The 60948-nt window shown below is 31.8% G+C and overlaps 3 protein-coding genes and 2 long non-coding RNA genes across 7 annotated transcripts; 1 reads left to right on the forward strand and 4 right to left on the reverse strand.

Annotated features, from left to right (window-relative positions):
* Positions 1–14448: 14448 nt before the first annotated feature.
* Positions 14449–15198, reverse strand: LOC148771232 (uncharacterized). The gene has a single exon (XM_088817552.1). The coding sequence runs from the start codon at positions 15196–15198 to the stop codon at positions 14449–14451; it is 750 nt and encodes a 249-aa protein (XP_088673678.1).
* A 4134-nt stretch (positions 15199–19332) lies between these two features.
* Positions 19333–21305, forward strand: LOC148771233 (uncharacterized). 3 transcript variants are annotated; one of them, XR_016030878.1, is made up of 6 exons: positions 19333–19679; positions 20409–20529; positions 20599–20780; positions 20880–20931; positions 21023–21131; positions 21260–21305. It is a non-coding gene; the product is annotated as an uncharacterized LOC148771233 (long non-coding RNA). The 3 variants fall into 3 exon arrangements; XR_016030879.1 differs by having other exon boundaries at positions 20599–20931; positions 21257–21305; XR_016030877.1 differs by having other exon boundaries at positions 20599–20931.
* A 5277-nt stretch (positions 21306–26582) lies between these two features.
* Positions 26583–28544, reverse strand: LOC148771234 (uncharacterized). The gene is made up of 2 exons (XR_016030875.1): positions 27345–28544; positions 26583–26888 (listed from the first exon to the last, which is right to left on the reverse strand). It is a non-coding gene; the product is annotated as an uncharacterized LOC148771234 (long non-coding RNA).
* Positions 28545–37389: 8845 nt separating this feature from the next.
* On the reverse strand, positions 37390–46867 carry LOC105976172 (putative late blight resistance protein homolog R1A-10). The gene is made up of 3 exons (XM_088816978.1): positions 46370–46867; positions 37795–40061; positions 37390–37683 (listed from the first exon to the last, which is right to left on the reverse strand). Exons 1-2 carry the CDS (start codon positions 46799–46801, stop codon positions 37824–37826), a joined length of 2670 nt encoding a protein of 889 aa, XP_088673104.1. The 5' UTR covers positions 46802–46867; the 3' UTR covers positions 37390–37683; positions 37795–37823.
* Positions 46868–58721: 11854 nt separating this feature from the next.
* Positions 58722–60023, reverse strand: LOC105972504 (putative late blight resistance protein homolog R1A-3). The gene has a single exon (XM_012997466.2). It carries the CDS (start codon positions 60021–60023, stop codon positions 58722–58724), a length of 1302 nt encoding a protein of 433 aa, XP_012852920.2.
* Positions 60024–60948: the final 925 nt, after the last annotated feature.

Here is a 60948-nt window from a genome sequence, read left to right on the forward strand (position 1 = left end):
CTGACAAAATGTTGTACAGGATGAGTCACAACACTCCAGGGAACATCTCCAAGAAAAAGGTAGAATCTACCAAAAAGGAGTGTAGAGTATGGACTCCCAAAGGTAAACTTATGTGCAAAGCAGTATACACTTCCTTAAATGCTAACATTTCAGGTTCATGGTACTTTGATAGTGGATGCTCTAGGCACATGACTGAAAAAAAAGAATTCCTATCAAACTACCATACACTCAATGGAGGACGTGTAACCTATGGAGGAGGAGCTAAAGGCAAAGTGGTTGGACGTGGAACACTCAGTATTGAGGGACTTCCAAAACTTTCAAATGTCTTACATGTTGAAGGATTGGGGTCAAATCTCATCAGTATTAGTCAATTGTGTGATGATGATCTACGTGTTCAATTTGATAAATACTGGTGTTCTGTGTTTGATAATAGAAATCATTGTGTACTGACAGGGTCTAGGTCAATGGATAATTGTTATGAAACATGTGACACCATCTCATGCAAGAGCTCAAGAGTAAGTGAAGTAGAGCTGTGGCACCAGAAACTAGGGCACACAAACTTCAAAAATCTGAAGCTGCTCAACAAGTACAATGCCATAAGAGGAATTCCAGATCTCAAGATCAAGGACATTCCTATATGCGGAATGTGCCAGAAGGGAAAGCAAACTAGAGTACCACACAAAGTGTTACAACCCGTTGGTACCACCATTTGTTTTGAACTTGTACATATGGATCTTATGGGTCCTATAGAGGTAGAAAACCTAGGTGGTAAAAAATATGTATTTGTGTGTGTTGATGATTTTTCAAGATATACTTTGGTGTATTTTTTAAAAGAAAAATCTGGTCTAGAATACATGCATGTGTTTGGATGTGTTTGCTATGTCCTAAATGATAGAGATCATCTAGCTAAATTTGATTCAAAAAGTGATTTGAGTCTATTTGTGGGATACTCTACTAACAGTCATGCATATAGAGTATATAACTTAAGAACTCGAACCATTGTTGAATCTGTAAATGTGGTATTTGATGATTTTGCTGATCTCCGCAGTAAAACAGCTGAAGATGAAGTTGATGACCTGATTGCTGAAGGAGAAACAACCGGAGGAGACACTACTGCCACAGATGCTCCAGATATAAACAGTCCAGTCTCAAGAGAAGAGGGTGTTGAACCAAGTGTTACCACACCTGACTCAATACAGCCTACAGAGAGTACATAAGCTGAATTGCAGCTAACTCATGATGTCTGCAGAAAGGAACCATCAAGTAGAATCCAGAAAAATCACCCATCTACTCAAGTTGTGGGAGATATCTTTGATGGGATAAGAACCAGAAGAAAAGAGAGAGTGAATTACAGAGATATGGTAAGATTTGCAAATTTATCTTCTGAATGTGCACTAACTGGAACTACTTGCTTTGTGTCTTCAGTTGAACCAAGGAATATTGCAGAAGCTCTGAAGGATGAATTCTGGATCAATGCAATGCATGAAGAACTGAATCAGTGCATCAGAAATGATGTTTGTTACTTAGTTCCCAGACCAAGCCATGTGAATGTGATAGGAACTAAGTGGATTTTCAAAAACAAAACTGATGAAAAAGGTACAGTTGTTAGAAATAAGGCTAGGTTAGTAGCACAAGGTTATACTCAGATTGAAGGTATAGATTTTGATGAAATCTTTGCTCCAGTAGCTAGAATTGAATCTATTAGGTTACTTCTTGCTATAGCCTGCTTTCTTATAATCAAACTGTATCAAATGGATATCAAAAGTGCATTTCGAAATGGAGTTTTAAATGAAGAAGCATATGTAGAGCAACCCAAGGGTTTTGAAGATTCTGCCAAACCTGATCATGTGCTTAAGCTTAAGAAGGCTCTGTATGGTCTTAAACAAGCTCCTAGAGCTTGGTATCAAAGACTCACTGACTTCTTACTTGAAATACAATTCACTAGAGGAGAAGCAGACAGAACTCTATTTGTTAGAAGAACAAATAACCATATCATTATTGTACAGATATATGTTGATGGTATTGTTTTTTCTACTTGTGCTAACCTCTTACAGTCTTTTGTAGAGTCTATGTCTCACACTTTTGAAATGAGCATGGTAGGAGAGTTGAATTACTTCCTAGGACTCGAGATCAAACAGACAGGTGAAGGAATTTTTGTAAATCAAAAGAAGTATGCTCTAAATCTGGTCAAAAGGTTTGAGTTGGAGTCAGCCAAGCACATGAAAACTCCAATGGGTTCAAGTCAAAAACTGTCCAAGGATGATGTTGCTGAAGATGTTGACAGCACCCTTTACAGAAGCATGATTGGAAGTCTTCTGTATCTAACAGCAAGCAGGCCTGACATTATGTTTAGTGTTTGTGTATGTGCCAGGTATCAAGCTAATCCCAAAGTCACTCATCTTAAAGCTGTGAAGAGGATTATTAGGTATGTTGCAGGTACAGTAGACTTAGGGATTCAGTTTTTCAAAGACACTAATACAAATTTGATAGGTTTTAGTGATTCTGATTGGGCTGGGGATATTAGTGATAGAAAAAGCACATCAGGTGCATGTTTCTTTTTGGGGAATAATTTGGTTTCTTGGTTTAGTAGAAAACAAAATTGTGTATCATTTTCAACAGCTGAATCAGAATATGTAGCTGCTGGAGGATGTTGCGGTCAACTAATTTGGATGAAACAAATGTTGGGGGATTATGGGTTAACCAGTGGCACCCTGGCCATATATTGTGATAATTCAAGTGCTATTGATATTTCAAAAAATCATGTTCAACACTCACGTACTAAACACATAGATATTAAACATCATTTTATTCGTGATATAGTTGAGAAAAATATAGTGTGCTTAAAGTACATTCCTACAGAAGATCAGCTGGCTGACATCTTTACAAAGGCATTAGATTATGAGAGGTTTTCTAAAGTCAGAAAATCTCTCGGGATGTGTACTCAATAAACATGTCCTGAAATATGTTGCAGCATCTCATCAAACATCTTAAGCTGCAACATAATTTATTGAAGCTTAGCTTCTTTAAATAATGACTTCACTGTGATGGATTATTTTCTAAATAAGTAACTGGAAGTCTTTCACCTTGAAACGTGATCATGCTTCATGTAAACATTTAGGGAATAATTACACTCATATAAGTCAAACTCCTCTATTTTGATAGTCATATCTTAGTAACTGAGGAACCTTCAAACTGAACACTTGATCATGTTCCATGTGAATTGTTTGACTTGAAAATAAGAGTTTAAAAAAAAAAAAAAAAAAAAAAAAAAAAAAAAAAAATTAGATATATATATAATAATATCTATGCCTGTTAGCCAATTTTTTCTCACACTATTAATCATCAATAAAAATGTTTTTTATTTTTGTGAATATTTCGTGAGTGCTACTGTTATTATTTTTATTACTATTATTTTTTGAATTATCACTATTTATATGGGTCATGGGGTACATGGGTTAGTCTTTTATCTTCCACTAAGTCCACTCCTTATTATGCCATGTGTCACGTTTTGTTTTAAACAGCCACTTAGACCTTTTATTCTCCTTAATCACACTTTCTCCAAGAAAAACGCACACTTCACCTTCTCCACTTCAATTTTTTTTCAAGAAAAATTAGGGCTTATAAATTTCGTGCTTCTTTTTTCGAAAATTCACACTCAAAAATCAAAAGCACAAGAAGCAATTTTTTATCTACTGTATCATGGCATCTCCTCCTAGAAATCCTCTTCCAGCCGCCGTTGGTGATGTCCACAACGATGCTGCAGCACCTGAACCAGCAGACCAGAATCGAGCCATCATCATTCATCCTGTCACCCTTGAAGCTATGCCGATCAGCTTTATTGAGCCCGAAGACGAGCTGAATCCGATTGACCCAGACAACTTCGAGTACGTGGGTCCCTCTTCCACTGCAGGAAGATTTCCAACTCGCCGGTCCAAGCGCATGAATCCTTTCCCAGATCTGAATGCGGCTGGACCACAACGTCGGAGGGGAGAAAACTCTCCCAGAAGAGGAAGCAGAGGTGGAAGAAGAGGAAGCAGAGGTGGCCGCACTCCAGTTCGGCCAAATCCACGAAGAGGTCTTCATTTGGTAGATGAAGAAACTGATGATGAAGCAGGGGATCCTACTTTTACAGCACCAGAGGCTCAAGCTCTATCCTCCAGCTCCTCAGAGTCATCATCCAACAATTCACCTCCCCTAGCATCAACTCAGGGGGAGACACTTCAGCCTAACATGGCAACAATCTCTTCTCAAACATCCTGTTTCCGAAGATGTTGCTGCACATGTTCCTGAAAATGCTGCCACACCTACTGTCTCAGACAATGCCCTTCAGAATGCTGCTGAGGATGCTGCTCCCTACCAGGATGAGGAAATGCCTGACTTTTCTGGGATGTCTTCTGCTATGCATGTAGACATTCCAACTGTTGATGCCCAGGATTTCACCACCACTGAAGAAACACTCTCTGCTCCACATGAAGATCCACTGGAAACTCTGGCAGAGGCAGCTGTTCAAGTGGATGCATCACCTTCCCAGGCTGAAGAAGAAGAGAAAAGTGATGATAGCTGGGAAGTTCTCCTTGTCTCATTTCGCAAAAAATTGCCACCCTCAGAGTCAGACAGTGACTCGTCTGAGGAATTCTCTCAGATGAAGGAAAATGCTGCCCCACGTGTTGCATCACGTGAACCAACATACATCCCAGATGAACTTGAAGACTCAGAAGAAGAGGAATCTTCTGAGGAAGAAGAGCTGAAATTGGATGGGAAAATGATCTGTCAACTCCTTTTGAGGTAAACAATGCTTTCAGTACAACCTTTTATTTTGAATCTGATTCAAATTTGAGTCCTCAAATCATGAATTGCCAATTCATTGAGGAGAAGAAAATTTCCAAGGATGAGTTTAATAGACATAGGATTACTGATTTTCGTGATCAAAGAAAAATCCTTAGTCTAGTTGAGATTGCCTGTTCTTATGATCCCTCTGTTACAAACCTCTTTTTTAAAAAAAATTCTCCAAACTTTGGCAAAGTTTTTGTGTGAAATTTCATTTTTTTTCTCCCAAAATTATCAACTCTCATTTACAAACTCCTACTGTGATTGATGAGGATAATTATGGTGATTTTACTGAGGTTTGTAAGACTGTTTCTGGCAATCGTTTAAAATGTTGGCCTGCTCACCCCAGAAAATTCAAAGTTTCTCAAATCACTGCATTTTATTCTGTCTTGTTCAGACTCACAGTGATGAATTGGATTCCATCCAAAAATGTCTCTGTGATTACTAAACCTCATGCAGTACTCATGTACAAATTGGGGATGGAATTACAAGTTGATTTTGGCAAACTTTTCTTTAAAAAATTAGGTCATCTTGCCCAGAAAATTTCATCCTCCACTCATCTTTCGTATCCTTCTCTCATCTACTCCATTCTGTTTTCTCAAAATTTGGGCCAAGATGAATCATAATATCTTCACACTCCACTTGGCATGATAACTGTTTCTCAAAATTTTCTCAAAGCTACTCATGTCCAAGATCTTCCCTGGAATGGAGATAATTTTCTCTCAACTGAATCAGGTCAAAATAATCTTGGTACTGAAGGTGTTGCTCCTCATGTTGACAACACCCCTGACAATCTTGTTTATGTTCCTAGAGATCTCTTGTTACAACAGCTTACTCACTCTCTAGCTCAGATTACCTATCACCAGTCCATGGTGGAAATGCTCCGAAAAACTCTTTCTGATCAAAAAGGGGGAGAAAAAGCTAGTCATGAAGTTGAAGCAGGGACTTCTCATCATTTGGATGCCAGAGGCAGAGAACATGGAGTTAATGAAGAAGAAGAAAAGAATGAGGGTGAAGCTGAAGGAGCAGAGGAAAGCAGCAGCAGCTGATACTGAGGACACTTTGGATATTCTGCTCTAAAGTTATTTTTATGAACAATATTTGTTTTTGTTCAGTTTGTTATTTTCCCTCTGATCTTTTATGCTAGGATTGCACTATTATTGTTATTTGCTATATTGGTTATTATATTCAGGGGGAGTTCAAGCAATGACTCAGGGGGAGTTAAGCTAAAATTTAGTTTTGATCAGAAAGTTAAAAAGGGGGAGTTTGAAACACGTGGATTATTTCCACATTGTGTTTTTAACTTTCTTATTTTTTAAACTAAATTTTAGTTATGGAATAAGTAGTGCTTAGTGGGTTAAGTATAGTGCTTAGTGGGTTAAGTATAGTGCTTAGTGGGCTAAGTAGTGCTTAGTGGATTTAATTGTGGATTTTATTCTAACTTCCTAACTAATTAACCCACTAACCCACTAACCCATGTTCTTGAGTGCTCTTGTGGTTGGTTTTCTTGCAGATCATGGGCTGAGTAGTGGATGCTTGGAATTCTTATAAATACCGAATTCAATACTCAAGGAAGATTATCGATTCTACGAAATAAAAAACCGAGAGCTGAAAAGAATACATGAGTGCTTTAGAGTGGTTTTAAGAATCGGTTGTTTGTACTCCTCATGAGTACATTCTTTACGTACTTCTCATAAGTACATTCTTTGTAGTCTAGATTGTTTAGTATATATGTTTCTAGACTTGGTTGTAAGAATGATCAAGATAGTGATTCATTCATAAGTTCTTTACGTACTCCTCACGAGTACATCTTTGAAATCTAGAATTTTTAATATTTTTCTTTTAGTATCTAGATTTGATTGTAAGAATGATCTTGAAAAAGATTCATTCATAAGGAAGAAGTTTTCGCACCTCTTCTGTTTGTATTCTTGGAATACTGATTTTAATATATTTTTCGTCCTGTAAAGGGCAAGTTCACAAGTCTTTACTTGTGAACATTTTTAATCCTGAGTATTGTTCTTTTATCTTTATATTTCCGCTGCATGTTTGTTCAAGTGTCATAACACTTAAGATAACACCTCTGTATTAAACGAATTCGGGACCATAAATTCTTTCACCTATCACTTTATTGCATTTAAGGATAAAATTATTTATATCATTAATGTAGATACACAAACATAATGAATATTCATTAAGCAAATATATTGTATATAGTTTATTGTATATAGTTTACCATTCTTCCACATATTAAAATTAAACTATCATGCAATAATCCACCATTATATCATATAGCATTATCAATTTATTGCACAAATAGATATCTTATAATTAAAAAACGTACCCGATAAATTATATGTTCGTCAATTCAAATTTTGTGGGTAGCACCAAATCGTGTCAATATGTTTGAGAACAAAATTCATCAAATGGAGCACCATATTCTCCACCTCTATCACTTCGAATCATTTTGATTTTTCTTCCAAGTTGATTTTCCACTTCAACTTTATAGCTTTTAAAAGCTTCCAAGGCCTCGTCTTTGCTCCTTAGCAAAAACACATAACAATATTTAGTGCAATCGTCAATAAACGTAATAAAGTATTTCTTTCCTCCTCTAGTTTGCACAAATTTTAAATCACAAATATCACTGTGAATTAAATCTAGAGGTTCCGTTGTTCTTTCAACAGAATTAAATGACAATTTAGTCATTTTTGCTTCTACACAAGTTTCACATTTTCCTTTTTGAGAATCGAATTTAAGATGAGGTAGTAGTTCTAAGTCTACTAACTTTTTGAGTGTCTTAAAATTCACATGTCCTAGTCTAACATGCCATAATTTAGAACACTCTATCAAGTACATAGAATTAGTAATTTTATTATCATCAAGCTTGTGAACAAGCGTCATTACATTCATCTTAACAAGGCCGTTATCAACATAGCATTTCCCTATAAAACAACCATTCTTGGTGAGAATTAACTTCTCAGCCTCAAGAACTAATTTAAAACCAGCCTTAGTAAGCAGCGTTCCGGAAATTAAATTTTTACGGATATCCGGAACGTGCAGTACATTAACCAAAGTGAGCTCCTTCCCGGAGGTGAGCTTCAAAATAACCTTTCCTATGCCTACAATGTCCGAGGTGGCAGAGTTTCACATGAACACCTTTTGACCATTAATTGGAGTGTAGGAGGAGAACGACTCCTTGTTGGAGCATATGTGGCGGGTTGCACCCGTATCGAGCCACCATTCCTTGGGATTGTCCACCAAGTTAGCTTCAAAGATTACGGCACATAATAAGTTGAGATCGGACATGTCTATAGGAACACTTTTGTCTTCGACCATGTTAGCTTGCCTCTTGGGTTGACGACAGTCCTTTGCCATGTGATTTGGTTTGCCGCAATTGTGACACGTTCCATTGAACTTGAACTTCTTTGGCTTCCATTTCCCTTTAGTAAATTATTGTCTTAAGATTGCTGTTCCCGATACATAAAACGGGTAGTGATTTAGTAAAATGATCAAATAAATTAGTCTAAATACGAAAAGATTAGCCGAGGCGAGAAAACTCTTTCCTTAAGACAATATTGCCCCGCTACGGTGCTTACGGTTATTTGGCAAGTGTCTCCCAAGATACAACGGCTAACTCAGCATATGAGCACTCAAAATCCCGAGTACAACGAACGTTACTTTGTGTCTCAAACTCTCGAATCGAATACGGAAGAAAATATTCTACGAAGAATATTTCCGGGCTAAAGAAGGAAGAATTCCATAGAACAAAATTATAGAATTGAATTGATTTTTTTGTTGTTATTCAATCAAACATGTGGACTTTCTATTTATAAGTTTCCAATGGTTGTGATTAATGAACACAACCCTTAGGAAATTAAACAAGTGAAGAGGTGTGGCCACACCTCTTCATTGTCACACCTATTTGATCAAATAGGTGCCTAAAAATATTTTTTTTATTTTCATTCAAAAATAATTTTATTTTATTAAATAAAATTCCAACAATCCTCCACATGAATGAAATTAGCGAAAAACGATGGATTCTATCGAGAGTTCAAGTGGAAACTATTGCAATGGGGATAGGTAGCTTTTGGCTTTGAACCTTCCTTAGCGGTATAGCATCGGATTTACTTGGCTAGTTAGTGAACACGATGTCTTGAACTGCCAGCCGTTTGTGTACATTGAATTTTAACATTTATTTGTAACATTAAATTTCGTATAGTTAATCCTAAATGTAAAAGGCTTAAATGAAATTTGATGTTACAAATAAATAAAATAAATTATTAGCATATATCGTTAAAAAAACATTACCGTAGAATTACAATTTTTAATATAAATATCTAATGATTAAATATTTTAATCCTATATGTAAAATTTTATACATGTTAAATACTTATTTAATATAATTATCCACAATGAAAAAATATTTTTTTAATAAAAATTAGGTGTTGAATTATTAAAAAATATATTGAATTGAAAAAGTAATAATATTTTTCTTATTTAAATTTAAAAAATATTATTATCTTAAATATTTATTTAATTTATTCATAGTACATATATTATGTTTTTAAATAAAAAAATTGTTATTTAGTAAGAATTATTAAAAATATATTAAATTTATTTTACTACTAACACCGTTAAGAGTCAAATAGGTTGACCATTAAAATAGGGGGTAAGTGTATTTTCCATAGTACAAGGGGGTAAGTGTTACATAAGGTATAGTACAAGGGGGTAAAGTGTATTTTGCCCTTTTCAAAATAATATGAAGAGAAAGAAAAATGATACAAATTTTAAATTTTAAATAATACACAACAATATAAAAATTCCAAATAAATTCACAATTGTACTAAATATAAATTTACAACTCCACTTTAATTTACAAGTTTGATAATACCAAGTACCAACTAACATATATTGTTTTCGGACCATTGAAATTGTCCAAGAAATTTATAGCAAAATGTAAATATAATGAAATGACACAACTAATAAGAAAAATAAGCTGAAAACACCACAATGACGAGTTAGTTTTGACAAGAAAAAAACTTACCTGGCCTTATTCTTAAATTCTTGATATTATTTGTTTCATCTTTCAAAGAATACCATATTGCTTCATATATCTCAGACAACAAATTCCACCTTTTTAAAGCCCTGGAACATATTTTTCATAATAATATAATTGGAAGCACAATTTACAGCATAAAATAAAATGTTCATATAATATATATCAGAAACATGTAGCACACAAGAATAAACCTTAAATACTATATATAATTTCTAAGCAAATTACAAAAATAATTACAAAAACATCCGAAATGTTTATCTGAAACATGTAGCATATGCCCTTTGACCTTTGTATACCCTGGTCATGATAATAGATTAGGGGGACTTAAATGACAAGACTAATGAAATTTTCAGTTACAAATTGATGAAATAAGAAAGCCGGAGGAATACAAATGGATGTACCCTATTAAATAGAAGAAGACATTCGTGTAGTATAATTACTTGAATAATCAATTAAAATTATTTGTTTATTATTAAGAACTATTACTCCAATTGCCCCTCAAACATTACTTATATGGAGGGTATTTTTGTAAGTGCAAAAAAAGGAAGAAACCTTACCTAACATTCATACTTTTTTCATACTTTTATAAGTAGTATAGATAATAAATAATAATAATAATAATATAATAATAATAATAATAATAATAATAATAATAATAATAATAATAATAATAATAATAATAATAATAATAATAATAATAATAATAATAATAATAATAATAATAATAATAATAATAATAATAATAATAATAATAATAATAATAATAATAATAATAATAATAATAATAATAATAATAATAATAATAATAATAATAATAATAATAATAATAATAATAATAATAATAATAATAATAATAATAATAATAATAATAATAATAATAATAATAATAATAATAATAATAATAATAATAATAATAATAATAATAATAATAATAATAATAATAATAATAATAATAATAATAATAATAATAATAATAATAATAATAATAATAATAATAATAATAATAATAATAATAATAATAATAATAATAATAATAATAATAATAATAATAATAATAATAATAATAATAATAATAATAATAATAATAATAATAATAATAATAATAATAATAATAATAATAATAAATAATAATAATAATAATAATAATAATAATAATAATAATAATAATAATAATAATAATAATAATAATAATAATAATAATAATAATAATAATAATAATAATAATAATTATTATAATAATAATAATAATAATAATAATAATAATAATAATAATAATAATAATAATAATAATAATAATAATAATAATAATAATAATAATAATAATAATAATAATAATAATAATAATAATAATAATAATAATAATAATAATAATAATAATAATAATAATAATAATAATAATAATAATAATAATAATAATAATAATAATAATAATAATAATAATAATAATAATAATAATAATAATAATAATAATAATAATAATAATAATAATAATAATAATAATAATAATAATAATAATAATAATAATAATAATAATAATAATAATAATAATAATAATAATAATAATAATAATAATAATAATAATAATAATAATAATAATAATAATAATAATAATAATAATAATAATAATAATAATAATAATAATAATAATAATAATAATAATAATAATAATAATAATAATAATAATAATAATAATAATAATAATAATAATAATAATAATAATAATAATAATAATAATAATAATAATAATAATAATAATAATAATAATAATAATAATAATAATAATAATAATAATAATAATAATAATAATAATAATAATAATAATAATAATAATAATAATAATAATAATAATAATAATAATAATAATAATAATAATAATAATAATAATAATAATAATAATAATAATAATAATAATAATAATAATAATAATAATAATAATAATAATAATAATAATAATAATAATAATAATAATAATAATAATAATAATAATAATAATAATAATAATAATAATAATAATAATAATAATAATAATAATAATAATAATAATAATAATAATAATAATAATAATAATAATAATAATAATAATAATAATAATAATAATAATAATAATAATAATAATAATAATAATAATAATAATAATAATAATAATAATAATAATAATAATAATAATAATAATAATAATAATAATAATAATAATAATAATAATAATAATAATAATAATAATAATAATAATAATAATAATAATAATAATAATAATAATAATAATAATAATAATAATAATAATAATAATAATAATAATAATAATAATAATAATAATAATAATAATAATAATAATAATAATAATAATAATAATAATAAAATAATAATAATAATAATAATAATAATAATAATAATAATAATAATAATAATAATAATAATAATAATAATAATAATAATAATAATAATAATAATAATAATAATAATAATAATAATAATAATAATAATAATAATAATAATAATAATAATAATAATAATAATAATAATAATAATAATAATAATAATAATAATAATAATAATAATAATAAAATAATAATAAATAATAATAATAATAATAATAATAATAATAATAATAATAATAATAATAATAATAATAATAATAATAATAATAATAATAAAATAATAATAAATAATAATAATAATAATAATAATAATAATAATAATAATAATAATAATAATAATAATAATAATAATAATAATAATAATAATAATAATAATAATAATAATAATAATAATAATAATAATAATAATAATAATAATAATAATAATAATAATAATAATAATAATAATAATAATAATAATAATAATAATAATAATAATAATAATAATAATAATAAAATAATAATAAATAATAATAATAATAATAATAATAATAATAATAATAATAATAATAATAATAATAATAATAATAATAAAATAATAATAAATAATAATAATAATAATAATAATAATAATAATAATAATAATAATAATAATAATAATAATAATAATAATAATAATAATAATAATAATAATAATAATAATAATAATAATAATAATAATAATAATAATAATAATAATAATAATAATAATAATAAAATAATAATAAATGATAATAAATAATAATAAATAATAAATAATAAATAATAAATAATTTTGAACATACAAAAAAAGGAAAGAAATCTTATAACCATTCATCCTTTTATAAGTAAATACTAGGAAGGTGGACGTGCGTTGCATGTCTTGTGTTAATTTATTCGATTTTTTTTTTTTTTCCTTAATTTTGACATATTTTCAAATAATAAAATATATTAAAAATATCGAATTATTTGAGGTGAATTGATATTATTTTTCATTAGTCAAAGTTTATCTAATATTACAATATGTTTAGATTCATAATTTCTACTTATATTTGTATTAAAGATTCCATTAATCATTGTTTATTTTTTTATCTTGATTTTTTTTCTTTCAAAATCTTGAGGCACCTCACTATCGATCATCATTAGAAAATCTTATTAACCTGTTTTGTTCTTATATGTATGAATTTTTTTTTCTTGCAACCTCTTCCTGTAACACTATCATACTTTTTTAGATAAATAGATCATTGTTGTCATTATTTTTCTTTGTGCTCGGTGAGGAAATAAAATTGATTGAATGTTATTACAATTAGATAAGGTATTTAGAGTCTAGTTTTGTCTAATATTTCAACGCATCATGTTTAAATTCATAATTTGTACTTATATTTATATTCATGTTTTCACTAAACATTTCACAAAATCTTGAAGCGTCTCATCATCAATAAACATTAAAAAAATGTTATTTACCTGTTTTTTCTTATATGTATTAATTCTTTTTCTTGTAATCTCTTTCCAGAATACCCATAATATGTTTTGGATATATTATTATTGTAATTATTTTTCTTCGTGCTCTATGTTCAGTAAAGAAATAGAATTCATTGGATGTTACAAGCACAAGTATTTGACGTTTTATTTATTTATTATCTTCTCCATTTGAATAAAAATTATGCTCGTAAATAGTTAATCTTATATATAAAAGAAAGAAACGCTGGGCAACCCTAAAAAACTCTAATGTATTCTAATTATTTATTTTTAATATTTTTTTGTACTAATTTTCAATAATTATCGATCTCCTATTTTTCATCAATATATCTCAAATCTTAACATATAAAGATAGAAATTCGATTTGTTAAATTTAAACCTATATATTTGGATTATAAATTTTAATATATAAGATTTAAAAAAACTAATGTTATATAAAATATGAGTAATACTACGTTATTAAATTTTGCTATGTTTATGTACTATATTTTCTTATTATGTATTAAATTGATTTTTTTTTTTTCACTTTTGAAATAATATCCCGTGCATCGCACGGGAAAAAAATACTAGTATTATTAATATTACGTATTCTTATTTCGTAAATAGTACTTGAATTACACACAGATTAGTACGGGTACAATTAACATTAAATATAATTTAAAATATGCTATTGACTTTTTTTTTTTTTTTTTGAGATAAAATGTAGAATTTTAATTAGGCATCTTGGGCCAAAAGAGTTGGGAGACTATCCCCTTCCCTACCGATTACAGATGCAACAGATGTTGCTAGACAATGGGCTATCTTATTCCCATTTCGTTTCACAAAAGAGAATGAATGATTATCAAAGAAATTAAGGACACTACGACATTCCTGAATCAAAGCGCCATACGTCGAGAAACTCTCTTCATCACACTTAAGAGCGCTGATCACTTCAAGGCAGTCTCCTTCGAAAATTACCGATGGCCATGCCTTCTCTTTGGCCGTCATGATCGCATGTAAAGCTGCCCTAGCTTCGCCCTCAACTGGTCTTGGACGTCCAAAGAGTTGTCGTCGACTCCACCAAACACACTCTCCATTTGAATCCCTTGCTACTATAGCGACATTATAGAGATTTTTGCCGACTGGAAATGCAGCGTCAAAATTCACCTTTATAGTGCCAGCGTTTGGAGGACGCCATGAATCTGGAAAAAGTCTCGTGTTATCTTGTCGGACATAAAACTTTGCCCTATTGTATTCCTCGCGAAAGAGTTTCCCCCAGGCCAACATGTCTCCGGCGGCCATGCTCGTCGAACCATGCACATCCTGATTTCTGTTATGCCAAGCTTTCCAACTCAAGATTACCGCAAGCTCAACTTCATCACTAGAACACTTTCCCATTAACTGTTCGAGCCATGTCGAATAGTTAGAAATCTCTGGTTCAAGACAAAATTTGTCAAAAGGTGGAGCGCTCCAAATACTATCCATCCCCTTACATACACTGACCACATGCATAATTGTTTCATTCGTATCACCACACCGAATACATGCAGCACTATTACTAACTCTTCTCCGATATAATTCATGCGATGTTGGTAAAATTCCATTACACGCCCGCCACACAAAAATACGAACTTTTGGGGGAAGTTTCATATTCCAAATAAGATTCCATTGTTTTCTCTCCACTCCACTTCCAGAACCATTACCATTACCACGATGACCATTGGCATTAATAGTATTGTACTATTTTCGATTGTAAAAATAATTGAGAATATTTTTACGTTAAATTAATTGATTAAGAATTTTAATTTTCCAAAGTCAATTAAGAGGGTGTTTGGCTAAGCTTATAAGATGTTAAAAAAACTTGTAAGATATATAAGAGCTTATAAGCTCTTCCGAAATGCTTGGTAATTTTTAAAAACAAGCTACTCAAAATGTGTAATTTTAAGAGGTTATCAACTATTTAAAATAAGTTTAACCAAACGAGCCCTCAGTTGAGCACATTAATTATTTTTAAGATACAAATTTATTTTCATAAATCAAGTAAATGAATTATAAAACAATCATAAATATAAATTATTGCAACGTATAATGATTACTTAAACATATATGTAAGATATTGTACATGTTCATAGTTCTCAATACATATATATGTGATAATCCAGCCAGACTCACGAGTTTTGTATTTGACCGACATAATTAAACTTGTAAGACAAGTCTGATCAAATAAGCACACAAATAATATAGGGATAATTAGCAAGAACCCTCATCTAGGAAAATGAGTTAAGGAAACACCCCCTCCAAAAAATAATTAGAGAAAACTCCCTTAGCTAATATCCACCCAAGTGATATTTTCATAATTCCAAAATTACCCTTAATTGTCTACTATACTCTTTCAAAACCCTAATTTTATTTTCTCTTTTCCGTCTCTTCTCTCGCGTCTCTTCTCTGCTTTTTTTTTCCTCTCTTTTATACTTTTCTCTCATTCTCTCTTATCGGAAGATGAAGAACCAACCACCGACATCACCGCCAGAATAACGATGCCAATTCCGTTGAAGCCGTCGTCGTCGTTGCCGTCTCCGTCGCCGTCGCCGTCGTTGCAGATCTTAACAAAAGCCATAAAGATGACGATGATTTTGATAGCGATTTCTGAGTTCGAATGCCACGATTGCTACATCGGCGGCGAAAAGAGGTAAAATTGTCGATCGTAATCGGATTTTGATGGGTGGTGGTTCTGCTTTGGTTGGTGGTGCGAGTTGTGATTTTATTTATTTATTTGTAATAAAAAAAACTGTCATAATATCAAAGTAAGGTGGAGATGGTGTGTTGTGGCGGCGGTGTGGTGACGATGGTGAGGTAGATTTAGGGTTTTTTGTGGATTGGGCGGATGACGGTGCGTGTAGAGAATTTCGCGCAGGCTAAAACCTTAATCGACTATGTACATGTTCATAGTCGATTAAGCTAATCGACTATCCTCTGGTAGTCGATTAAGGTTCATCGACTCCAACTTTTTTTATTTTTTTTTTTGGATTTTTTGTTTATTGATTCAATTAATTGTATAAATCATTTATAATGTTTGTATATTTTTTGTTTTTGTAAAATATAGTTGATTTTGCATTTTTTCGCAGTTGTAATTTGTTATTTTTAGTAGCAGATTCTTAATCGACTATGCTCTGGTAGTGGATTAAAGTTGATCCATTCCAATTTTTTTTTTTTTTTTTTTTTTGTTTATTGATTCCAATTGTATAAATCAATTATAATGTTCTTATATTTTTTGTTTTTTTGTAAAATATAGTTGATTTTGCATTTTTTGCAGTTTTGATTTGTTATTTTTAGTAGCAGACTTTTGATCGACTATGCTTCATCATAGTTGAATAATATACTGATATAGGAAAAAAAAATTAAAAAACAAAAAAAAATTAAAGAATTTTCTTAATCGACTATGAAGCATAGTCGATTAAGGCTAATCGACTATGCTCCATAGTCGATTAAGAAAACTGGTACAAAAAAGAAAGGAAAAAAACGGAAAAACGAAAAAGAAAAAAAAATTGTTGAGCGCGTGACCCAGTGCTAATGTGGCGGGCGGGGGCAAAGCTGCAAAACATATTAGCTTAAAATGGGTGTGGACTTTTCTCAAATGGACTGAAATATTTTGGACCTCTCTCCATTAAAAAAAGTAATGAGGGGGTTTCCTCAAAGAGCCCCAATAATATATGACCCTAACCGTAACAACAAGCAGATCCAACTATCAACTATGATTAGAGAAAAAATGATTCTTTGATAAAGATTATACCACATATTTCTAGAAGGCCAAATAAAGAAGGGAACTAAATCATCAATACATTGAATAATTTCGTGAAAGTGCTAAAAGGCTACATCTCGAGGGTCCAATATAGAATAAAGTCTTCCAAAATTTTCAAAAAATCCTCAGTAATTGAACAAACCATATAACGGAATCTCATCCAATTTACCGATTAAAATTGTAAATAAAAAACGACATGATGAGCAAAAAAATAAGTCAGGGTCCTATTTAAATCTCAAGAACTTTCCTCCAAATTTGCAATTTGTGTCCAGCCCCAGGCGTTAGTATATTTGTTGTTATACCCAAATACTTATGAATCAACCCAAGTAATTATCAAAAAAAAAAAAAATCAACCCAAGAAAAGATATAATAAATAGAAGCAAACACAAAATGATAAAATAACAAATCATTAATAAATAGTTTTCACGTGTATTTTTCATAATAATCACCAAATTCCTTCCCGTCACCATGCATATCGGCATTCATGGCTAGTTTATTAAAAGTCTAAAAAAATAAAGCAGAGCCCAAAATGGGAGGAGCTGCCTCTTAAAAAATCAATGTCCTATGTTGCCACCGGTGGTCTCTATCCGATTCCCCACATCTTTGACCGTCGGTGATGGTGCCGAGGTGGATTATATAACCTTAATTTGTATATGTCTAGAATTTGTGTCTAACATAAAATGGATTAGAGAAATATATGTTATTTTAAACGTACATGTTAAAGACTGCGTAGCTGAGCCTATACAAATTCCCAAGTGAATAAGGTAGCTATTAATAAAATGTGCTTATTTTACTTATCCCTAGCTACCAAATAAATTAGGGATACACCCAAGTCAAAATCATTATTTAACATATTCCTGAAGAGACAAAAATATACTATCTTTACATGAAATTTTCGGTCAAACTGCATTCAGCATTTTTGGTCATGTATTTAGCATTTTCGCTGATTTATTTATTATTATTATTATATTTTTTTTAAATAAACGTGTTTGTTAAATTTATATATATATATATATATATATATATATATATATATTTTTTTTTTTTTTTTAATTTTTTTTAATTTTTTTAATTTTTTTTTTTTTTTTTTCAAATCAATATGTTTACTGCATTGAAAATAACTAAATGTAACTACATGTAACTGCAGTAAACTATAGTCGTTCGTAGTTATGTTTTTTTTACATCATATTTTTAGTCGATCAATTGTACACACACACGAATATTGGCTTATACAAAAGAAATTCATAAATCCCAACAACAAAAATTTACAAATTTCAATATTTTTTTTATAAATCACCTCATAACTAATAAAATACAAATCGAAAATACACAAATATATGCATATGTAACTAACTACATGTTACTATATGTAACCAATAATGTATAGTAATATATAGTAATGTATACAGTCTGTTGAACATTGTAAGTTGAAACAGATGTAACTTCAACCAAATTTTTTACACCTTCAAGGAGATGATCAATGACTTTCATTACTAGAAAAATAGCTTTCCGTGACGCTCAAATGACGGCTTAAAAAATCCGTCTCAATATCTATTATTTTGTGACGCCTTAAATTAAAAGTATTCCGTTTAATTTTGATATTTATATTTTCAGTTTTTTAATTCCCAAAAATATACTTTTAAGACGCTTTTGAACGAAAAGTCATAAAATACGTCTTTTATTGAGACACACATTATAAACCGTCATAACACGCTTTTATCAAGGGTCACAAAAAATAAAAATAAAATTAGCGTCCAAATCTCGTAAAATTGATTCATTTAAGTTTTTTTTGATGAATAAGAGTAATTGATTCATTTAAGTTGACCTTCAAAAAAGGGATTTCCGCATAGCCCTTATTCTTTTTTCCCTTCCCACCGCCCTACTTCTCTCCTAATTGATTTGCCATTTTTATTCACTTCATATCTTCTTCCTTTCACTCCTTACTTTGCTGCCATGTTTTTTCCGCTTCACATATCCTTCCCCTTTTCCATGTCGCGCTGATGTAGATTTCGATTTTAGTGCGGTTGTTTTTTTAGCCCCTTTTACACAGTTACATATTTCAATCGGACAAAGAATTATCATTTACACAATAATTAACTCATATATGTTGCGATTCAGCATCCATATTGGATTATTGGTGACGACCATTTGGTAAAAACGGATCGAGGTATATATCTTACTGAAACACCCTTTTTAATACTGATTTTCCATATTTTTGTAGCTATATTTTTAATAAATTTACCACGCAATGGTTGTTATTTTTCAATTTTCAATTTAAAAATGTGTTCAGGAAATTTATTTTTATTAATTTCGAATTATTATTAGATTAAGTTAGTAAAAAATACCTTTTTTTTTTAAATTGAAATTGTGTTTTACTTTTTCTTCTTTTGTTTAACAGAGTATTTATGGCATTTTAACATTAGGTTTTACATATGTTTGTGTGGTGTAGTCAATTATTTTTGTTGATGGAGGCTTCACAGTGGAAGTTGTGTTAGTACTATGTCGTTGCATGTTCCAGGTAAATTTAATTTAGGGTGAAATTTGTTTCCATTGAATTTGAACATTTAATTCAATTTTATCATTATTTTCCAATGTTCTTGTTCCTCCGGTCATATCGCCTTTGTTGTTCTTCGCCATAATAGAATCTTATTCTGCCAAATTAGTACAAGATTAGTAATTATGTATTTTGATTATATTCTGAAGTGCAAAGAGTCACTAACAACATATTGAGCGAATGAGATGTTCAAAAGGTTCTCCGTGCACGTTTATTATGAGTCAATAGTTGGCTTGTTTGCCATTTTATTGTTCAATGTTCTGCTGTCCAAATCATATTATGCTTCGATTATACTTTGTAACTATGTCTGGTATCATTTTTACTGTGTCTGGTATCACGCAGCTAAGTGTTGATGATGTAATGAAGTCTAAAGGTGGCAAGAAAAGTATAGTAGTACTTGCTTATTCTGCGAAGCTTCCCGAGGATATAGCATTGAGAAATTTGGATGTGTGCGTATTTAAGTGTAAGTCTTAATATCCTAGTTATTGACAACTTTTGGTTTTGCAAATCTCACAATATGTTACTTATGTAGGTACACTGGGAATAAATGATCTTCTCTTCCTATTACCTTATGGGTATATTATTTTGTAGTTTAAGTGATTGTTAATTTTGTTTACTGTAGTTATTCCAAGACTTATGTATTTCTGTCTCCTTATGAGAATATTACAACTTTGTCATATTCTACATTTATACCGGGGCAGTGACATAACAAAGGTAAAGAGTTAATTTTGTTTAGTTTTCATTCTATATGATGTTAGTATATTTCATATATAGTTATTTATTACAAGTGTTCTCCTTTTTTTGTGTATTGAGACGATAAGTGGTAAAAACAAAGAAAACAGAGAAAAAAGAGTTTCGCTCAAAGGTATGCAATTGTTTTTCTTTGTAAGCTTATCCACTAAAATATGTTTGTTTACTCTATTATTTCGGTAATTGAAATAATTTACATATAATAGGTATACATTCAATTGTATCAGAAAGAATAACTGGAAACGTGCAGTAAAGAGTCTATTGAAAGATGTGTTTCCAGAAATTTGCAGAAACGTTTGCTACCCTTATCTCAAGGTCTGTTCACTAAGTGTACTTCTAATATTGGTATTGACCAATAATTTATCTTGATTTGTATTGATGACTTTCATTAGGTTACAAATTGTTACTGAGAATTTCTTCATACTTGTATCTACGAATAGCAGGTCAACAAAGGAATTACATTTGCACAGGTGAAAGGGCATCATTGAGGGGCTATTGTGACGCTAGAGCTGCAATTGTGAAATCAAAACAAAAAAAAATTACCATCAAATTAAGCTGCAATTGTGAAATCAAAACAAAAAAAAATTACCATCAAATTAAGCTGCAATTGCGAAATCAAAACAAAAAAAAATTATTTTAGTGTGAATCAACAAAAATTGAAGAAACATCAAAACACACAGAAATCAACAAACACTAAGACATCGAGAGATAGAAAGAGAGAGGCTATAGCTAGGAAATGCTACGAATTTTAAACCAAACAGCTAGTGACTTCTCACCCCAATTGTCTCATACCAAAACTCTAGCCGCCGCTAATAACCACCCAAAGTTTCGCGCTCACAAATGAAAACAAATTATAAAAATAAATCTGAAAATATAAAAATGAATGAAATTACCATCAATATAGATATCGACGAGAGGAATCCAACGGTGGGTAGCCCGTCAAATTTCGACTGCAGGAACACAAAATACACATTCGGCAAGACCCACCGTCGTAGAAATATGCGTCGACTGAAAAATAATTGCAGAAACAAATCGAGTGCTCCAAACTCAATGAAATCACCACTAAAAGAAAGAGTTCGACGAGAGAAATCCAACGGTAGTTAAACCATCGAATTCCGACCATCGGAGAGAGAGTTATGACTCCGGAAAGCAACTTCGCCGGTTGGAGATATATGGAGGCGGGATTTGAATATGGGAGAGGAAGAGAGAGACGATTGTAAGTGGCTAAAGTTTAAAACTGATTTTAAAAGGGCATTATAGGTACTTTAGGGTGGCCAAGGGGAGAGGGAGGTCAAAATATTTTCGAAATGTGGGTGGTTTTCCCTAGAGTGTAATCAGCTTGGTAGTTAGTTCTATATAATTTTGAAATTAGGGGGTCTGTAAAATAACCCTAATAAAATATGGGCACTTTACAAATAAGCCCATCAATGGGTACTTATTCATAAAGAGATCCAGACAATAAACTCTTTTACAAAAAAGTCCACACATGGTCCAGATTTTTGTAAAAGACTAAAATAGCCCCTCATACTTCAATATGCTCCAATTTCATCATTTAATTTAATTTAACCTTAATTTGACACCCCAAAATTTACAAATTATTCAATTTTGACCCAAAACACATTTTTATGGACAATTTCGCCCGTCACCGCCGTTGACCGCTGGTCTCCGGCATTGACTTTTTTTTTCTTTTTTTTTTCCTTCCTGATTTTTCCGCCGGTTTTCGGCGTTGATTTTTTTTCTTCCTGATTTTTCCGCCACCGGTTTCCGGCGTTGACTTTTTTTAATTTTTTTTTCTTTCTCTCTGCAACATCTTTTTTTTTTTCCATTTAATCAGCAATTTGTTGTGATTGACAGTAATATTAACTGTATTACTATTAAACACAGTAAAATTAACTATACTACAGTTTAACACAGTAATATGGCTATATTAATCTCTAACACAGTAATATTAACACAACAAAACTCATTATTATTGTGTAATACAGCAATATTACTATGTTGACCATTCAACAAATGTAAACATAATAAAAAGCAAAAAGAATTAATATTATTATGACAGTAATATTACTATAACAATAGTAATATTACCGTCAACCACAGTAATATTACAATAGTAGACAATAATATTATTACGTTACTCCGTGAATAACTGAAACAAAACAAAAGAACACAAACAAAATAATAATATTGATGTGGTTGACAGTAGTATTACTATAACAACAGTAATATTACCATCAACCACAGTAATATTACAATAATAGACAGTAATATTATTACGCTACTCCGTGAATAACTCAAACAAAACAAAAAAACCCAAAAAACTAGTAATATTGATTGGTTGACAGTAATATTATTGTGTTTACAGTTACTGTCAACGACAATAATATAATTACGTTGACTTGTCAACAAATCAAACAAAATTAAAAAAAAATAACAAAAAAAAATAATATTACGTTAATTTATTGTCAACGGCAGTACAATTACATAAATATATTGTCAACGACAACACAATTACGTTAATGTACTGTCAGTGGCAGTATAATTACGTTAATTTACTGTCAGTGACAGTAATATTACCGTTAATTAATGACAGCACAATTACGGTCAACGTTTAGCGGCGGACGTAAAAAAAAAAAAAAAAAAACTAAAAAAAGTCAACGCCGGAATCCGACTGTGGAAAAACAGACCTGAAAAAAAATATATATATATATATATATATATATATATACACAATAGAACAACAAAAAAGTTTTAATGTTTATCTATCATGTGAACAATGATTAGATAGTTTCAATGAATTAGATAGGAACAGTTCTCAACTTTAGTCCTTGCCTTATGTGAACATTTTTTCTGTTATTCCAATTTTATTTGTTTTCATTTTTCTGATATCTTTAGAAGAGAACTAGCTTCCTCTGCTTAAATATGTGAATTTCTGATTATTGTTTTTAACTACTCCTTAACATCCTGATTAACATTTATATGGGAATAATTGTGATGGTTTTTTTCTGTTGCTATTAATTTTTTTCCGCAGGACCGCTGTATGTTTGGGTTTTTTGTTCCCTCAAGAAACAGCCATGTTGCTTCTTATTTTCTTATCCCACCCTCCGTGATTCTCTCTTAATCTTATTTTTTATGTTCGTGGGTTCCCTACGTAAGAATGGTCGAAACGTACACAGGATGCTTCGTGTTCTTTGATTCATGATTTTTGGGAAAATCATTTGTTGCAGAAGCGGCATGAAGTCGCCTTCTTTCAAAATGTGGAGTTCTGTTAATTTGACGATTTTATATTCAGTTTCTTCATTTTTAGCCTATTTTCAGAAAGAAAGAGTTGTCAGATGTAGGAGAATAATCAATATGTACAATCTAATTTATTTAGGAACAAAATCTCAATTGCAAGTGAGATTGTTAATCATTTTATTTGGACATTTTTGGCTTTCAAATTGCAGGTAAAGTAAAGCTAAAAGGGGGTGAATCATCAAGGTTAGATCTTGGATGAGAAAGATATTAATGGATCAATGGATATTGTCCACAGTTTTGATGTGTTTAGTTATCTAAAATTCAAAATATAACTCATTCATGCATAACTTTGTCATTTGATATTCACTATAGCTGATTCAAGTTGAAATTAAAAGGCTGACTCAAAAGACTACAGCTTCCGTGCTTTAAATTTCACCAAAATCAAATTAGAATAGGATAAAAGTCAAGTTCGGAATAAAAATGACGCTTTAAATTTCACCAAAATCAAATTAGAATAGGGTAAAAATCAAGTTCGAAATCAAAATGACATTAGTAAAATTAAAACGAGATTTAACATTTAAATAATGATTTTTGTCCAAATAAGAACGCAATGTGACATTCATCACTCTTTTAAAAAGCCAAACGCCGTGGGGCGTAGAGGCATATTGCTTTGTTTTTTTTTTTTTTAATTGTGCTAGAAAATGATGATAATCCTAATCTAAAGAAAATAAGATAATAAAATTATAATTATAACAATAAGAAAATAAAATGATTAATTAATTATAAAAATATGTTAATCACGCACTGATTATTTGTATTTGAAAACTTTTATATAAGGGTATAAATATTTTTGTGATATTATTATTAATTGTATTAAGGATTTAAGTAGGTAGAATAGGGTAATGTTACATTTGATAGTTGAAGGAGATTAGTGTTATACACCTCTTACTTTAAGGGAAAATGTGTATTTAACCCATTTTTTTCCAAAATATGTTTGAATTATTGTTTTGCTGTTAAGTTATTTGTTATTTTCTATTTTTCTATTGTTTTGATACTTCTATAGTATTTGATTTTCTTTAATTTATTGCTCGGATTTCTTTGTAAATAAAATGGTACTCCCTCTTTTCCATAATAACTGTCTCTTTTTAAAAATATTTTGTTCCATATTACCTTTTACTACTTTAGATTTTTGATACTGCATTAATAATTTAATTTCCAGTTTATATCATTATTAACTCTTTCTAATACTCTTTTATAATTCATTTCTCTCTCTTATTAATTATAATATAAGGTCATTTTAGTCTAAAAACATACATTTTTCATAAAATCAAGACACATTTAATGAAATCCTTAATTCTTTTTTTTTTTTTTGAGAACAAAAGTGAAACCATTTTATTAGGCAAATGATGTCAATTGAATTAAAAGATGATCATCTTCGTAATAATCATCTACATTAAGATGGGCTACTGTGTGACAATGCAATTCCCACTTCGCTTGACAAAAGAAAACATACAAGAATCAAAATAATTAACAAAGAGACGACAGTCTTCAATCAGAGCGCCAAAAGACGTCAAATTACTCTCTGAACTTTTAAGTGCATTAATAACTTCCAAGCAATCCCCTTCAACGATAATTTTTTTCCATTTCTTTTCTCGAGCTATCATAAGAGCATGTAACGCCGCTCTTGCTTCGCCATCGACAGGTCTCAGTCGGCCGAGAAATTTCCATCACCACACACACTCCCCAGAAAAGTTTCGGGCCACCGCCGCCACCTTAAAAAACTTTGATTTTCCGACTAGAAACACCACATTAAAATTCGTGTGCAAAGCTAAAAACAACAATTGAAAGGGACTGAGAGAGTATTAGTTAAGTTATTGTTTAATCCTTTGAGATTTGAACCTATGTTGCAAGCATGTGTCTCTTTATATTTGTGTACACATTTTCGAGAGAACGAATATTAATTTATGTGGTAGGCCCGCTGCCATTGGTGGAACATAATGGGGGCAGGCAGGGGCCATTGACCCCCCAAGATTTTTCCTTCTTATATATATATATATATATATATATATATATATATATACTAGGTACGGAGCACCGCGCAAGGCGCGGTGTCCGGTAGTCATATTTGCACAAGTCGATCAGTTATTTCGACGGAGCTGGTGATGCGAATGCACCATGTGAAACTGTGCAATCCCCAAAACTATGAAACAATTGGACGAAAATGAACCTTAATAACTTATCAGTTGGAATGTAACTACGAAAATGTACAAGCAATTCTTGCAAATTATTTACAAATGCGTATTTGAATCCAACATAACTATAAAATCTAATCCTACCAACATAGTCTATCTCTCAATGGTCGTATGATCTTCTTACTATACAGTGCAAATGTGGAGCAGTAAGTACGATACGATAGTGTTTTAGAATAAAAAGGGGCAAAACCAAAAAAAGGGAAAAAAAAGGGGATGATGTGATAAGAATGAAAACTCAACTATCTTGCAGTAATCAGTCATGTGGCATGATCCAAAATAAAGTCGAAACAGTACCAATAAAATTGAAATAAACCTTTACACAATTCAGTTCTCGAATTCACGAAGGAAGACTCAAGATTTTATACTTTTACAAAAAATTACCAACATAGTTTCTATCGCACCCCCAAACCATACGAGAAAATAGTCCACAAAGAAACTGAAATATTTTGCAACAAAATTTAATTAGAGTGAGGAAGGAAAACCTTAGCAGCGATGGCTCGTACATACTTGGCTCGGTGGGCCCCAGTTGCGGATGACTAATCTTTGCCACCATTTCTGAAGAATGCTTTGCGAGCAGCTTCCACTGCAATATCAATATATTTAGCCGAAGCAGCTGATATCACCAGACATATTCGTATATACAAAATACCAGGAAAGAAATAGGCACCAGTCATCACTCATCAGCCATAAACCCTACTCTTTACCTCTATTAATTACAAAATAAAATAATATAAAAGTAATAATTCAATTTAATAAAAAAAATATATATATTCAATCAGTGGCACTCCTGTTATTTCCCTATCAATTATTTATGATATCGCAACTCAGATTAGATTTCCCCTAATTTATCAAACATTTAACCATTTCCACACTACTGATCTGAGATTTTTGAGTTCCGCTTACTTCAACGAATAGATCCACCAAATCATAAAACCCTCCGACAAAAAAAAATCATACAAATACACGACAAATTAAGAACCAAAATCTAAACTACTATGATTAGAAATGCAACAGAGGAAGCAAAAGTGAAGAGACGAACCGATGGATTCTTCGGCGGCGGGGTTGATGATCGGATTCGCAAATTCCGGACATAAGTCTCATTCAAGAATTGAACACCTAAACCATTTATCCAATTCGAAGACGGAAAAGTCTACTCACCAGCTTCACAGCAACTTCTTCTCCAGTTTGTATATTTACTCCTCAATGAAATTTAAAATAGCACATATATAAATATTTATATAGATTTTGCCTATAAAGAAAAAATGAGATAAAATATTGCCGATGAGATTACCCAAATAAAGCTCTCCAAAAGATTCGCTACCAATCTTCCTCCCCAGCTTCAACTTGCCTCCAATAACATGATCCATAATTGGTTTGCTACAGATTAATTAAAACCTAAAAAGGTATTGTGGCTTTTTTTTTGTACTTTACAATTACAACAAAACGTATCAAAAATCAAAAATATTGAATGAAAAATCAAAAATGACTTCTCTTCTCCAATTACTTCCCTCTCTCTCATCTCCAATTAGTATATTCCCAAAACAAAAAAGGAAAAAAAAAAAAGAAAAAAAGAACAAGCTTTGCAGCATAATGTACAACAACTAAATTGAGGAAAAAAAACACAACCCAAATTAATTACCCTTGGTTTTGATCAGAACTCCGTTGGCCTTAGGGCGGGGCATCTGAAAATCTTCAAAAGTGAGTGGTTTATTCTTTTCCCAAAACACAGCTCCTCGCATGTACGACGGTCCGACGCCGACGTGGTACCCCGCCGCCGGCATGGTTGTGCCGCCTTCTTTACTCTCCGATCCTGAGCTTGAATACCATCTCCCCAAATCGGAACAATTGGATAAATCGCGCAGCGAAGAATTGTAGGAAGAAGAGGAAAGGTGCGGTGGGAAGAGACGCTGGCGGCAGAGGCGGTGGGCGGCGAACGCGCGTGGAGGTGGGGGGGGGGGGGGGGGGAACTATTCCCGCTGCCATGGCTGTGTGACAAGGAAGTAAAAGGAAGACCCCTGAGTGGAGAAGAAGAGCGGTGGGGCAGTCAGCATTGGCGGCGGCAGAAGGGAGAGAAGAGAAAAGGGGGAAAAAGAAAATAAAATGGAAAAGAGAAGCACGTCGATCGTGCATTTTGTGAAAGAAAAGGAAAAAGAAAAGAAAGCTGGACCGCTATTGGTGGATTATTACGAAACGGTGTCGTTGCAGATTAAAAGTGGACAAAAATAAAGCATTTAAAATAGGGGGGCCAGAAAAGGGGGCCATAGACATATATATATACTTATTATTAATAATTAATTAATTAATATATATATATATATATATATTTACAAACTCTTATGTATTATTCCCATTAACAAATAAATTATTATTTATACTTTTTACATTTTTCTTTTATCATTATTAATTATGTACAATAATTTTTCACAATCTCAATTTCTAATATTTACTAATTACGGCACAAATTTGTCAAATTACATTCTTTTGAATGTTTTGAGTTTTCAATCTATCAAACTTCTATCTATTACGAGGATTTTATTTTTTTTAAACATGTGTTTTACTCATTCAACTAATCACGTGCATTACAAATCTCTTATTCTAAGGAGTTCTAATGATCATATTCCGCACATACTCGTATTACTATTTATTTGATTAACATCTTAAATATTTACTTATTTGTGTTTTTTTCCATTAATGCCGCTAAAAAAATTCGCTGCCCTAAAACCCCCGATAAATATTAGTTACCCTCTTAGATTCTCGGCCCCCCCAATCGAAAAATCCTGATTCCGCCCCTGCCCGCTGCATATGTATTTTCACATATGTAGAGGTTTGATCCATATTTATGTCAAATATATGTAATGCGTATATTTTGTTATGCGCGCTCTTTTTTCAATAGCTACTACGTCCATTACTCATACCATAGAAGTTCAATATACCCATTTTCATGTCATATACTCCTTCCATCCCATTTTAAATAGCTTTATGGGTTGTCGCGCACATAATAAATATGTATAGATTATAGTAAAACACATAGAAAATTACTAAAATTCCCTTGATATTAATTGTTTTACAAATAATTAATTAGGAACGGTAAAATTAAAAATAATGCAATTAATATTTCATTGAAAATCTAAAATGACAAATAATTTTAGACAAGAAAAACTCTCTATAAAGCAAATAAAATGGGATAAATGGAGTATTTAAATCACCCTTCTTGTTTATTTTTTGGAAAAAATCACCGTACGCACGGGACAAGATACTAGTAAATATTAAAGGGGGTTCCTTCGACCCTACACCCGGTGAAAAACACCGGGTGGGTCTTCTGCTGCTACGTGTCCTTTTTTTTATTTTTCTAAAACCCTTAAAGGTAAACCCTAGCGGGGAATATATTATAAAATACAAAAAAAGACACGTGGCAGCAGAAGACCCACCCGGTGTTTTTCACCGGGTGTAGGGTCGAACAAATCTATTAAAGGGATGGTTTATTAGTGAAAGAGAAATAACTCATAAACCTAGAATAATAAAGATGTTTGGTTAGAGACTTATGCACAAAAACCCCATAAAATATTTAACAAATATTAGGAATTAGCTCAACAGGCATTAGGAGTTGAATAGTTTCTTAGATTTTTAGTAAGTAATAATGAGATTTCCATATAACAATAATTGAGTATTCATGAATTATCGAAAACTTATTCCACGAAATCGTAACATTTTTTGTTATAAATAAATTAAGCAAATTATTTATTTATTTATATTAGATGTGCGTATATATCTTACATATTAGTCAAAATTCGAACAATGGTCTTCAACTGAAGAAATTTGACACTAATTAAATAAAAATATTTTTGAATTATATATTGATATCTAGTAATCTAATACAAACTAATTTTAAAATTTCATGTTTGTTTCATTTTATTTTTCATTAATGGTATAGTACATCCATCTGGGTTATTTAAAAAAAAATTGATCCAAACTATATTTGCTAATAGTTATTAATTTAATTATTTAATGTTTTAAGTCACTATTAATTTCTAATAATTAACAAGTTTCTATTACGTAATTGTCCTTCAAAATTTGACATATCTAAGGGACATTTTTGTCTCTTCAAAAAAAGGAAGAAACCATCATATTCTTCCTTTTGTAGATATCCATCTGGGTTATTTAAAAAAAAATTGATCCAAACTATATTTGCTAATAGTTATTAATTTAATTATTTAATGTTTTAAGTCACTATTAATTTCTAATAATTAACAAGTTTCTATTACGTAATTGTCCTTCAAAATTTGACATATCTAAGGGACATTTTTGTCTCTTCAAAAAAAGGAAGAAACCATCATATTCTTCCTTTTGTAGATAGTATAGTATAGAAGTATAGATTATGGCTATTGTTGCAAAACCGTCCCGTTTGGTGTTTAGGATTCGATGTTTTTGTGATTCATGTTTGGATTTTGGGATTTGATTTGTTTCACGTTTGATGCTAAATTGAATTTTGATGTTTTATGTGTTCGCATGTAACTGGGTTTGCATTTTGCACTTTAAATTATTTTATTATGATTTTGTATTTTGCTATTTTGAGGTTTTTTTCGCTACCTAGGTAATTTGAATTAGGAATTTTTTTTTTTTTTTTTTGTGTTTTGAGTAGTGTCGTTATGTGTTTGCACTAAGATATTAGTATAATTTGAGTTTGCATTTTGTAGTTCTCTATTATGAGTTTGCATGTTGCATTTCAATATTTTCGTTTTGAATTCCTCTATCATAAAAGTTTTTGTTCCAAAGAATAAAGTTTTTTATTTTTTTTGGTACTATGATGATTGCATTTGTTTTTTTTTTTCGTTTTACAAAAAACAATCCAAACAAAAAAATCATTTACTAAAATTTTGATTTGCATTTAGTTAATCTTAATTGCATAATGCAGTCTGTTTTTAATTTTATAGACATAACTCAACAGTTGTTATGCGCGTTTTATATTTACTATAAAATGTAGGGCTGGGCAAAAATTACCAAATACCGATTACCACGGTATACCTACCAACAATTACCGAATAAATACCGAACTAACGGTTACCACTACATTTGGTACGGTATCGGTACCGTACCATTATCTTACGGTACGGTAGCGGTATTGTATCTTCAATACCATGATAATACCGTACCGTACCGTAACTTTGTATTTTAAAAATTAGTTAATATATTTTACCCTTTATATTGTAAATATAAAAAATATAGTCAACAAATATTATAAAATAAAAATAAAAAACAATAATAAAGATATGATACATCCTATATATATTATATATACATAATTCTATTTTTTTATTATTTTCATATATTTATGCAAACTCAATATTTAATTTGGTTCTCTTTAAAGTTGTTTATTTCACGTACTTCTTTAGTTTCAAAGTCCAACTAATCTCTTATGGGTGGAATATTTTTTGCCATAATTTTCTTCTCCCTTTCTTTCCCCCCTAAGTTCTCACCCTTTTGTTTCATTTGCATTATTACAACATAATTTTTTTTATTTATCTTACTTAAACCATGAAACTTTTTGCTCATTAGTTTCTACAATTTTTCTATACATATCTTAGTAATCATTAGTTAATTGAAGCAACATACGCTATTACACGTATAATGTATATTCATGTAAATTGTTTGATTACCATATTCATTTGCTTAATTTGTTGTATTTATGCATTTAATTAGTATTCATCTTAATTATTGTATCATCCGAGTTCATCAACAAAATGACGTACGGTAGATTACCACGTACCGATCATACCGTTCCGAAACTAACGGTATACCGAATAACGGTATACCGCAATTGTTGGTACGGTAACGGTATAGAATTTTTCAATACCGAAAGATACGGTAGGTACACGGTATTGAACAAAATGTTCGGTAACCATACCGAAACCACCCCTAATAAAATGTGTTAAATGGTTGGGCTTATTACAAATAAGTCCATCATTAGCTTATCCATAAATGTGTACAGACAAAAAACTCTTCTACAAAATAATCCAGACAATATCCAGAGGTGGTAGACTAAAATACCTCCTAGCATTTTAATATGTTCAAATTTCACCATTTAATCCAATTTAACCTCAATTTGACCCCAATTTCACTAACTATTCAATTTTAACCATAACCCAATTTTGACTGCAATTTTGACCGTCTCTCGTTAGCCTGGTCTCCGGCGTTGATTTTTTTTTTCCTATCTACTTTTTCCGTTGATTTCCGCCGTCGACCAGCGGTCAACACCGGTCTCAAGCATTGAATATTTTTTTTTTCTTTTTCCGCTGTCGCTGACTGGCTGGCGGTCACGCAGGTCTCCAGCGGTGTTGACTTTTTTTTTTTCTTTTTTTGAAAACTTTTTTTTCATGAACATTTTTTGGCCTGTTTAAATAGTAATATTACTATGGTTGACAGTAATGTTGTTGTGTTTATAGTAATATTACAATAGTATACAGTAATATTATTACGTTAATCGGTCAACAAATCAAACGAAATAAAAAAGGCAAAAAAAAATATATATTTATGTGGTTCACAGTAATATTAATGTGTTTACAGTAATTTTACTGTCAACGATAGTAATACTATTACGTTGACTGGTCAACAAATCAAACAAAATAAAATAACCAAAACAATTGGTTAATTTGTGACATTTGACTAAATTGGGGTGTAAATCATGAAATTGGAGTTGAATTAGGGTTTCAAGGAATTGGGGATAATTTTGGTATATATAAAAGGGTTTTCCTTATATGCAAATAAGTTTGAATTAACTGAATTTATTTGAAAGACAAAAAAGTTAGATGTCCTTTTTTTAATTAAGCACCCTTGTCATGGGCATATTTGTCAATTCCCCTAAATATTAAACAAGATGATAATATTTTTGTCATGGACCTGTTGGCAAAAATATTAAATTTGATGGGGTTATTTAAATGAAAAATTTTTACATGAGCAAATTTAACGGAAAAACTACAGTTTATGTCATAAACTTTACCACTAAAATGATTTATGTCCTCAAATATTTCAATCGACGAAATATGTCCTTTAACTTGCCATTTTTTATCACTTTATGTTCTACCGTTAACGTTGGCAGCTAACTTCGACGGAAATAGAACGTGTGACTCACGTGACGTCTATGTAGCCGTTAAATGTGACGTGAAATAATATATTGAATATTAAATGTTGACCTGGCACACAAATATACTAATTCGCTCTAACCCACTCTCCCAAATTACCAATTCACAGCTCACGCTTAATTCCCAGAAACCCAAATTTTCCCACCTTCACAATTTCAATCTCCTCAACTCACTCCCAAATTTTCAATCCAATCTGCATTCTTGGTCAAACTCATACTAAACTCGAAGTCAAAACCCCATAAATAAATCCAAACATTCTCACATTTGAAGAGTTTTTCCCTTATGGGACGTCGCGCTGCTTTGGGTGATTTCTGGAGAAGAAAATGTCAAGAAGGAGTGAATCCGGTCTTATGAACTCCAAACTATAGTAAGTATCCTTAACTTTGTAGCCATGTTGTTAAATTGTGTGAAAACGTGATTTTTGTTTTGTCTATTTTTGTTTTTTTTTTTTTTTTTTTTTTTTTTTTTTTTTTTTTTTTTTTGCTTCCTCAAACACCTAAATAATAACCTTAGCTGAAATGGGTGAACCTACATGTTTTAGCATAAATGTTTTTCATGGTGGAATTATCAGGCATGAACCAACTAGAATATATATATGAGTGCGGATAGAATGCTTTGATTAGTGGATATTGACCAAGTTGGTATATTTGATATGTGGGATTTTGCAAATGCTTTAGGGTACACTGAGAACGGAAGTTTCGAGATTTGGCTAAAACATGAGAACTTTTTTAGGCCAATTGAAACTGATGTTGATGTTCTTAGCATAGCTGACTGTATTCCTGCAAACTTTGAAGTTAAGATGTTCATTGACAAGGTTAATAACTCAGAGGGGTACTGAATCTGTCATAAATGATTAAATTGGAGTAGATGAAATTGGGATAAATGAAATTGGGTTAGAGTTAAGTGATGAGGGTGATGACATTTTTTATGAGTCTAAATATGATATGGAGGATGATGATAAGCTTTGAAGCTTATGTAGATCCTGAAGCTGAGTTTGGTGGTTTAGACAAGGGCAATGGTAAGATAGATGAGTGAATTCATAAGTGGTGCGATGTTTGATAAGCTGTATAATGAAGAAGGGGAGGAAAATCTTGTTGCTAGTGATGATGACTTTGTCAATGGTCGTAATGATGAAGAAAGTGTTAGAGTGAAATGCCCTAAGTTCAATCAGATGACTGAAAAAAAAAAAAAAATCCAGAACTTAAACCAGGATTAATTTTCAGTATAAGGGATGAGGCTAAGTTTGCCATTGAGAGTCATTGCTTTAGGAGAGCTATGATGATAAAATTTCAGAAGGTTGACAAGATTAGGTTGAGGGCAGTTTGTAAAAAAGATGGATGTGAGTGGTTTTGTTATGTGGGAAAAATGCAGGGAGATAGTGCTTGCCAAATTAAGAGCTATAATCTAAATCATAACAAATTCTCTTTGAATTATAACAACACAAGCATTAAATCAGGTTGGATTGGGAAGACTTTTGGAAAAAAAAAATGAAAGAAAATCCAAAATTGGGCACATGTGAATTTAGAAATGAAGTTTGTACCACCTTAAAGGCCAATGTATCTACATCATAGGCCTATAGGGCAAAGTAAAAGGCTTTGAAACTGATTCATGGGACTTTAGAGGAACAATTTAGCAAAATAAGAGACTATTGTCAAGAGTTAGATAGGAGTAACCGCTCTACTTTGAGGATGCAGTTGAATGATGAAAACAGGTTTGAAATTGGGTTTGAAAACAGGTTTAGAATGGCTGCACCCCAGTGGTTGAGGTAGATGGATGTTGGCTAAAGGGTAATCATGGGGGCAGTTGCTTAGTGCAGTTGGATAAGGTCCAAACAATAACATCTATCCAATTGCATATACAATAGTTGAGAGGAGAGTTGGAGTGGTTTTTGAATATGGTGAATATTGATATGAACTTTAGTGAAAATGAACACACATGGACATTCATGTCCGACAAGCAAAAGGGTTTGATTCCAGCTTTTGAAACCTTGTTCCGAATTGCTGAAAATAGGTATTATGTGAGGCATTTTCACAGTAACATGAAAAAGGATGGTTTCACTGGATTGGCCATCAAATCAGTATTATGGGTTGCAGCAAGGGCAACTAGAGTTGAGGAAATTTCAGAGGAGAATGCAAGAGTTGAAGGATATAGATGAAAATGCCTATATTTGGTTAGCAACCACCCCCCCCCCCCCCCCCAAGATGAAGAATTGGTCAAGTTTGATTGTTGTTCTGAATGTTGTTCTCATTTGATCAAGATTGTACTTTTGTCGTTTTGTATGTTTGAATGTTTGATGTTTGGATTTGATAGTTAGTTTGGTGTTTGGATATTTAATGTTTGAATGTTTGAATGTTGGATATTTGGATGTTTAATGTTCGATGGTTTGTTTGGATTTGAACACATGTTGGTTTGTATGTGATGTTTGATGACAATTTCAAGTTATTGAATGTTTGATGTTTGATATTAGAATTTCAAGTTAATGAATTAGCTTCTGTTTTTTAATTGTGTATATATATATAAGTTCCATAATTGATCAATACATATAAGATACTTGATGGAAACCAACATAATAGCTAGCAAATGAAAATTGACCAATACAATAACTACTACCAAATTCACCAAATTCAAGAACTATTACCAAATTACCAAATTCACCATTACAAGAACTACTACCAAATTCACCAAATTCAAGAACTACTACCAAATTACCAAATTCACCATTACAATAACTCCTAACAACTGAAAATTGACCATAAACGAAACGTACAAACAACATCCACATAGAAACAACATCCACATACAAACAATACATATACCCTCTTTCTGTGCCAATTGTACATATAAAGACTCCAACTTGCAACTTCATCCTCCTATTGTACATTGCAATCAAACCGTTCAGTTTCTTGGCTCTTTTCTGAATAATCATTTTTTCCTTTGCAAGTTCACTTTCTAGCTTGTTCAATTTTTCTTCTTTCTCTTTGTAATAAGCCACTTCACCTTCTACTTGGTTCAATATTTCTTCTTTCTCTTTAAAACAAACAAATTCACCCCCTAGTTTGTTCACTCTCCTAAGCAGTTCCGGGATAATTATCTTGGATCTACCACATATTTCAGGATCCAACAACTTGAATACACCACAGTAGCTTGGTTTTTGTAACAAATCCCAAAATTTGAATCAAATAACATAACAAATTCAATATACATTAATGATCAAATAAAAGGAATGCATTTTACCCCATAATTTGGGCAAGCTTGGTATATTCTCCCTGGATTGTCTGGCGTCCATGATGTAATCACTGGCAAACGAAATCCACATTTACAATTGATTGTATAAGATGTTGAATGAGCATCAGAGCTCGTTGAGGATGAGCTCCAATAGCCATAGTTAGATCATTTACTCATATTTTATGTTACAACAAAAACATTGAGGTGAAATCAACACTACAAGTAGACAAATTACCAAAATCGAAAATTGTTCAAAGATAACAACTTTGAGGAAACTTACCAAATCGCAAATTGTTTTGCGATTATGACGCTTTAATTACACAGACATTCAAAAAGTTGAGAAGACGATTCTGCTATTTTTTGAATTTCGCCTTCATTGAAGGATTCAAAATGGGATTTTAGAGGTTGGTTTACGGGTTCATTGGGGATATGGCAAATTAGGGATTTTAGAATAAAAATAGGGGAGGAGATTGACGTGTCGCTCCACATCATGTTTCATCGGCAAAGTAGGCACTGGGTGTTGTCCAACTCGACATTTAACGGCCACATAGACGTCACATGAGCCACACGTGCTATTTCCGTCGAAGTTAGCTACCGACGTTAATGACAGAACATAATGTGATCAAAAGTGGCAAGTTAATGGAAATATTTCGTGGATTGAAATATTTGAGAACATAAATCATTTTAGTGGTAAAGTTTAGGGACATAAACTGTATTTTTCCCTAATTTAACACTCATGGAATAACATTACACATAGTGGTTCACTCAAAAATCAATACAAGGCGTATCATTAAAATCAAACAACAAAAGTAAATACGACTCAGAAATGGCATACGGTAACACACATGGAGGGCAATAAATAAACAACATTTGAACAATTGTAATGAAAAAAATACAGAAATGAAAGTCATGAAACACTTATTCAAGCAAGCTTGACCACGTAGGATATATCCGAAAACATCTCAATGCATATCACACATCCTCCGTAATCTTCCCTTGCAGCTTTATTAGATACATCTGCACCAGATTGTGATTCGTTAATCAATCACAAGCTTTTGAAGAAAGAATGTAAGATTTAACATGGAACTACAAGTTGAAATGTATAGTTAATTTTGAGGTATTACTCACCTCATGTCCAGTAGAACCGTTACGGGCGATCACTCATCAAGAGGTGGAAAAACGGAGAGCTTGAATATGCTGACCTGGGTAGTTTGTTCTTGTTGCTTCTTTATATTGCGGATTTCTTTTGCAGAGTCAGCTGCAAAGTTCGAACAGTTCATCAATTCCAAAAAGTGGAGGCTCTGTATATCGGCCAGTCCGATCGGAACTTGTATGAGTTCTTCGCAGTTGTAGAGCTCAAGGCGTCTGAGCTTCGGGAAGTGATGGCCTGAAGCTTTCCAAACAACTAAATTCGTCGGTCCAATATGCAAGACCTCGAGATGGCGAAAGCCTCCATCGGCCGTATTCCAAGTCTTCCCCATGAATGCATTATCTTTTAGCTTAAGAACAATTAGTTTCTCCAGTGATCCTAGAATAGACATATGACTCCAGTCGAGAGAAGTATCGGATAATGTTAGGCTCTTCAGTTTCGGTGGGAACTCGTGCGGCTGAGGAAGGTACCGTAGCTGACCTTCCGAAGCTGGACGGGGAAATACATCATTTAGTAGCTTCAGATTTTCAAGATGGTCCAATTTTCTTAAGCTGCCAAATGACCCGATCTTTCCGTCAATCAGCGAGGCTAGCGGGCCACGAATGCCTAATTTCTTTAAATTACAGGCCGTGACAAAAACTTGTTCGGAGCAACTTTCTGGTGAGATTGTATCAAGTGTTTGAAGCTTTTGACCTCCTTTGTCACTGCTGTTATCTCTCTTGGGCAAAGATGCAGATGCATTCGTCTTTAGATGCCTTAAATGAAGCATGTTCCAAATATCTGCTTTGATTGTGATTTTACGAGATGGCGTATCGACTATAAGAGTTTGTAGGTTCCAAAGCTTGGAGAAGTGTGCAGGAACAACCGATAAATTGAAGGACAGGACGATGTACCTCAAATGAAGCAATTGGTACATGTCACTGGGAATACTTTTGCCGAATATGATGGGCTTGACATCTAAAACTCTAAGCAATTTGAAAGAAGTCGGAATGTTTGAAATGCAATCTGCCGGTAAAATGACTTCTTCCTTGGAGAAACAAACAAAAGACCGGACACGGTGACCATAAGGTTTTGAAGAAATAAAGCTCAAGACATTGGAATGGATACAAAGACGACGATACTTTTCTATCTGAGAAATGGGAGGAGCAAAACCTTCATTTGTTTTCTTTATTTCTTGGAGAAAATTTTCCTTTTCGTTTCTAGCTTCATTTATGCAGAAATCACGGAGCATGTCATGTATGCGGCATGTTTTGATTTTACCATCGGATTTAACCTTGTCGACTCTAACTAAGTTCCTGCTGATAAGATCTTCCAAATAGCCCTCCGCAGTTTCCTCCAAGCTTACTCCAATGCTTTGTTGTATGAACCCTTCAGCAATCCACATGCGGATCAATTTCCAAGCCGGGATTTGAAAGTCTTCCGGGAACATTCCTAGATAGAGATAGCACGCTCTCAAATGATAAGGTAATTTATCATAACTCAGTGCTATAATTTTCTCCATGCGTCTCTCCGGATCCTTCTCAATAAGATATCTATTCACGCTTTCAGACACTTTCTTCCATGTTGTCTCGTTTGATGCCGAAAACTTTTTGACGAGAATCCCTCCTATGACAACTATTGCAAGTGGCAGACCGTTGCAATCCTTGGCGATTAGTTTTCCATGATCTTCCAGTTCAGGAGGGCACGCAGGTTTACCGAAAACCTCCAGTCGGAGGAGCAACCAACTCTCGGCATGAGTCAAGAAACGCAACTTGTGGGGAAGTCTATTGATGTTAGTGTTAGCACGTTTAGCCACTTCCTCATGACGACTGGTGATCAAGACTTTACCCATGCTATTGGTATGCGGTAGAGCAATTTTGAGTTTATCCCAATCCTCAGCTGCCCACACGTCATCCATTACAATCAAGAATCTTCCTTCGTCTAGTTTAGCAGCAACCAACATGGCTAACTCGTGATCGCTCTTCGTTTTCGTTTCCTCGGTAACCTTGGTAAACTCTTTAAGAATGGCAAGAAAGACATTCTTCCTTGTGAACTCTTGAGATATGTAAACCCATATACGTGTGTGGAATCTGTAAACGATTGCGGGATCACGGAAGATCTTACCAGCCAGTGTTGTCTTGCCAAGACCAGGCATACCAATGATCGAGATCACATCAAGCTGCTCGGTTTCTGCAGTCAGATATCCTATTATTGTTTTGGTCTCATCTTCAAGCTCTACCAAATTGCGTTGTCTCACTAGGGGAACCTGTTTGAAGAATAGATTTTTCAGAATAAGAAATTTTCATTTGTTAGGTGTCAAAAATATAGTCCTGAATTTATTTTTTTTATGTTTTTTTACCAATGGAGAATTGCTTCTCATATTCAAGAAAGGTGATTGCGTTTGCACCTATTAACTAGGTGGAAGTCAAGAAACCTTCTAGTATTTTCATAATTTTGTACATTTCCAAAGAACATGGAATTAGGATTGGAATGACTTCTTGTATCCATTACAGTCTATAAATTATGCACTCCATATCATTTTTTCTATAACAAAGAGAATACTAGTACAATCAAAGTTATCAAGATACCGTTCATCGTGTCAACAAGTATAGCTACTATGTGGAAGAACTCAAAGAAAATGTGGAACTCACATAGCATGTCCAAAGCAACAAAGGAACAACTAGTCAAGAAAGAAAAGACTCCAACTCAATAAATTCCAATATTGAAGATCTATTGATGGAAAGGACATACATATTGAAGAACATCCAAATTGGTGGTAGACATGTTTAAAAGAAAGATTCTACTTCCCATGCAATGGGACATAATATATTATAGAATGGAACATGAAGCTAATGAGGCTGTTGTTGAGATGTCTTCCAAGTCAACAATAATTAAATTGATAGCATTTAATATCCTAATTTATCTAGAATTCATGAAATGAGACAGAAGGAAACTGCATTTTCATAATTTCCTTTCAAAAGGATGAGTCTTTCTTTAGGCCAAAGTAGGAGATTCCCTTGCTTATAAAAGGAGATCTCGGGCATATAAATTAGGGTATAACGAAGGAGCAGAACGTGAGAGACAAACAGAGAGAGATCGATATTTGTGGCGGAGAGACACACGAGAGAAACAATTTTGAGAGAGATAATAGAAAAGCTTGAGAAACAAAAGAGAGATACACTAGAGAGAAGATAGTGTAGGATAAATATTTTGTGCTTGTTATTCTCTGTAATTATTAGTGTTTGACTAATAAAAGCAGTGCTCCCTTTCCTAAGGGATGTAGGCCTTGTTCTTGGTCGAACCACATTAATTCTTGTCTTCTTTATTCTATTTTCTATTGTTATTCATCATACAAACGTAGTTAGGGTTTGCGTAGTTCTGTAAATTGATTGTATCAACAGTTGATTGTCTCGACAGTTGTTGTCTCAATAGTAGTGTTGTTTCAACTGTCGACTTGTCACAACAATTGGCTGATAATTATCTAACAACCGGTGCCATCTGTGGGAAGGTTATATACCAAGAGATAATGGCGTCAGCCAAGTACGACATGAAGAAGTTCTCTGACAACAATGACTTCGGATATGAAGAGTAAAGATGAGGGCCATGCTTGTGCAACAAATGGTGCATTAAAAGGTCCAACATGATTGAGTGACTGATCACTATTTGATCAGGAGAAAGTTGAGATCATGGATATGGCTCACACTTCAATAATTCTTAGTCTTGGAGATAAATTACTAAGAGAAGTTTCAAGAGAAAAATCTCCTCAAGCTATATTGCTGAAACTGGAACAACAGTATATGACAAAGTCCTTGGCAAATAGGTTATATCTGAAGCAAAAACGTTATTATTTCAACATGGTGGATGAGAAATCTGTTAGTGGATAAATTGATGAGTTCAACAAAATTGTTAAAAATGATCTTGTAAACATAGAAGTGACCTTAGAAGATAAAGATAATGCACGGGTGCTTCTTAACTCTATCCCTAAGAGTTATGAACACTTTAAAAATGCCATGATCTATGGAAGAGAATAGACAATTTATGTGGAGGAGGTAGTTTCTGTTGTGAAGGCAAAAGAGTTTCAAAAGAAATTGGAAACAAAAGTTGATTTTAATGCTGAAATCTTGTTTGTTAGAGGAAGACCAGACAAGAAGGAACAGAAGATGAAGAATGGAAAATCCGAGTCAAATTTTGACAAGCTAAAGGACAATAAATATGAGAAGAGTAAATGGATGTGTTAAACCTGCCACAAAGAAGGACACTTAAGAAGAGATTGCCCTGAGAGAAGGAAGAAAATTCAGCACAAGAACATGACTGCACGAGAATCAGATGTTGCAATAAAAGACTATGATACTGCAGATGTTCTAACAGTCACGGAAGGCAGAGATAGAAAATAGTAAGTTTTGGAATATGGTTGTTCCTTCCACATATGTCCCAATAAAGACTGGTTTGAGACACTGGAATTAGCGTATGAAGGAATTGCCACTCTTGGAAATGATGCATTAAGAGTGCATGTAAGAGGAACTGTCAGAATCAAGATGTTTGATGGAATTGAGAGAATTCTATCAGAGGTGATGTATGTTCTGAAATCGAAGAAAAACCTGATTTCAATGGCAATGCTTGACAAGAAATGTTTCTAATTCAGAGGTGGGAATGGAATGCTCTAAGTTATAAAAGCCTCACTGGTAGTAATGAAAGGATTCTTGAGAAACGGAATATATATCTTGAGTTGCAGCATTGTGATAGGAAATGGTTCAACTATCTCAAGTCTCAACAGTTGAAGTTGATACAACAGGATTGTGGCGTTGGTGACTTGCACACCAGACAAGGAGTAGGTCTGAATCTGATGTGTTAAAAGAAAAAAAAAACTGTGTTACACTCAATTTAGCCTAATTTCACCAATTAACCAATTTTGACCGCCACCGCCGGTCTCTAGCGTTGATTTTTATTTTTTATTTTTTATTTTTGAAAAAAAATTCTTAAAAAAATATTTTAATTAATATTATTGTCTTGGCCTACAATGTTGTTACTGTCTCCGACAGTAATGTTAGTGTCGATGACAATAGTTTAACTATATAAATTAATTTTATCGTCTTGGCCTGCAATTTTGCTGTCTTCGACCGTAATATTACTGTCTCCGACCGTAATATTATTGTCTCGTGTAGTAATATTACAGTTTGGGACAGTAATACTAGTAATATTGTTGTTCGGGAAAGTAATATTCGTAATATTAGTGTTCGGGACAGTAATATTACTGTTTGGGACAGTAATATTAGTAATATTACTGTTTTGGCATTCAATATTACTGTCTCACGCAATAATTTTGTTGTTAATGCAGTAATTTAGAGAGAAAAAATAGTTTCAAGAAAAAAAAAAAAAAAAAAAAAGTCAACACCGGAATCTGGCTGTAAAAAAAAATTATTTTCTAAAAAAAAATCAAAAAATTATGAAAATGAGGGTTAAGGTGATATTTGTTCAAATCTGGGGTCAATGTGCAATATTGATGAAGTTGAAGTATAATGGACGGAATTGATGGAAATTATATTATGAGGGGTATTTTAGACAAAAAATGTGAAAATTGGTTTATTTCCGAGACTGTTTTTTGTTGAACCTATGTACATTTAAATCATTTGTCATGAGCCTATTTGCCATTTGCCTACTTAAGATATTACAAGTCTTAAAATATTGGGATTATTTAGTCATTAAATATTTAAATTAAAGGTTGTATGTTGGGGTTTTATTGTATTTAATTATAACACCAAATATCATTTAACTTCACTTTTAAATTTATTATTAATTATATGAAATTTGATGTTACAAATGAGTATTAAATTTTTATTTACATATGTAATGGAGTAAATAATATCATCCACTATATGAAAATTTATAATATCTTAAATATTTATTTGATTTAGTATATTTTTTTAAATAAAAATAAGCAGTCATTTATTAAGGATTATTGAAACAATATTAAATTTATTTTACCGTTAAATTGAGGGGCTACCAAAATAGATTAAGGATTATTGAAACAATATTAAATTTATTTTACCGTTAAATTGAGGGGCTACCAAAATAGAAAAGGTCTTGGTTTTTTCCACATAACAAGACAAAGGATTTTAAAAATATTAATAATAAAAATTATACTCTGACCATCCATCTTTATTATTCAAGGTTCTTGATTTATATATCTTTCATCAATAAGTCCATTCTTTTAGTATGTATTATAAATAAAGGAAAAATTAATATATATGAAAAAATTACCCCAAACCATTTACATCAAATTCTTAATTGTAACCCCAATTTAATCAATTTTGACCACAAAATTTCAATTTTAACTTTTTTATAAAAATGAATTTTGAAATTCTTTTTTTGCCACCGTTCTCCGGTATTGACTTTTTTGATTTTTTTTTTTCTGTATGTTTTTTCCGTTGCCGATCCGGCGTTGACCACCTGTCTCCGGCATTGGCTTTTTTTAGTGTTTTTTTCCTACAATTTTTATCCGTTTTTTTTTTACACCCGCCACTAAATGTTGACTGTAATTATACTGTCATTAACAATAATTATACTGTCGCTGAGCGTAAATGTACTGTCGTTGACAGTACAATTATGTCAGCAACGACAGTACAATTACGTCATCGACAATATTATGATTTTTTTGGTATATTTATTTTATTTTTTTATTTTGTTTGATTTGTTGACAAGTCAACGTAATTATATTACTATTGTTGACGGTAAAATAACTGTAAAGTGTAAACACAATAATATAACTGTCAACCACATCAATATTATTTTTTTATTTTTATTTTTTTGTTTGAGTTGTTGACGGATTAACGTAATAATATTATTGTCTACTATTGTAATATTACTGTGGTTATCAATATTAATTCTTTTGGCTTTTTTATTATGTTGCCTTTGTTGAAGGGGCAACATATTAATATTATTCTATTACTCAATAATGATGATTTTTGTTGTGTTAATATTACTGTGGTAGATGTTAATATAGCAATATTACTGTGCTAAACTAGAGTATAGTTAATATTACTATGTTTAACAGTAATATAGTTAATATGGTTGTGAACCACAACAATATTGTTGTTTAAACGAGGCAAAATGATGTTAAAGAAAAAGAAAATTCAAAAAAAAAAAAGAAAAAAAAAAATCAACGCCGGAGACCGGCGTTGACCGCCGGTCAGAGGCTGCAAAACAGAGAGAAAAATCGAAAAAGTCAACACCCGAAACCGACGGAAAAATCAGGAAGGAAAAAAGGAAAAAAAAAAAGTTCAACGGCGGCGATGGGCGAAATTGTACTCAAAATTGAATTTTGGGTCCAAATTAAATAATTTGTAAAATTTGAGGTCAAACTGATGTTAAATTGAATTAAAGGATGAAATTGGAGCAAATTAAAATGTGAGGGCTATTTTAGTCTTGTTACACACCTGTGGGCAATGTGTGGATTTTTTTGTAAAAGAGTATTTTGTATTGACCCCTTTATAAATAAGTATCCAATGAGGCTTATTTGTAATGTGCCAAAAGATCCATATATGCTTGAATAATAGTGGCGTGAGACTTTTTGGTGAGAGGTTAATATGTAAGGGTTCCTCAACCAAATTTAATTAGAACTAAACGACAATCTCAAACTAACTTTTCACATACACTCATTTTTTAAAATATAATATGAGCCACATTTCTAATATTTTTTATCAGTAACTTGCACTTATACCTTCAAATATAACCTCTATTTACGTCTCTTCAACCAGATTTTGTTTTTACTCCCTCTCTCCACTCAATTGTCGAGGGAAGCGGAGGCTATGGTGGTCGCGGTAGCGGAGATGGCGGCATGACGGTGATGGGTATGGTGGGGGTAGATATGGCGGCTGCGATGGCGGTGGTCGAGTATGGACGTGTTGGTCGCGGTTGTAGAGACTCGGTTATGGCGATAGCGGAAATGAAGGCATGACGGTGGTGGGTATGATGGGGGTAGATATGGCGGATGCGATGGCGGTGGTGGGGATGCTGGTGGTGTTGGGGCCAAGTTAGGGCTTGGTGGGGCAAATCTAAGATTTTTTGATTTTGATATCTACAGATGTATGTGAGTGTCTATGGATATCTGGTGACTCGGGTTCAAAGGAAGAGTTATGGTTTCAAGATGTGTGCAGATGTCTGTGGGTAACTACGTATTACTACTGTTTCTATGGGTGTCTGTAGATGTCTACGACGAAAAATATTTAAATAATACCATAGTACATCATAGTTAATTTACAATTTGCTCTAATTTCAAATTTGTGAGTGAAGGACATTTTGGAATGAATTTAATAAAAAATATGAATCAAATATTTAGTTAGGCTTGTCATTTAGTTCTAATAAATTTTGCCACCATGCGCTTATATATTAAGTTCCCTTTTGATAATTCCTTTTCCTCTTAAGACAGATATCATCAATCTTTGATTTTTTTTTCGTTTGTACTAAAAATTTTCGAAGGTAACCTCATATAAAAATTCGATATCTTCAATACTAATATGAAGCTCCCAATTAGTTTAAAAAATAAAAAATAAAAGAGAGGGAAAAAAGAATAGTGACCTCAAATTCTTCTTGCAGTGCTCCAAATCCAACAGGGAGGCTGGCGAACTCAATCTTGTTTTTTCCTCCGTAAATCTCAGTAATTTTGGCTCGGACAGGTTTGACTTGTGTGGCGATTTTGTGGAGGTTCACTGGCTTCTCGAGAGCTCTTCGGAAGTAATTCTCGGACTTGACTACAGCAGCTTGGGTCACGAAGGCGTCGATTATGTCTTCCGCGTCGTAAACAACATCGCGGATCTGACGGACGACAGTTTGCAGACTGTCGTCCTTCCTCCGCATTTTGCTCGAGTACTCATTCAGAAAGTCTTTGAAGACTTGGAGATCGCTCTCCAGCTTCTCGACCTCTTTCTTCGCGCCTCTGATCAGCTGAACGTGGTGAACCAGTAGCTGCTGGAGGTTTTCCAGCAGGAATTCCACCGCTGCATCCGCCATTATATGTATATATTTCAACTCATCTCTCTCTCTCTCTCTCTCTCTCTCTCTCTCTCTCTCTCTCTTAAGTGCTTGATAGAAATAACTAGCAGTGTAGTGTGACCACTGACCGGACGAACGTATATATATATAGAGACAGAGAAAGGTGTGGATAATTACGAGAGTTATTAGTGACCGTGGACTCAAGAGCAAATAAGTGTCACTGACGTGTAGGATGATTCAAAGTCTTGTGGATAGGTACTTACCTCGAAATTAAGTTGATCATTATCTTAAGGCTAAGCAATAAGTTTGAAATTTTAATAAGTTCATAAAACATTTGTATATGTTATTGGGTGTTAATTTGTAACGGATCATCCGTTAAAAGAAGATTCCATTAACAAAATGACACGTGTCCCTTTAGAATAGGAACTATATGACTACTTCAGAATTGGCATGCAGTAGTGTGACATTATTTCTTCAATTCGCCACTAAACAATTCCTTTAATAATAATAATAATATTATTATTGTTATTATTATTATTATTATTATTATTATTTATTGGAGATATTAATATTAAATAATACATTTTACTAACAGCTTAAGCTTTTGGTTGAGATGATCATTCAACATGGTATCAGAGCCAGACCAAATGAAAAGGTCCTGAGTTCGTGTCATGAGTTTGAATCCCACAGTCACTCATTCAAATATTTCAAGTGCGCGATAAAGTTTCTCAAGGTCTAACAATATATATGAACTGGTCATTATATGTTAAATAATGATTAAAATTATCGTTTCCTTTTTTTTTTTTTTTTTTTTCTTTCATGTTTTATGATTATGTCCTAATTTATGCATAAGAAAAAATGTCCTAAATTTTTTTGGGAACCCCCAACAATTTCGTATAACGAATTTCTGGAGTCGCCACTACCGATAGACAATATATATACATTAAGGAATAATGCAAATGACAATTGACAAGTTGTCCACTGTTGATTGATATCACTCACCTAACATATTTACCTAACAATTTTTTTTGAGTAAACATATTGTATAATTAGTCAATTACATACAATGACATATGGTTACTTGTTAATTGACAACAGCAAGTTGCCGTCATGGTTAGTTATTGTCAATCACCTACCCAATATGGATCAATATGAAAATACCCACGTATCTCGAAAGTTATTATATAGCCAAGTCTTGATACCAAATTAAACAAAAACCCCTGAATTATTAATTTTTTTAGAACATCGATTAGCTATTGGTATCGACTAATACGCTGCACCAACCACGACGTAAGCCGGCCTTTCAAATTGGCCTAAATGGCCATTCAATTTTTTGTCTAGAAACTCTAATTTTGCACCTAAATATAATTGCAAAGTACCAATGTCAGTGTTTTTAATTTGCATTAACAAATTAAAAACAGAAACTAGAGCTGCATAAGCTGCCATTTCTGATATATGATCCTCTTTAAAACTTGTTTTGTGAATTAGGAGAATACAAAGTGAACTCCGGCTGCTGCAAAATTAAAATTTGAAAAACAAAACGAGAGAAATGGACTTATGCATCAAAAACAAATTAGTTCTAAATACAAAATATTAAATTCTAAACATGAAGACAATTTGTCAAAGCTGAATGTATTTATATTTCTTAGTATTTAATGAAAGTCTTCTAATTGGGATTTTACCAAAACAAATAGTTGAAACAAAGGTTACAGATGGCCGACGAAATTCGAGCTCGTTCTATGTTCATCTGTAGCTTATGCGGCTAATGACTATTCTCACTTTTTTTACGGACTGAAATACCCCTACATGTTTCTTGTAGAGGAATGTGAAATTAATAAAATAAATATATAAGGGGTGACTGCAGAGCCGGCCTTGGGGTAAGCCAGGGAAGCATTGGCTTAGGGCCCCACCCCACAAGGGGGCCCCATATTTTTTTTCATAAACCACTATATGACCCCAATAATTAGTTATATAGCACATTTTAGTCCTTAAATATTTTATTAGATGTTGTTTTAAACTATATGTTAATGGAATATTTTATAATCTCAACTATTCAAAAAATATAAAGAAAGACCAATTTAAATATTGTGTTTTGTAGATAATATTGTTTATAAATTAATTATATAATTACTTAGTATGTTATTAATATCCAAATGTATATGCCAATTTTTTTTACGTAATTAATTCTTAAACCAAACATTCATATCACAAAAAGATTGAAACGAACTGTTGTCGGTTGAGACGAACAATATAATGATCAATATATGTACTTTTAATAATTTTGATCAACGATTGTTTTTTTTCCTCCCCGTAATGTGTTGTTTATGCATGAAATAGATGCATATATCATTATGTCATCAAATGTTTTTACAATGCCAACAACATTAAGGTTCGTATTTGATATATTTCAAATTCATATTGTTATTTTCAATAAAAGAGAAAAAAAGTTTGTTTATTAAATAAGATATTTGTTAAAAATGTGTACCAATAACAATATAATTTAAATACTATTTAAAAAAACCAAAGTAATAATGTTAAACTCCGCTTAGGGCCCCCAAATTCTCAGGACCGGCTCTGAGGGGTGTCATAAAATAAATGAGGTATTAGCATTAGGGGTGAACATAAACCCGCCCAACCCGCTCCACCCGCCCGAAACCCGCAATTTTTACCTACAAAATTATGCCCAGGAGTTTGGCAAAATGAACACCCGAGTAGAACGGGTCGGGTAGCGGGTTTGACAATTACAACCCGCATACAACTCATACAAATATATATAATATCAAATAATTAGGGAAATCTAGGGATTTGCACTTTATTTGCGCCTCCCCTGTCGAGCGCCTCTTCTTGTCTCCTCTTTATCTATTTCATGGTTGCTTCTCTCACATATTTATTTTCCAGCCAATATTTTTTGAATAAACTGCAAAAAGTACTCATGTGTAATCTCTAAATAGCGAAAACCCCCCCTATGATAAATAAACTAGCAAAAACCCCCCTGTGAAATTATTTAAATAGCACATTCGGCCCATTTCTCATTTGAGTGTTGACTTCATGTAAAAAGACACAAATACCCCCAGGATTTTGCAATTAATAAATTCTTATATTTTTTTAAATATTTTAATTATTTTATTTTTGTTATATCTTAATTATAAAGGTACAATGGGGTCTTTAATTTATTTGATTTTTATTATCACATAATTTTTGTATATATTTTAAATTATTGCTACATGAAAAGAAAACTTAAATTCCATTATTATGTATTTAAAAAATCTATACTTAATTTGATTAGCAAATTTTTAATAATTTTTAAATTTAATTATTTACTACTTTTTAATAATATTTTAATTTCTAAACAATCAAATTAAAAGGAAAATATATATACATATAATATATATACATATAAATACATTTATAGGGTCAATTTCGTCATTTTACGTCCAAAAACCAACTACCAGTCGCGCAACCCGCGAGTGAGCCACACTTAAGTCAACCGGGGGGGCTTTTGCCTTTGACTAAATTTCACAGGGCGGTTTTTGCTAGTTTATTTATCACAGGGAGTTTTTTGCTATTTAGAGATTAAACAGGGGTACTTTTTGCAGTTTACTCAATATTTTTTTTCTCAATTTAAATTACGCCAATGTTATCGATCGCCATAAAAACAGTGTACGATATCGGTGGAGCGCACTTCAAAACTATTGTCACTCTCATTTAGCAATGTCAAGTATAAAGTGATGGCAAATTTCGACGAAAAGCTATCCGACTGTTTGTAGAGCAAAAAAGAAAAAGAAAAAAAGAAAGAAAAATAGAAAATGGACAAAAGAGAGGAAAAAGGAGCAGGTGAGGAAACAAACAGTGGGAGAACTATAAAAAATTGAAGGGGGTTGACAATTCTTTCGTGAATGATGTCATTTTCTTTGGAAGATTTTTTTTAAAGGATTTTCTTTGGAAATGAATTGGATTAAATTTTGTCAAAACTTTCTTTGGTATTGCATATTTGTTGAACCCGCCCGCCACCCGACTGCCACCCGCCAGACCCGACAGCCACCCGAACCCAGCAGTTTGTGTATAGAAATTAGCAGTTGCAGTTTGCTAATTTGTCAACCCGCACAAATCGGGTCAGGTTGATTTTTTACCAAAACCCGCCCAAACCCGGCCGTGTTCACCCCTAATTAGCATAGACCTGCGTTATCTCTAATTATATTGTCCAAAAAGCCCATCTGTTAAAAAAAATTAACGAAAACCCCCATACGTCGTGTTTTGCAACGCATACGGGTCCTTGCATCAAAATTGTCTGCTGACTTTCGTGAAAAGAAGAAACTACCTCAGTAAATTTTAAACAATTCAATTTTAAATAATAAAGGGAAAAAAGACAGAGGGATGTCGGGGAAGCCACCGAAAAAACACGAAAATTAGTATTTGTTCACGGATTTTTGTTCTGAAAATCTCGAATTATTTGTGTTTTTTTCTGAAAATATCGACCGGGTCAGATGTTTCCTGGGATTTTCAAGGGGTTTGAGATCTGTTTTCTTGTGGCGAATTTGCACGGGTTGTTGCTGAGGTTTTTGCAGTAAAAAAACGAGCTTGAAGATTATTCTTTTTCCCCTGTTAGATTTTTTTGGATCTTGATCAGAACATAGCTTGAGGCTCAAATCTGGGTGTTTTTTGTTTTTCGAGAGAGCTTGAGGCTTCAAAATTTAGAGAGAAGAGTGAGTTGAAATGTGCTTTACAAAGCAATCATCTGAATCCTCTTTCTTTACCGTGGAAGAGTCATCGGAGTTTTGCCTTTCGTCGTGAAGGAGCCGCGACCGAAACTAAAGGACTGATGACTTGTTGCATGAATGAAAAATTGCAGAACAGTCCCTGACATAAGGGAGAAGAGGGCTTTTTCTGAAATTGAAGGGGACTTAATTGAAAATATTGAGAACTTCATTTTGAGGCTTGTTTTCCAAATTTCTAAATTAAAGAGTAGTTGAGTCTTTTCAAGTTAAAAAACCAACCCCCAGTCGCATATTTCGCGAGTGTATGCCACCATCAACTTGGAAGGGCCTTACTGCATTTGACTAACTTTAATAGGGGAGTTCTTGGTGATTGTTTCAACACATGGACTTTTTTGGCAACTAGGCAGGTGCACGTGCGTTGCACGTGTTGTGTTACTTAGATTATTTTTTGGCCAAACATAAAAGTTTTATTGCATCAAAGGCCATTCTTAAATCAAAGTTTCACCTAACAAGGAAAGAGTGCCCCTATTGTTCACTTTCTTTTTTTATTGCCGAAAAAAAAAATACTGATAAGAGGGGAGATTATACAAAGGGGCCTCTCTTAAACCATGTTATGCTACAAGGAAAGAGTACCCCTTATTTTCTACAAAATTTATGAATACCTATTTTATCCATAAAAATTACATTTTTGATATTACAAGGAAGAGCTTCCTTATGCCAATAGTCCTTCTTATCTTTGTGAGATATATCTTTGCTAAGCCATCTGCTACCATCTTTCTGAAAATGTGAATTAGCCTCCAATTATCCTTTAGTTGTTGATGAATTTCTTTGATAAGATATTCATTCTCCCATGACATACCTCTTTAATAACCTAGTACCCCTATTGTTTACAACACAACTTTCTAAGAAAATTACAAACTCTTACTATTTACTATTTATAATAAAACGATTCGTTTGTATTTTTGAACTTTTCGATTAGAATCTTAAAAGAAATTCGACTTGATATAACTCTACGATTTTTTAGTATTTAGTACGATTTTACAGGAGTTTTACGATTCAATTGATTTCTAGGATTCAAAATGTATCTACCTTAAAATAAATGTGATTTGATATAATTCTATCTATTTCTTCGATTTAGTTTTATTTTATACGATTCAATTGATTTTTAAGATGAAAGATGGAGATCTAAAAATGCAAGAAAAAAAAATAAGAATATTAATAGCTTATGAAAAAGGGAAATTTAGTTATTACCTTGAACGATCATGCATTCTTAGAGAAAAAGGCCATTTCCATTAATTATATAATGCATCTTGCTCAACCAATAGCATATTCTAATTTCATGTTGCACAACTGAAATTCAAAGCAAAATAAATAAATAAATTAGATCGATAGTCAAATTGAACGAATACATAGATCAACAAAAGAAATAATCTACAGTTTTCCGGTGCACCAAAACCCAATTCTCAATACCATGGAGAAAAGAAAAAAAACTCAAAAACTTAATTACAACATACCAAGAACAGATAATCCGACAAATAAAAAATTAGATTTACCTGCTTACAATTCCAAAAACTCCTATTTTGTAAGAAAACAAAAAAGTAACCTCCGAACCTTTTGTTGTTGGGTGCTAAATCTCACCATCTTCTCCAACATTCACACCTTTTAGGGAGATGCATTTTCGTTTCGACCGTTTTTTTCCACATGCAAAATAATGTGATTGAATGTGCATTAAAAGCTTTGCATCAGTTATTATTATCAAGTCTGTTACAAAACGCACAATCAAGGTATTTATTTTCTTATGGGTTAAATACATTTTACACCCCTAAAGTATACACCTTATGTAACACTTACCCCCTCAATCACAATTTAATTTGTATTTTAAATTCTAATACCTTAAAAAATCTCTATTATTGAAACAAATAATTCAAAGAATAATTAAATTATACAACTAAAAAATATATATGGAAAAATGCAGTATCTCAAAATTTTAAAATATTATCTTGCATTGGGTACATATTTAATAAATAACATCTGATTGTTGTTGGACCAATTAATCGAATATATTCTTATCGATAAATTTTAAGAAATCAATACTTAGCCAATATTAATCTGAAGTATTTAAATTTATTTTAGTTCATTAATTTCTTAAATATATATTTTCGTTCATTATTATACAATATATGTTACTTTTTAATTTCTCTCCAATAATTTAATTTTAGTTGTTTTTCAATTTTATATGATCCACTAAATATTAGTTGTTATGTTTATTATGTTTTAATTTTTAAAATATAAAATAATTAATGTTGAGGTGGGTAAGTAATACAAATGACATTTTAAGGGGTAAGTGTTACATAGTTTATACTTCAGGGGTGCAAAGTGTATTTAACCCTTTTCTTATTAATAGTTGACTAGTTTGGGACCATTTGGTATGTGAGGTTTTCTTTTTGTTCTTTTTCTTTCTTTTTTTTTTTTTTTTGCGATTTTTTTAGTTCAATTGCTAGATTAATTATATTAATGCAAAGGATGGATGAAAATGTATGTTACAAAACGAACAAAATAATGATGAAATGTCTGCTTAAATTATTTAAATAATAATAATAATAATAATAATAATAATAATAATAATAATAATAATAATAATAATAATAATAATAATAATAATAATAATAATAATAATAATAATAATAATAATAATAATAATAATAATAATAATAATAATAATAATAATAATAATAATAATAATAATAATAATAATAATAATAATAATAATAATATTATTATTATTATTATTATTATTATTATTATTATTATTATTATTATTATTATTATTATTATTATTATTATTATTATTATTATTATTATTATTATTATGTGCATGCGAGGTTTTTTTTCCTCTAAAATTGCTAGTTTATTGATATTAATGCAAAGGATTAATTGATGGAAATTTCGGTTACAAAACATCCTACACGTTCAAAAGAATGATGAATTATTTGTTTAAAAAATAGTTGATCATTTACCATATCATCCTTCAAATAAGCTATTGGCCAAAGGGTAATTTTGTACACACAAAAAAGGAAGAAACCATCACTAATTATTCACACTTTTATAGTTGGTATAGATTAAAGATATCACAGGGGTGGTCAGTGTTAAAAGCTCTAAAATAAATATATAAGGGGTGTCAATTTTATAATTTGTGATATTGTGATGCTTGAAATAATATCTATTTTTTTTAAAATAAAACAGTGGTTGCACTATAAAATGTGACTGTTGGAACACTCAAAATTGGTCATTACACTATGAATATGCCCTGGAGATGATTATTTGATGACGATGATGATGAAGAGCGATGGTAGAGGAGGAGGCGTTGGTGGAAGGAGGAGGAAGATTAGGGGTTTAAGAAATTTCTGAAATTAAATTTTGGTCCTTAGAACTAAGATTATTTATAACTAAATCAAAAAATAATTGAGTTTATGTTTATTTATAGGAGGACATTTCTGAAACTTCATTAGCAAAAATAAAGAAAAATTCGCACCAGCTGCACGTGAGAGACATAATTTGCTTCTAGGGGTATTGATATATGAGTATCTATCTACACAGGGCCAGTTCTAACTATAGGCGAAAGAGGTGGTCACTTTGGGGCCCCGATTTTTAGAAAAAATTAGGGGCCCTCAAATAATGTTTTAATACTATTTATATATATACTAGTCATAGTATTAAATGATATTCTCTCTGTTCCATAACAACTGCCTCCTTTTTTTAAATATTTTTGTTCCATATTATCTGTCACTTTAGATTTTCAATACTAAATTAAATACATTTTTCATGTTTTAATCTTATTAATGAAACTCTAATCATTAATTTTCTCTCATAAATCATTAAATGATAAAAGTTGTTTTAGTCATTTTTATATTGTTTTTTTTTTTGCAAAAACCACCCTTGTGAAATCTCAAATGGCTAAAAAATTTCTCATATTAAAAATATTAGCAAGAACCCCCTTATGAAAATAAGCCAAAGCCAGAAAGGCCCCTGCGGGCTGATTGTGTGTTACACGCGCGGATTGTGCGACTCTTAGTTATATTTTTGACATGAAAAATCCCAAATGCACTCTAAAATTATGTTATAACTAAACATAAATTCATTTGGATTTAAAAATAAATAATCCAACTTTTTGGATGAAATTGCAATTTTAAAAATTTCTTTACATAGCTTCCTAGCACCACTTGATCGTCACCATCAAACCATCCTTCCAATACTGCCACCCATTCTCCGCACCACCTCATTTGATGCCGCCGCCACATCAACGACTACCGGTGCTCCAGAATTTCATCGAAAAAAAGAGGATGTTAGTGGAGGGGGAGGGGGGTACATGACAAAAAGAAGGATATGGAGAAAAAAAACAAAACAAAAAAAATTTCCTGCCGGAAAAGATGACCGGAGACAAGAATCCAACCCGGAAAATGAAACGACGGCGGTTTTGGGGTTTGGATATTTTATTTTAATTTGTTTCTAATTAGGGGTAGTTTAGTGATTTCACATGAGTCAACAACTAATTTTAAAATAAGGGGCAATGTGCTTTGTAAAAAATAACATAAAGGTGGTTTCTTGCTAATATTTTTAACATAGGGGTCTTTTTAACCATTCGAGATTACACAGGGAGTTATGTGCAATTAGCTTCATTTTTATATGATTTTCCTAAAATCAAGCTATATTTATTGAATTTCTTAATCTTTGTGAAAAGTGAAAAGAGACACTTATTTAGGAACGGATGAAGTATTTAAAATACATAAATAGTTCAACAATTTGAATAACCATAACTATATTTCACATAGTTTAAGTATTTGTTGAAAATTTTCACTTATTATTACATTTGATGTGAATGAACGTCTTAGATCAATTATAATTAATTAGATATTGAGTTCTATCAAATTTTTATCTATTTCAAGATTTTAAACTTTGTTTTTCTGCAATCTTTGCATTTTTTTAATATTCTACGTTGTCTAACTCTAATTTCAAAGAGTTTCGACAAACTGAAATATACCATATTTAAAGAAAAAAAAAATTACATATATTTACTTATTCAATGATATTTCTATGATTTTTTTCAAAAAAACTTCAGGGCTCTGCCCTGAACCGCGGAATTTCACTTTACCTTAACTTCATCAATATTTTAGTCATATTTTCCCTAAAAATCTTAACTGTTAATCAAAATTTTCTTGTCCAGCCGTGCTCCTTAATAAATTAAGATATACATTATACAATACAAAACAGGGGTCTATTTTTACAAATTTTTAAAACTCGCCTAGGGCCCTCAATTTCCCATGAACAGCCATGTACCCACACATCCAATGCACCTCAAGGTTAGTGACACAATTAATGAAGTTGCAGAAGATGAAGAGCTTGTTGAACCCGTTTTCTCAGTCAACTTTATATTTTAATTTTGTATCGACTCCAACGGAATTAGGAAACAAATATTATACAGTTAAAAAGCCCTGCATGTCTAGTTTCCAAGCCTTCAAATGACGCATCATTTACAGTTTTGTAGAAGAAATTATGACAAATTCCGTGCAAGGTGACCAAGCCGACTACAAGGAAGACCAAGTTCGGATTTTACTTATATTTTTCGAATTCTTATCCAGTACATCATTAACCAAATTCACCAAAACTAGCAAAAGATAAATTCCAGTACCCCATCAACCAAATTCACCAAAACTAGCAAAATACAAGTTCCAATACTCAATTCACCAAATTCAACTACTGAATTACATATAAACCAAAAGAAAGACAAGACAATAGTTTTAGATTTTTGAGCCCTAAACCCTCCAAGTTGGCTTTGAATTTTTCGGAAAAATTACATTTTATATCCCTAAATTTTACCACTAAAACGATTTATGTCCTTAAATATTTCAATCCACGAAATATGTCCTCGAACTTGCCACATTTGATCAATTTATGACGACCAACTTCGACTGAAACTGCACATGTAGCTCACGAGACATCTATATGGCCGTTAAACGTGGTGTGGAATAACATATGGCCTTGAAATATTGACATGGCAAACGAATTACTAATTTCCCCTCGCATTTCTACCTCACTCTTCCCAAATCACACTTCATGCTTTATCCCATAAATCCTAGCCATCCAATTCCAAAATATCTTTCAATCTCCTCAACCCACTCCCAAATTTTCAATTTAATCTGCATTCTTGGTCGAATCCATGTCAAACTCGAAGTCTTTAACCCATTAAAAAAAATCCAGACATTCTCACATTGCAAGAGTTCTTCCCTTATGAGACGCCGCGTTGCTGTGTGTGAAATCAAAACTACCACAAACCTCCCAAAATCCCAAATTCGAAGTTGAAAGATATTAACTTTGAAAAAACTTATCCAAAATCAGGAATTGTTGCTTGATTGTGATGTCACAAGTCCACCAATGTTCGAAACCCTGCGAAATTAGGGTTGGGTAATCTTGTTGTTGCGGAATTTCACCTTAATTTTAAGCTTCGTATATGTAATTTGGGGGTAGGGTTTTTGCGTTTTGGTTCAATAAATGTGAGTGTTGGTGAGATTGAAATAGAGGAAGAGAGTTACGTGTCACTCCATGTCTTATTATTTCGCCAGATCAACGTAGGTAGTTATTCCACGTCACATGTAACAGCCAGATAGACGTCACGTGAGCCACACGTGCTATTTCCGTCGAAGTTGGCTGACGATGTTAATGGCAGAACATAAATTGATCAAAAGTGGCAAGTTCGATGACATATTTTGTGAATTGATTTATTTAAGGACATAAAGTGTTTTAGTGGTAAAGTTTAGGCACATAAAATATAATTTTCACGAATTTTTCCCTTTCTTTTCTACTTGATTTGGGCTAATTTGACCAGGCCCAAATATAAGAACCCATCAACCAGCCTTTTTCTCTCTTAAATGGGCCCAAGCCCACCCACTAACCCCAGCCCACCTTAGTCAACCTCTCTCTCGGGAATCACAAAACCACAAACCAGCCCCCTTTCGGAAGGGGAGACAGATCAGCCACAAAGAAAAGGAGAAGAAGAAAAAAACAGACACAAACACACATTAGAAGAAATACACACAAACATATACAAATATATAAAAAATACTTGAGGTGGTCCAAAAGGGGGGAGAGAGAGAGAGAGAGGTACAGAATAGATATATATAGATATAGATGGCTTTGATATTTCTTATACTCTTCAACTATATTACATATTATGAGCCAATGGGACCATATTTTTTTGTAACGACTTGTAAATTATTTCTTGTCAAGTTGTGATCTCCTGATTGTTTCATCTTCTTTTTAAACCGCTCTAATAGGTACTCCGAAAAGAACTCAACTCGAACTTGAAGTGTCTCATTGCCAGCATCTTCTTGTTCCTCCGCTATTTTGATAGCCGACATAATCATAGACTCGTTGCATGATTTCAATTCAAGCAGTCGAAGCGTTGGTATTTCTCCAATATCTAAAGGGATTCCGTCCAATTCTTCCATATGTAGAAGAACAAGTTTCTCCAAAACTGGAAAATGGGAGCTCTCTACATTCCATGAAACCAGACCACTCCATAGTAATAAGAGGAATTTCAGGCGAAGGAATTCCCCCTCGACAGGATTCCACTCGGGTTCCTTGATCGAACTATCTAATAATTTTAGAACTTCAAGACAAGGTAACGAACCAATGACCGTTAAATCTTGATAACGAACCATGAAACCTTCTAATCTCAACTTCTTGAGCGAACTTGGGAATGTAAGCTTTCTCAACCTCTCATCCTTACAGTATGATACGCATGAAAGTGATTCAAGTTTGTGCAATTGGCTAACATTGTAGAGTTGGTAGTCATTATTTGACACTTTCAAGTCAATGCCATACTCTAGTTTCAATTTCCTGACGTTGACAACTCTCTTACAAGCCTCCTCGCTCCATACGAAGTTTTTTACATTCTTTAGTGTCTGCAGATTTTGCAAAACAAAATCATCCTGTTGTTGGTCACCACTCTGAGGAGGAGGATCATGAAGATGTAGCTCCCATATATCCACATGCCTCAGTTGTCGCATCTCCCATATTTCAGATGGTGCTTTAACTCTCCCTCTGATAATTAGTGTTTGCAAATTCCATACAATGTCTATTGATGAAGGAAGCATGACACCAAGAGAGGGTATCTTGAAACTGGTAGCAAGATACCGCATGTTCACTTGATCAACAATATGTCGGTGTAAATATTTTTTCTTGGCCCCATTGTTGAAGGACATTACTCTGAGCAATCTATTTTTGGAAAATCGACCATCTATGCTTGTTACCCATGTACGGGTAAGTGGTGCCAATCGCAAAGTATAAAAGACAGGAAACGGATACTTCGATTGAAGTTTTTTATCACATACAATACGACGTCCCCTTTCTGTTCCTCGTGGAATGTCTTCGACCACACAGATAAACTCTTCTTTATGAGCTACCTTTGCACATAAGTCTCTCAGAAGATCATGGATCATGCAATTTTTCAGATTTCCATTCGATCCCATTGTATGTTTTAAAAAGAGATTTATGTCAATGAGATCTACGTAACCTCGTGCAATCTCTTCCAAGCTTTGTGATTCATTTGATTTTATAAATCCTTCAGCCACCCAAAGTTTGGTCACTCGAGAGACAAGAATCTTATGGACTTCTGGAAAAATTGCCATGTAGAGAAAACATGGTTTAAGATGAGCAGGCAAGTAGGTGTAACTCAAAGATAATATATTCGAGCAATTCTCGTCCTCTCCAGAGTTGAGAAATGAGTTTTGTTGGCACCAAATTTCCGTTAGTGAAGATTGAAGAAATCCGCCATACGTGGAAATTAAAGATTGTCAAAGATTTGTTTTCCATGTTTATTTTGGAATTAATTAGAGTCCTATTCTTGTAATATTTTTATTAGGACTTAGATTTATTTCCATGTATTGTATTCTAGTTAGGTATCTTTTGTATTTATCTAGAATAGAAGTAGAAATCAACTAGGATTCTATTACCTAGTTAATCGATTTCTTAGGGCTCAAGTTAGGTTTAGGGTGGTGGATTCCGTGCCTATATAAGGCCCTCAACCTCATATGAGTCCCATGGAGCTTTAATAAGAAAAATCTCAGCATAAAGGCTTTGAAGGGTGCAGCCCGTGCTGCAGCCCTGTCTGCACGGCAGGTGTGGCAACAGAACAGGTTTCTTCTACCAGGCCATAAAGAAGATCGGCGTTTCGGGAGAAGTGCTTAAAAGATCTCGGGAGAGGTCGATCCGCCGTTTGAAGGAAGTTCAACATTGGAGGAAGTCCAAGAGTGCGGAGGAGGAATTGCTTTGATTATCAACAAGTTCGAGTCGTGTGCAAGAACGGCGTATCACATAAAGAGGGAGTCTTTAGTGTTTTATTAAGTCCTATTAATGTACACTTAAATCTGAACTAGTTTTGCAAGTCCTCGTGGA

Source organism: Erythranthe guttata, chromosome 4, assembly GCF_056151865.1.
Source record: "Erythranthe guttata isolate IM_541 chromosome 4, IM_541, whole genome shotgun sequence".
In the NCBI taxonomy this organism is placed as follows: Eukaryota; Viridiplantae; Streptophyta; class Magnoliopsida; order Lamiales; family Phrymaceae; genus Erythranthe; species Erythranthe guttata.

Coding starts and splice junctions, on each gene's coding strand:
- LOC148771232 (XM_088817552.1), bottom strand. CDS start 15,198: ATGGATAGTATTTGGAGCGCTCCACCTTTTGACAAATTTTGTCTTGAA.
- LOC105976172 (XM_088816978.1), bottom strand. CDS start 46,801: ATGGCGGATGCAGCGGTGGAATTCCTGCTGGAAAACCTCCAGCAGCTA. Junction 40,062..46,369: donor CACTGCAAGAAGAATTTGAG/GTCACTATTCTT, acceptor TTCTTCAAACAG/GTTCCCCTAGTGAGACAACG.
- LOC105972504 (XM_012997466.2), bottom strand. CDS start 60,023: ATGGGATCGAATGGAAATCTGAAAAATTGCATGATCCATGATCTTCTG.